We start from the raw sequence: 72,089 nt of genomic DNA on the forward strand, positions 1-72,089 counted from the left end.
GACTCGATCCAGGGTCTTCAGGATCACGCCCTGGGTTGCAGGCGGCACTAAACCGCTGCGCCACCGGGGCTGCCCTGGACCCACTCTTTACTCCTCTTCTCCCCATGTTGGAGGTATATGGTGTCATAATTTATATCCTTTTATTTTGTTAGTTCCTTAACTGATGTTTTGCAGAAATACTCATTTTTTTATTGCTTTTGTGTTTCCCACCTTCATATTCTCATTTTTGGGCTTTCCTTTCCTGTCAGAGAGCCCCCTTTAATATTTCTTACAGGGCTGGTTTAGTGGTCATGAACTCTTTGAGTTCATCTGGGAAACTCTTTCTCTCTCCTCCTATTCTGAATGATAGCTTTGCTGGATAGAGCGTTCTTGGCTGCAGGTTCTTCCCTCTCAGCACTTTGAATATATCATGCCACTCCTTTCTAGCTTGGAAAGTTTCTGATGAAACAAAGGAAGACTTATGGGGTTTCCCTTCTGTGTAACTGTCTTTTGTCTTGCTGATTTTTTAAAATTTTTTTTAATTTTTATTTATTTATGATAGTCACACAGAGAGAAAGAGAGAGAGGCAGAGACACAGGCAGAGGGAGAAGCAGGCTCCATGCACTAGGAGCCCGATGTGGGATTCGATCCCGGGTCTCCAGGATCGCGCCCTGGGCCAAAGGCAGGCGCCAAACTGCTGCGCCACCCAGGGATCCCTTTTTTTTTTTTAAATTTTTTTAATGTCTTGCTGATTTTAATATTTTTTCTTTATCACTATATTTTGCCTGTTTAATTACAACATGTCTTGGTGTAGATTTGCTTTTGCTGATTTTGTTGGGGGTTTTCTGTGCCTCCTGGGTCTGGATATCTGTTTCCTTCCTCAGATGAGGGAAGTTTTAAGGTGTTATTTCTTCACATATACTCTCTGCCCCCTTCCTCTCTCTCTTTCTTCTGGGACGCCTATGATATGAGTGTTATTATATTTTTTTTTTAATTTTTTTTTATTTTATTTATGATAGTCGCACAGAGAGAGAGAGAGAAGCAGAGACATAGGCAGAGGGAGAAGCAGGCTCCACGCACCGGGAGCCTGACGTGGGATTTGATCCCGGGTCTCCAGGATCGCGCCCTGGGCCAAAGGCAGGCGCCAAACCGCTGCGCCACCCAGGGATCCCGAGTGTTATTATATTTGATGGGTTGCCAAGTCTGTTCTCACTCTGCAAAATTCTTCTCTTTTGTTTAACTTGGTGACTTTCTGTTACTCTGTCTTCTAGGTCATGAGTTCATTCCTCTGCTTCTTCCAGCCATCAAGTGTGTTTGTTTTGTTTACTGAGCCCTGTATCTCTGCTATGTTATTCCTTATCTCTGTATTAACAGCCTCACTGATGTCCTTAACAATTTTTTCAAGTCCAGTGAGTATCTCTAGGATGAGTATCTTTAAATTCTGTGTCAAACATGTTACTTTATATCTGTTTTGCCTAGATATCTGGCTATGGCCTTGTTCTGTTCTTTCATTTGGGACAGATCCCTGTGTCATCTCATTTTGTCTAAGTCTCTGTGCCTGTTTCTGTGTGTGAGGAATGTCAGCTACATCTCCTGTTCTTGATGGTAATGGCTTTATGAAGAGGAGATCCTGTAGTGCCCACCATGTAGTGTCCTGTTCCCCAGGGCCTGGCGCTTCTAGGAGTGTCTCTGATGTGTGCTGCTTGTGCTCTGCTGTTTTGTCCTGGCTGCTCTATCCTTCAGGCCAGTCGTCTGCAAGGCTCTTTGACTTGTGGGCAGTGTTTGGTATCTTGCCTGAATGTGGTGAGTTTTAACTAGGTGTGCTCTGCTTGTGAAATGAGCACCCATCACCACTGCTGTTGGAACCCAGGCTCCTCAAAACTCGTGAGTGGGGAGATGGGGTATGAGCAGGGGTTTGGGCCAGTCTTCCAGGTCAAGGGGCCCGCCTCACTGGAACTCAGGAAGTATTATTGTGAATGCTGGTTCCACCAGAGCACAGGGTGGGAGGCTTGGTGTAAGCACGTTAGGCGGCCACTGTCAGTGCTGTGCTGGTTCCCGCAGATGGCTCTATGCTTATGCTGAGGGGCAGGGAAGGAAATGGCATCGGCCAGTTCCTTTGTTCTTCGATGTGTTTCTCTGTGAACATGGCCTCTCTGGGACGTGCTCCAAGATGAGCACCTGACCTCCCCCTGTGTGTCCCCAGAGTTCTTCAGATCACTGTTTCCATGCTGTTTGTCTGCAGTCTGCCTGGCTTTTCTCCAAGAGCAGCACCCATGTCCTCTGAACTCTTGCCGAGCCAAGCATGCTGACCTTTAAAACCCAAGCTTTACGCCCCACTGGTTGCAAGAACTCATGAAATTTGGACCCACTTACTTTCCAAGCCAATTGCTATGGGGATTCTTCTTCCCTGTGCACTCTCCTGTGTACTGGTCTGTCTCTAGCTCTCCTCTGTGACAGCAACTCCCTCCCCCCTGTAGCGGCCACCATCTCTCCCAAACCACAGCTCCACACTTTCTGCCTCTTCCTATGTGGCCTCTTTTCTCCCTTTAGTTGTGGAGTTTTGCTAGTCTTCAGGTCAATTTCTGGGGTATTCAGGATGATTTGATAGTTATCTGGTTGTATTCCTGGTACAAGGTGAGCCTAGGGTCCTCCTACTCCACCACCATCTTCTAGTTTCTTTTTAAGTGCTGTTGCTTGCAATTTATTTATTTTTAAAAAGATTTTATTTATTTATGAGAGAGACAGAGAGAAAGAGAGAGGTGGAGACACAAGCAGAGGGAGAAGCAGGCTCCATGTAGGGAGCCCGATGCGGGACCCGATCCCAGGACCCCAAGATCACACCCCGAGCCGGAAGGCAGGCGCCCAACCGCTGAGCCACCCGGGCGTCCTTGTTGCTTGCAATTTAAATGGGTGAGATTTACTTTCATATTGTGCTTGCATTCTGGAAACTTAACAAAAATCTTACTCCCTGCTTATCTTCTAGTTCTTTATGGATCTTCCATAATACTTTTAGCTCTGAATAAAGGTAACTTTTTTCTTTATAATTCTGATTTTTTTTTTTTTCTGGTGACTCTGGATGGGATGTCACCTAGAAGTGAGGTAATGGGATTCCTTTTCACCAAGATTAATTGGGAAAAGGTTCCACTTTGTATTCTTTGTATATTCTTTAATGAACATTCCTTTCTGATGTTTTCCTCATCAGGCTCTGCAAGTTTCCACCTATCCTTAAATTGCTAAGATTTTCTGTTTGGATTCATGTTGAATAGGATACATCTATTCAGATATTTTGACATTTTTCCTTTAACATGGTATTGTGATAAGTTATAACTGACTTCATGGAATTTAATCGTAAAATACAGTGTTTGTATAAAATGCATAGGTGGTTGCACAACCATCTAAATATTCTAAAGGACACCCAGGCCAAGACCTGGAGGAAGCCTTCATACCAGACATCCCACTTTAAATGACTCCAAAGGCAGGCCTCCTCTGTCTGGGTGAGTAACACTGTATGCATCTCTAAGTCAGCTGATTTTATTTTTGCATATTTTCTTTTGAGGAAAGCAGAAAAATTCAGGATCCAGTCATTTGTTGCTTTCAAATAACAAAGACAATTACTCAGAACTAGAATCTAACATCCACAAAGATGTGTTGCTGACACATAGCTACAGCAAGACTAATTAGTAAACCAGTAAACTTAGCCTGATTATTTACAGAAATGTAGAGAGCATAGTGACTGACCATATAAGCTTCTTTAAATCTGCCTTGCTAATCTTTTCTTCAGGAGTCTCCGATTGAAAATTTTAAAAGTTTCTCAAGGCTAAGAAGCCACGTCAAGGACATGCCATCACGCTTTACCTGCAGTACACAAAAATTCAGGTGAATTCCTCTCTTTCTGAGGTCCTCAAAATATCTTGAGATTTCTGCTCCTGCCAGGAAGTGGCCAACCTTACTGACCTGGGAAGGAAGCTGAGAACCCTGTAAGCAAGGTATCATTTCCAAGTGACCTCATTGACTCCATAAAGCCAATCCTAGTTGACTGGTCTGGTCATATCTGAATATATGCATCTCTCAAATATCTCAATTATGACATTCCATTCCAGCCTTAATAGTATAATGAATGTTTCCAGTTGTGCCCTGTTATAAGGAGAACAGATTCTTACTGAATTTATGCAAATAACTATATTGTCATGAAAATACAAACACAGTTGACGCTTTGAAAAACACAAGTTAGAACTGCTTGGGTCCAATTATGTGTGGATATTTAAAAAAAACAGATACAGTGCTATAAATTTTCTCTCCTCATGATTTTATTAAAAACATTTTCTTTAGCATACTTGCTATAAGAATACAGTATATAATATACACAACACACAAAATATATGTTAATTATTTGTTATTGGTAAGGCTTTGGGCCAATAGTAGGCTGTTAGTAGTTAAGTTTTAGGGGAGTCAAAAGATATACTTGGGTTTTTAACTGTGCAGAGGGTCGGTGCCCCTAATCCCTGCATTGTTCAAGGTCAACTATACTCGTTAAGTTTCCAAGTTCTGGAGGATTAGGTAGAGAGAAAAAAAATTTTTCCCCATAATCCAATGAGACCAACGTGAATCTTTCCCTGGTCCCAGCAGAAACCAGAGAACCAGAGGGCACAGCCTCAGGAGGACAACAGTCCCATCTCGGTCACCAAATTTACAGCTGAACCTTGGTGACTCACACATAGAAACCACGCCAGGTGAGTTGCTGCACAAAGCAGACATTATTTGTAGCAAATAAGATCACAGGGAATACCTTCTGAATCTGTACCCCCCTAAGCAAGGGTCAATATTTGGATAGGGACACCCTGTCACTGTATGGAGAGGCAGGCATGAGGTCATGTGTTCGCACTAAGGCCACAGGCCTGTACCTACATTCTATGTTATATAAATGAGGCTCTGCTCCTTCTTGGGTGGAGATTTTAGTATTCTAATGAGGTAAAGGTAATTGTTGGTCATTCCAGAGGTCACTCCTTGGTTCAACTGTGCAGGGGGAGTCCGGGGTTCAGCTCAAACTGGTCTGAGCCCGCTGGAGGTCTTGTCAGGGCAGTCACTAGCACCTGAGGGGTGGTTCTGGGTTTCATTTGCTTGAGTGAAGAGCTAAGCCAGAAAGAAGAACTTAAGGAAGGAAGTGAATACAAGCAGGTGGACAGTAGAGGTGTCAGGTCTGGGGTGTAGCTGGGACAGTATTTGTTTGCAAAGGTCTATATTTTTATTTTTTCAAATTAAAAAATATTTATTTATTCATGAGAGACAGAGAGAGGCTGAGAGAGAGAGAGGCAGAGACATAGGCAGAGGGAAGAGAAGCAGGCTCCATGCAAGGAGCCCGATGTGGGACTCGATCCCAGGACTCTGGGATCATGCCCTGAGCCCAAGGCGGACGCTCAACCACTGAGCCACCCAGGTGTCCTGCAAAGGTATATTTTGGTTTAAGAGAAAGTTCCTTTCTATCTGGAAGAGCAACATTAAACAATAGTGTTTCAAACAAGAGTCATAAAACTATAATGATCCTTCTCTGTTCATTCAGTTATTCTTGTTCTGTTTGAATCTGGTTTTCCTGCTAGTTTCAGGAATGCTCACACAGTTCAGTTCCATGATCCTAAGGTTATCAGGAACCTGTTTTGTCAAAACTCCTTTTCACGAATCTTGAAAATGAAATACTTTTGCAAAAGCATCAGAGGAAAACAATAGCTGTAAATGACAAGAGACTCAAAAGTGGCCATGGTTAAAGATCTGACGAGAGTTCACTGTAATGTAGTGGACACAGAGATTTGGTTATTTCTGTGAAACTAAACACTTCAGTAACTAGAATTGCAAGTGATAACATACCAGGACATTTCTATTTCAGATTTCTAGGAGTTTCATATAATTTCTAGAACATTTATGTATCTACACAAATACAACCTAAAGAAAGCTTAGTATTCCTTCTTTCTTTTTAAAAGATTTTTTAAAAATTTATTTATTCATGAGAGAGAGAGAGAGGCAGAGAGAGAAGCAGGCTCTATGTCAGGAGCCCGACGCGGGACCCGATCCCGGGACTCCAGGATTGCGCCCTGGGCCAAAGGCAGGCGAAACCGCCGAGCCAGGGATCCCCTTAGTATTCCTTCTTGTTTGACAGAGTTTTCCGTGTAGTTTAACATATTTAGTAAGCCTAATTAGCTACATAACAAATCCTCTGGAATGTTCTAGGGATCCTTCTAGGAGAAATCCCAAATTCCTTTCCAGGTCAAGAAGACTTCATTTAGAATTTGATTTTGGGAAGTTTGTCAGAAAAATCAAAAGGAGTTTTAAAGCACTTGGTCAAATAGGACCATAGGTCACTGTGAAACAACACTTTGGTTATGAACCAAAGTGACAATAAGAGTTTTGAAAGGTAAATATAACAGGTTACATGGTTGTTGGCAAAACTTAACTTTTGATATTGAACAGATTCAGTTTTCATAAGTAATCAAAGGCCTGATAAACACAGGTAATTATGTTGGCAAAACAGAATCCTGTTTTTCTAGGCATAGACCATTAAAAGAGCATACCAACAGTTCAACTTTATCCTTTTAACAGATGAAAGAAAATTAAGTTCCATTTTTACCTAAGTACACTATTGATATTAAAACTTATTTTAAAATCCTTATAAGCTTATTTTTAAAAACACTTTAAGAAACACATTCTCGGGGATCCCTGGATGGCTCAGCGGTTTGGTGCCTGCCTTTGGTCCAGGGCGTGGTCCTGGGATCTGGGATCAAGTCCTGCGTCGGGCTCCCAGCATGGAGCCTGCTTCTCCCTCTGCCTGTGTCTCTGCCTCTCTCTCTCATGAATAAATTAAGAAAAAGAAATCCATTCCTTATCTCTTGATCACACATAAAATTCCTTTCCCAAGATTCCTTTTTCATAAACCTACAACTTTCTCTATTTTAGTTTGCCCCTTGTTCTCTTTCCCATTCAGAAATAATCAGCTTTACTTTGAAGTAAAATTACCTTGTTTTCTCTCAATAAAAATGGATCTCCATTCCTCATACTTTTTATCACCAAAATATCCTTTCCTTATATACGGAATTGATGCTGTTATTATTTGTAGAAGCTTTTTTTTTTAAAGATTTTATTTATTTATTCATGAGAGACATAGGCAGAGGGAGAAGCAGGCCTCCCTGCAGGGAGCCTGATGTGGGAGTCGATCCTGGGACTCGAGGATTATGCTCTGAGCCAACTCAACTGCTGAGCCATCCAGGCGTCCCATATATGTAGAAGCTCTAATTGTATATGCTAATTATAATTTTTAACTTTTAGATATTCCAGTTTCTAGTGAAAACTAAGTAGTCAGCACTTGTGAGCTGCTTATTACATTGTATTCTTTAAATTGACAAACTTATGAATACATTTCATAATTTCTAGAAGCATGGTCCTTCTTAACAGTATGGTCCTTCAGTGAAGCACAAGATGTGTTTACCAACAGACCTAAATTTATCTTTTTGTAATATGTCAAAAGTAGGTAAACTTGGATTTGTTTAGCAATTAAATGCTTCAGTATTTAGTTTATTTGCATTTATGTGTTATTCAGTGAACTCGTCATTTAACTTAACATAGCAAAATTATTAACTTCCTTAATTCATTTATTATTTATTTATTTAATATGGCTAAATTCTAAGAATAGGAGTTACCAAAGAAATTTGGGAAGCTATTTAAGTGGACATACTATAAAATTACTAAAAAGTTCACATAAAAACTGTTATTTACATCTATCTAGATAATTTGCTTCTGGCAATTATGTTTAGATATCTCAGGAATTCTTCACGAAACATTAGCAAGAATTAGCCATCATTCTAAGTTAGTTTTGCTGGCAAATTTTGCAACAGACTGAACATGAATTTATTTGATTATTAAACCTGGGTAGGATAAAAGCTTTATATTTATTTATTTTTTATTTATGATAGTCACACACACAGAGAGAGAGAGAGAGAGAGAGAGAGATTGGCAGAGACACAGGCAGAGGGAGAAGCAGGCTCCATGCACCGGGAGCCCGACGTGGGATTCGATCCCGGATCTCCAGGATCGCGCCCTGGGCCAAAGGCAGGCGCCAAACCGCTGCGCCACCCAGGGATCCCAAAAGCTTTATATTTAATACTGTCAGCTAAAGACATGCCTATTTCAATTAGCAAACTTCAACTAGCTTTTATGTATTAAAGGTTAAGTCTGTATCATATGAAGCTGAAAAGCATTTGGGTCAATTTTTATATTTCTGAAAGTTTTAGAACAGCCAGCCCTTACTAGTGCTTGCCTTCAAACCAGATAAACAGAGCTCTTCCACAAATTAATTTCAGCAATACCAGCCAGAGGTAGAAAAATACCATACAACACCTATATAGACATATATGAGGAGATGCAAACAGAGACTTTCTTTACAGTCACCAAGATTTGTGGAGATTTGTCCAATTTCCAATTACTTCCTCTCCTCTCCTTTTTTGTGATAAGAAACATCTCCCTAAAGTTTGTATTTCAAGGAATGGCTCTTATATCCTAGAGAAGATGTGGGTGGGAAGTCTACATTACAGAGGCACAGAGAAGGTATCCAAGTTTCTCCAAGGACTTGGGTTTCTCAGGACAATACTCTACAAGCCTTTTGAGATAGAGGGGGAGGTTTTGAGGTTTGTCAGAAGGACAAACTGAAAAACCCTGATTTGTTTCTGGATAATTCTGGGGCCATATTTCTAGTTTTGCAAAGATTTTTAAAGATAAAGATAGTTGCTCCCAATTCTTCAAAGCAATTCTTCAAAGAATTGACATCATAGGGTTATCTATTCAACCAACTGAATTATCCTCAATTTATTTCTTTCCCTTCGTGTACCTAGTTTTATTTTATTTTTAAATATTTTATTTATTAAAAAATAAATAAATAAATAAATATTTTATTTATTCATGAGACACACACACACACACATAGAGACAGAGAGAGAGAGAGGCAGAGACACAGGCAGAGAGAGAAGCAGGCTCCATGCAGGGAGCCTGATGTGGGACTCCATCCCAGGACTCCAGAATCATGCCCTGGGCCGAAGGCAGGTGCCAAACCACTGAGCCACCCAGGGATCCCCACTAGTTTTATTTTAGCGTAGGAGAGAAACCCCCTACATTCATTCCTATCAGGCTCAAAATATCAGCTTCTGATATGGCCAAACTTGACTACAGAGCTGCTTAAAAACAAAATTCTTTTGACTATTTTGTCAGTTTTCAGCCAAGAGAAACAGGTCAAACTGCTGGAAGTACTGAATAACCTACCCCCCTCCCAAGGAGGGGGCAAGGATACTACCTTCCCAAGATACAGAGTCACTCCCAAGGATAGCTTTGAGGAAGACCTGACAAGCTGCATGTCCCCGGCAGGCAGACAAGATGAGCCAAGCAAGAAAGCAACAGGGAGAGTAAAGATCAATAACTAGTGACTCTGGATTTGGAAAGGAGGGGGCGTCATGGAATTTCATTTTCCTCTTCTATCTGCCCCTGAACATCAGCCTTCAGCCAGGCATTTGTGGGACAGCCTAGGAGAAATTCTGGTTATCTGTTTCCTCTGTGATGCAGGGGAGGGGACTTGTGAATGGCCACTGATCTTTCTAATTCTTTAAATTTGGTATAATTTGCTGAAAAGATCTGCTGTCCATGGGACAAGAATTCTTTGGCTGGGGACCTAGGATAGATCTACAAAGAACATTACACAATGGGCACCTGGGTGGCTCACCTGAGTGTCTGCCTTTGGCTCAGGTCGTGATCCAGGGGTCCTGGGATCAAGTTCCGCATCAGGCTCCTGCAGGGAGCCCGCTTCTCCCTCTGCCCTATGTGCCTGCCTCTCTCTCTGTGTCTCTTGTGAAATAAGAGATAAATAAATAAAAATTAAAAAAAAGAACATTACACAGGAAGACCAGAAGCTGGCAAGCCCTGCCTGTCCCAGGTACTTCTGACTTCCTGCATTTACATGAGTAACCTGCAGACCCTAGGCCTAGAGAATGAAAGGAAGCTAGAACAGGCAGATGGGGCCAGATTTTGAGAAGGGAAATTTATACTGAATTGAAATTTTGTTCTAATCTCCCTTCTTTCATCTTATTAAAGGGAGTCCCTAAGGCTAATCATTACATTTCTTTTTTTTTATTTATTTATGATAGTCACACAGAGAGAAAGAGAGAGAGGCAGAGACACAGGCAGAGGGAGAAGCAGGCTCCATGCACCGGGAGCCCGACGTGGGATTCGATCCCGGGTCTCCAGGATCGCGCCCTGGGCCAAAGGCAGGTGCTAAACCTCTGTGCCACCCAGGGATCCCCTAATCATTACATTTCTTTGTACTAGGTGCCAAGAAATCAATTGTTTAGAATGACAACTCTCTAAACTTTTAAAAAAGATTTTATTTGAGAGAGAGAGTGGGGGAGGAGCAGAGGGAAAAGCAGGCTCTCCGATGAACAGGGAGCCTGACATGTGGCTTGATTGCAGGACTCCGGGATCGTGACCCAAGCCAAAGGCAGATGCTCCACCAACTGAGCCACCTAGGTGCCCCTAAATTTTTTTATTCTTTTCTCAAATATAGCCAATTCAGAGGATCCATCATCTGGCCAGAGAGTGGGGACCAGACAGAATGTTTTCACTGGTCACAAAGCCATGTTCTCAGGATATAGAACAAGACAAGAGTTTTTCTTATGTGCGCATGAACGGCTTTAGCTAAGCCTTGGGTCTCTCAGAGCCAAACAAATACCCCCTTGTACGCATCAATTTTGTGGCTTTGGCTTCCACCTGTCCCTTAGCCAGTAGCCTTTACCTCATGTGCATGTTAACCCAAAGCAAAATTTGTCTAAAAAAATACTGGTCTGCTGAGAGCTGTGAACTCACCAGTCTGTGAATCTGGCTTGAACGACAGGCGTATACGTGGTGTTCTGCACTATGGTTTCCGTTTTTATGACAACACAACACAACAAAGAAAAAGTATGGCCGTCTCTGAGAGAAAAAGGACCACTAGAGTTGCTAAACCCAGGGAACTAGTTCTACTAATATTTTCTCCTGCTAATCTAAATTTAGAGAAGGGATGCCTGGGTGGCTCAGCGGTTGAGCGTTTGCTCAGGGCGCGATCCTGGAGTCCCGGAATCGAGTCCCACGTTGGGTTCCCCGCATGGAGCCTGCTTCTCCCTCTGCCTGTGTCTCTGCCTCTCTCTCTTTGTGTCTCTCATGAATAAATCAATAAAATCTTTTTTAAAATAAAAAAATAAATTTAGAGTAGAGAAAAAAAGGGCAGGAGTACTCATCACTGCTTCCACTGGACTGTGCAGGTAGACATGCAAGGCTCTGATGTAGGAATTCTTACTTTTTGCCAGCTCTTGTTAAAAATCCCAGAATCTTTCCACTGCAACAGCTTTGGGGCAAGCAGTGCCCAACTAGTGAGGTCTCATTGCTGGCTTGCCAAAAGTCTCAGGGTGGAAAAATTTTCCTGTATCTTTCAAAGGTTCTTCTGGATGATCTAAAAATTACATTGACATAAGACCGATGAATAGGAAGAAATCAAATTTAATTGTGTTAACATAATAATGAAAGGGAAAAGAGGGAAGGGAGAAGAAACGGGTAGGAAATATCAGAAAGGGAGATAGAACATAAAGACTCCTAACTCTGGGAAACGAACTAGGGGTGGTGGAAGGGGAGGAGGGTGGGAGGAGAGGGTGAATGGGTGACGGGCACTGAGGGGGGCATTTGACCGGATGAGCACTGGGTGTTATTCTGTATGTTGGCAAATTGAACACCAATAAAAAATAAATTTATTATTAAAAAATAATAATAAAAAATTGTAACATATTGGAACCCAACATACAAGAGAAGTTCAAAGACCAGTAAAATGAGGCATTTATGCCATCTGGAGCATAGGAACGGGATAGGGACCTGGGGCTTCAAAGGAGAGGAGGGCAGTTCACAAGGCAATAAGAAGAGCAGATGTTTGGTAATCAGACGTTGGCCCTGCTATACACATGGGTCACTCAGATAAAATTTATCTCTGGTAGTAACTCTTATTCTGGGAAAGACCCCCAACTTGGATTTTCCTAGGTAGTTAAAGGAGGGACAAAAAGTTTCTCTTGAATCCACTCAGTCGCCTTCAGTTCAAAATAGTCCACATGCCAAAGTGGCATGTTTTGGGGTGGTTTGATCAGAACCCCTTCAGGAGTAAAACATGTTGGGTAAACCTAGGACAGCAAAATAGGGGCCCTGAACCTCTGAGATGCCATCTATCATCTCTGTCCCATTGGGAATAGGATAATTAATGGCAAGAACCCATGCATCTAAAATTCCATAGTTAATGTTGAGGTCTCCTCGTGGCCACCCAGTTTTAACCTGGCAGCTAGGCTATTACAGGGTGGGTGGTGGGCTAATGACCCCAGGATTAAGCATATTTCTAATGATGGGTGAAGGTCCTCTGTACCTTGCTCCCGCTGGCACCACACTGCACTTACTGTTTATACTAGCTGAGGCAGTTGTAAGGCCATTTGGCATCACCAATGGATGATTAGAAGTAGGACCCAATCCATCCTGTTCGTGGTGCCAACTGTGATACTGTTAAGTCAGCATTTGTAACGTAGAGCCTCAGGGTTTCTAACAAGGAGTCCTAGTTCTGCAAAAGTCCACAGGGGAACTGAAGTAGGATTTATCACTCACAGTTCTGGAAAAGGTGCATGGATGGCATGCCTGAGGGCCCGGTGGGAGGTCACTGCAGGTGCAAAGCAGAGTGTCTCCAGGAGAGAGAATTTAGTTAGGTCATGTTTCACGATACACTCTGACCACCTCTGCCGTTTGTTGGGTTGTGTGATCCGCTGACACTTAGTGTCATCATCATTCATTGTGGTTGTCCCGTGTCCCCATTCACTCTTGCTGTCTTCTGCCTTTGTTCCTCTACTACTTTGTTTTGCATTAATATTTCCCAGGAGAGCATTTTAATTGGTTTAATTACATTTTTTTTTCAGTTTTTAATTTTTAAAAAATTGGTTGCTTTAGGGTTACCATATACACCTAATCAGATCAGCTTCAGATTTATGATTGCTTAATTCCTGAGGTACAGAAATGTTGCTCCTAAGTAGTTCTGTTCCTCTGCATTATAAGGCATTATTTCTCTATATGTTGCGACTATTAATGTTACAAAGCCAACAGGGTGTGTTTTAATGAATGGTTTATCATCTCTAATCATTTCTGTCCCTTTTCCATTATAGTTTTGCTCCTGCCCACCTCCTCTGTGCTGTTATTGGGAATTAGATTACACATATTTTACATCATATGTATTGTATACTCAACAATACATTATAAACATTTTACACCCCGGGCTTTGAAGTCGGTATATACACACCCCATCTTCTTTGCCCATTCATCAGGTGATGGATATTTATGCCCTTTCCATAATTTGGATATTGTTGATAATGCTGCTATAAACATCAGGGTGCATGTATCCTTCAAATGAGTATTTTTGTATCCTTTGGGTAAATACCTAGTAGTGCAATTGTGAGGTTGTAGGGTACTTCTATTTTTAATTTTTTGAGGACCCTCCACACTGTGTTCCAGAGTGGCTGCACCAGTTTGCATTCCCACCAACAATGTAAGAGGGCTCTCCTTTCTCCACATCTTTGTCAACACCTGTTTCCTGTGTTAATTTTAGCCATTCTGACAGCGGTGAGGTGATACATCATTATAGTTTTGATTTGCACTTCCCTGATGATGAGGGATGTTGAGCATCTTCTCATGTCTCTGTTGGCCACCTGGACATCTTCTTTGGGAAAATGTCTATTCATGTCTTCTGCCCATCTTTTAAATTGCATTATTTATTTTCTGGGTGGTAAGCTTTATAAGTTCTTTATATACTTTGGATACCAGCCCCCCCTTTTTTTATCAGCTATATCATTTGCAAGTATCTTCTCCCATTCCAAAGGTTGCCTGTTAGTTTTGTTGACTGTTTCCTTTATTGTGCAGAAGCTTTTTATCTAAATGGATTTCCAATAGTTTATTTTTGTTTATGTTTCCCTGGCCTCAGCAGACATATCTAGTAAGAAGTTGCTGTGGCTGTGGTCAAAGAAGTTGCTGCCTGTGTTCTCTAGGATTTTGAATTTTTTTTTTAATTTTTTTTTTATTTATGATAGTCACAGAGAGAGAAGGAGGGAGAGGCAGAGACATAGGCAGAGGGAGAAGCAGGCTCCATGCACCGGGAGCCCGATGTGGGATTCGATCCCGGGTCTCCAGGATCGCGCCCTGGGCCAAAGGCAGGCGCCAAACCGCTGCGCCACCCAGGGATCCCATGTTCTCTAGGATTTTGATGGTTTCCCGTCTCACCTTTAGGTTTTTAATCCACTTTGAATGTATTTTTGTGTATAGTGTAAGAAAGTGGTCCATTTTAATTTTTTGGCATGTGGCTGTCCAATTTTCCCAACGCCACTTGTTGAAGAGACTTTTTTCCATTCGATATTTCTTTCCTGCTTTGTTGATTAGTTGACCAGATAGCTGTGGGTTTGTTTCTGGGTTTTCCATTCTGTTCATTGATCTATGTGTCTGTTTTTGTGCCAGTACCATACTGTTGTGATGACTATAGTTTTGCAATATAGCTTAAAGTCTGGAATTGTGATGCCTCCAGCTTTTCTTTTCTTTTTCAGGATTGTGTTGGCTATTTGGGATCTTTTGTGGTTCTGTAAAAATTTTAGCATTGTTTGGTTTAGCTCTGTGAAAAGTGCTGGTGGTTTTTTGATAGGGATTGAATTAAATGTGTAGATTGCTTTGGGTAGCATAGATATTTTAACATGTTTGTTCTTCCAATCCATGTTCCATTTCTTTTTTCTTAAAGATTTTATTTATTTATTTATGAGAGACACAGAGAGAGAGACAGAGACATAGAAGGAGAAGCAGGCTCCTTGCAGGGAGCCTGATGTGGGACTCGATCCCAGGACCCAGGATCTCGCCCTGGGCTGAAGGCAGACACCCAACTGCTGAGCCACCCAGGCGTCCCCCATGTTCCATTTCTTTGTACCATCTTCAATTTCTTTCATAACTTTTATAGTTTTCAGAATACAGATCTTTTACCTCTTTGGTTAGGTGTATTCCTTAGTATCTTATGGTTTTTTGGTGCAGTAGTAAATGGGATACATTCCTTGATTTCTCTTTCTGATGCTTCATTATTGATATATAGAAATGCAAAGGTTTCAGTATGTTGACTTTGTTTCCTGCGATTTTAATGAATTCATGTATCAGTTCTAGCAGGTTTTTTGGTGGGGTTTTTTTGGTTTTCTTTTTTTTAAGATTTTATTTATTTATTCATGAGAGACACAGAAGAGAGGTAGAGACACAGGCAGAGGGAGAAGCAGGCTCCAGGCAGGGAGCCCGACATGGGACTTGATCCCGGGTCTCCTGGATCACACCCCTGGGCCAAAGGCAGGCGCTAAACCACTGAGCCACCCAGGGATCCCCTTTTTGGGAGTGTCATGTCATCTGCAAATAGTGAAAATTTTAGTTCTTTCTTGCTAACTTGGATGCCTTTTATTTTTTAATTTTTTTTGATGTCTGACTGCTGAGGCTAGAACTTCCAACACTATGTTAAATAACAGTGGTAAGAGTAGACATCCCTGTCTTGTTCACAACTGTAGAGGAAAAGCTCTCCGACTTTTGAGGATGATATTGGCTGTGGGTTTTTCATATATGGCCTTTGTTAGTTACGGTATGTTCCCTCTAACCCTACTTTGTTGAAGGATTTTATCTTGGATGAATTATGTACTTTGTCAAATGCCTTTTCTGCATCTATTGAGAGGATCATATGGTTCTTCTTTCTTGAATTAATGTGGTGTATCACACTGATTGATGTGCGAATAGTGAACTACTCTTACAGCCAAGGGATGAATCTCAATTGCAGTGAATGATTCTTTTAGGGTACTGTTGGATTTGATTTGCTAAGTATTTTGTTAAGAATTTTTGCATCCTTGTTCATCAGGGATATTGGCCTGTAGTTTCCTTTCTAGCAGAATCTTTGGTTTTGGAATCAGGGTAACATTGGCCTTGTAGAATGAGTTAGGAAGTTTCCCTTCCATTTCTGTTTTTTGGAACAGTTGGGAAGAATAACTATTAACTCTTCTTTTTAAAAAGATTTTATTTATTTGAGAGAGAAAGTGCATGAGCAAAGGGCAGAGGCAGAAAGAGAGAGGGAGAAGCAGGCTCCCCTGCTGAACAGGAAGCCCAATGGGGCACCATCCCAGGACCCTGGGATCATGACCTGAGCCAAAGGCAGATGCTTAACCTACTGGGCCATCCAGGTGTCCTGGTATTAACTCTTCTTTAAATGTTTGGCAGAACTCAACTGAGAAGCCATCCGGCCCTGGACTTTTGTCTGTTATGAGATTTTTGATTAGTGATTCAATTTCTTTGCTGGTTATGGGTCTGTTCAAGTTTTCTGTTTTTTTTCCTGTTTCAGTTTTGGTAGTTTATATGTTTCTAGGAATTTACTCATTTCTTCCAGATTGCTCAATTTAGTGACATACACTTTGTCATAATATTCCTTATAATTGTTTGTACTTTTGTGGTGTTCTTTTGTCTCATTTGTGATTTTACTTTTTGAGTTCTTTCTCTTTCCTTTTTGATAAATCTGGCTAGGGGCTCTGTCAATTTTATTAAAATTTTTTCAGAGGTCCAGCTCCTGGTTTCATTGTTCTGTTCCACTATTTTTTTTTTTTAGTTTCTATATCATTTATTTCTGCTCTAAACTTTATTATTTCCCTTCTCTTGCTAGCTTTAGGTTTCATTTGTAGTTCTTTTTCTAGCTCCTTTAGGTGTAAGATTAGGTTGTTTTTCTCTGAGATTTTCCTTGATTCTTGAGGTAGGTCTGTATTGCTATATACTCTCCTCTTACCTCTTTTGCTGCATCCCAATGATTTTGGACTGTAGTATTTTCATTTTGTTTCCATGTATTTAAAAAATTTCTTCTTTAATTTCCTGGTTGGCTCATTCATTTTTTTTTTAAAGATTTTATTTATTTATTCATGATAGTCACACAGAGAGAGACAGAGAGGCAGAGACACAGGCAGAGGGAGAAGCAGGCTCCATGCAGGGAGCCTGACGTGGGATTCGATCCCGGGTCTCCAGGATCACGCCCCGGGCCAAAGGCAGGCGCCAAACCGCTGCGCCACCCAGGGATCCCTAGCTCATTCATTTTTGACTCATTCATTCTGAACATCCTAGTAGGATGTTCTTTAACCTCTATGTATTTGTGGTCTTTCCAATTTTTTTCTTGTGATTGACTTCAAGTTTCATACATAGTGTTGTGTTTGGAAAATATGCATGGTATGATCTCAATCTTTTTTACTTCTCAAGGCCTGGTTTGTGACCCAGTATGTGATCTACTCTGGAGAATGTTCCATGTACACTGAAAAGAATGTGCTACTTTGGGATGAAATGTTCTGAATATACCCATTAAATCCATCTGATCCAGTGTGTCATTCAAAGCCCTTGTTTCCTTGTTGATTTTCTGTTTAGATAACCTATCTGTCCACTTCTATAAGTGGGGTGTTAAAGTCCCCTACTATCAATATATTATTATTGATGAGTTTCTTTATGTCTGTTATTGTTTTATATATTTGAATGCTCCCAAGTTGCAGTCATAAATATTTATAATTATTATAGATCTTCTTGTTGGACGTTACCCTTTATTATGACATAGTTCCCTTCTTTATCTCTTGTTACAGTCTTTGGTTTAAATCCTAGTTTGTCAGGGTACCTGGTTGAGCATCTGCCTTTGGCTCAGGGCATGATCCTGGGGTCCTAGAATTGAGTCCCACATCAGCCTCACTGCAGGGAGTCTGCTTCTCCCTCTGCCTGTGTCTCTGCCTCTCTGTGTGTATCTCTCATGAATAAATAAAATATTAAAAACAAAACCTAGTTTGTCTGGTATAGGTATATTGCTGCTCTGGTTTTATTTTGATGTTGTTAGCATGATAAATGTTTCTCCCTCCCCTCACTTTCAATCTGCAGGTCTCTTTAGGTCTAAAATTAGTCTCTCGTAGGGAGGATGTATATATAAATGGGTCTTTTTATTTATTTTTAAATTTTTATTTATTTATTTTTGAAATATTTTATTTATTTATTCATGAGAGACACACAGAGACATGCAGAGAGATTGGCAGAGGGAGAAGCAGGCTCCATGCCTGAAGCCCGATGTGGGACTCGATCCCAGGACTCCGGGATCATGCCCTGAGTCAAAGGCAGATGCTCAACCACTGAGCCACCCAGGCGTCCCTAAATGGGTCTTTTAAAAAAATCTTCTGAATCCTATGTCTTTTTTTTTTCTATGTCTTTTGATTGCAGCATTTAGTCCACTTACATTCAGGATTATTACTGATAGATATGTACTTAATGTCATTTTTTTTTTAAATATGGATTTTTTTTTAAATTTTTATTTACTTATGATAGTCACACAGAGAGAGAGAGGCAGAGACACAGGCAGAAAGAGAAACAGGCTCCATGCACCGGGAGCCCGACGTGGGATTCGATCCCAGGTCTCCAGGATCGCGCCCTGGGCCAAAGGCAGGCGCCAAACCGCTGCGCCACCCAGGGATCCCCTTAATGTCATTTTATTACTAGTTTTATCATTGTTTCTGAAGATTTTTCTCTGTTCCTTTCTAGTCTTTGTCACTTTGGGCCTTTTTATCCCCACTCAGAAAGTCCCCTTTAATATTTCTTGCAAGGCTAGTTTAGTGGTCATAAACTCCTGTTGTTTTTGTTTGTCTGAAAAACTCTTTATCTCTCCTATTCTGAATTATAGTGTTGCTGGATAGAATATTCTGGGCTGCAGATTTTTCCCATTCACCACATTGAATACATCATGCCGCTTTCTTCTGGCTTGTCAAGTTTCTGTGGGGGGATCTGCTGCTAACCTTATTTGTCTTCCCTTGTAAGTTAGAGGCCTCCTTTGTCTTGCTGCTTTTAGGATTTTTTCTTTATCAATGTATTTTTTTTTTTGCAAACTTAAATACAGTATGTCTTGATATTGGCCTGTTTTTGTTGATTTTGATGGGAGTTCCTGGATTTGGATGTCTGTTTCCTTCCCCAGCTAAGGAAGTTTTCAGCTATTATTTCTTCACATAAATTCTCTGCCCCCTTTTCTGTCTCTTCTTCCAGGACTCCTATGATATGAATGTTATTATGTTTGATGGAGTCACTGAGTTACCTAAGTCTACTTTAATTATCCATCATTCATTCTCTATTTTGTACAACTTCATTATTTTCCATAAATTTATCTTCTAGGTCAATTAGTCATTCCTCTGCTTCTTCCATATTTGTGGTCATTACATCCAGTTGGTTTCAGGCTGAAACCAACTTTTATATCTGTGGTAAGTGTCTCCCTGATGTCTTCATGCTTTTCTCAAGCCCAGCTAGTATCCTTAGGATTGTTGCTTTAAGTTCAGCATCAGGCATATTACTTGTATCTTTTTCAATTAGATCCCTGGCCCATGACCTTTTCTTGTTCTTTCTTTCAGGATGGATTCCTCTGTATTGACATTTTGTCTAGGTGTCTGTCTTCTTCTGTGTATTAGGAAAGCCTGTTATGTTTCCTCTCCTGAGAGTAATGGTTTTATAAAGAAGAGGTCATATAATGTTTAGGGCCTGATGCTTTAGGAATTACCTCTGGTATGTGCTGCATGCACTTGCTGTTGTGTTTTGGCAGCTCCCTCCCTCAGTTCAGTCATCTACAGAGGTTATCCTTGCTGCAACGGGGCAGTTTGGACCTTTGCCAGAGTTGGGTGAGATTTAACTAGGTGTGCTCTTGTCTGCTTGTTAAATGAGACCTGATGCTATTTTTCAAAATAACTGAGGCTTTGCAGAAACTATTGTCAGTAGACACAGTGTGTGTGGAGTTTTGTGCTGGTCTTCTGGGGAAGGGGCCCACTGTGCTGGTCCTTAGGCACACCTGCCTGAGAAAAGCAGTACTGCAGAGTGCAGGGAAGTTGGGCTTGATGTAAGCAGGTTAGGCAGTCAGTGTTGGTGCTGTGCCATTTACTGAAGTTGGTTTATGCTGAGAGGTGGGGTAGGGAAATGGCACCAGCCAGCTCCTCTGTCCCCTGAGAGGGGAGTCCATGCTTGCTGCTCTCAGGGAAGCCCTCCCAGAAAAGCAAACAGTTTCCCCTCTTGTATCCTAGGTGTTTTCATTTTTTTCTAGGTGTTTTCAGATTGCTATTCTCACACTTGTGTCTGTTTTGACTGCCTGGAGTAGTGCAATACACTTTGGGCTCTACCCCAGCCAAGCTGTCTGACTTTCAAAACTCCAAACCTCAGGGACCTGGTGTTGCAGGGACTTGTGCTGGTCCTCTGGGAAAGGATCTCACCATGTTGAGATTGATGCAGGTTTGATTCAGAAGGGCAGTCACACCAGATCACAGGGGTGCAGGATTTTGAGCTAGCAGGCTAACGAGCCAGCGTCTGACTTAAGCTGCCCTCAGCAGGTGTCTCTGCACCTGTGCTAAGAAGCCAAGGAGGGAAATGGCACTTGCAGACTCTTCTGTCTCCTGAGAGGCGACTCTGTGAATGTCACCTCTCACAGATGTGTTCCAAGAAGAGCAAATGGTCTCTCACTGTGCCCCTTAGATGATCTTCCGATCATGCTGTCTGCCCTGGGATTGTCTGCATGCCTTCAGTCCAGTACACGAAATGGTACCATGCATATCTTCTATCTTCATTTTATTCTCACGGTTCTTAGAATTGCATAACCAGTCTGTCTTTGTGTTCACTAATTCTTTTTTTTTAATTTTTATTTATTTATGATAGTCACAGAGAGAGAGAGAGAGGCAGAGACACAGGCAGAGAGAGAAGCAGGCTCCATGCACCGGGAGCCTGACGTGGGACTCGATCCCGGGTCTCCAGGATCACGCCCTGGGCCAAAGGCAGGCGCCAAACCACTGCGCCACCTAGGGATCCCCTGTGTTCACTAATTCTTTATCTTGGCAATTTCAATCTACTGCTAGGCCCTGTACTGAATTACTTTATAACCCAGGGAGTTGATAGTTCTCTGTGTCAGTGGTCTCCAAGACCAACTTAGGTGTGAGGACTTGCTACAAGGGCTCACAGAAATATTTATTACACAGAAGGGCTTATTTCAGAAAAGCTGTTACAGTGTTTGGGTTTATTCAAAAAGGTCTGTATTAAAATTAGTAAATGGAAAAGGAACATGAGACAGAATCCGGGAGGAGCCAGGATCAAGCTCCAAGTCATCAGCTCTCAATGCAGTTGAACAGATCTTAATGTGTGACAACATTTATGAAATATTTCCAGCCAGGAGAGCTCACTCAGGTCTTGGACTGTGGGGTTTTTATTGAGAGTTAGTCATGGGCACATCCATGTGACTCGTCTTAGCTTTTCAGCATCCAGCTACACTAGAAATCTGATACAGTGTGTCCCAAGGCCCCAGATGGACAAAAGCAGGCATGTATCAGAAGTCACACTGTTGGCAAGAGCTTTGCCATGGCCCAAGGCCCCATTTACATATACAGATACTCTTATCATTCCATGTATTCTGAAGGCTTGCAGATTTCCTCCCAGGAGCTCATCAAAGGCTAGTCCTAAAGAATATTTTGGGTTTGGACTGTTGAGATCTGCTACCCTTTTACTGCATAATTTGCAACAGAAGCATTTATTTCGTGTGCACAGCATATCTCTCTGGGTCCTGGTGATAGAAAAATGTAGTGTTAAGGTTGACTCTTTAGTGGTGCAGGAGCACATACTGTGAGACCAGAGGATCTGTTCTGAACTTCCTATGAATTAAGTTCAGTTCCCCAGGGCTTTCAGATTCACCCTTCCTCTTGCATATATTCGTATGTTTCAGGACTCAGTGATCTTTGAGGATGTGGGGGTGGACTTCACCCTGGAGGAGTGGACTTTGCTGCATTCTAGGCAGAAGAATCTCTACAGAGATGTGATGCTGGAAACTTTCCAGAACCTGGTCTCAGTGGGTAAGGATGGATTCAGGCCTTCACTTGGATCTCTTGTCAGTGCTCTTCCATGATTTAAAGTGTGGAAGGACACTTCAAAGGAAGACAGACATGGTTACAGCCATCATGGACTTAGAATCTGATAATGTCTCATGACAGTGAAAATGAGTGCATTAAACTGAAGTTTTATTTTTGTTTTGGTTCAGAAGACTTGAAGCTCCTTAAAGTTCAGTAGTGGGAGACTGGCTTCATAAGTTGTTTTGGTTCACAGTTTTCTTGGAAAACTTGTTATAGTCATTAGTAAATTGCCTACCATTTTGACCTCTCCTGCCTGCCATTGATGAAGTCCTGAAAACCCTAAAGCCCTCAGTCTTTCTTTGCTCACAAGTTACTTCTTCAAGATGTTCATTCACATTTTTATTTGTTTAAGATTATGAAACACTGTTTAAACCCAGTGAGTTGGTTTCTAAACACGATATGCATGAGGAAAAAAATCTAATGAAGAGAAAATGGCAAAGTGCACAAGAAATCATTCTTGTGCCTACATATTAGAAAAAAATTGGGAAGACCATAGCATTGAAGATCAGCATGGAAACCATGCAATACATCTGAGGTGAGTTGTGCTGACAACATAAAGCAGTAGTAATCCCAGGACAGAGTTTCAGCATATCATGAAATTTTAAAAACAAAAAACCCAGCTCCAAATCAGAGAGAGCGTGAGAGCAAGCAAGCACACAAGTTGGGGAGGGTACAGGGTGGGACAGAGGGAGAGGGAGAAGCGGACTCCCTGCTGAGTGATGTGGGGCTTGATCTCAGGGCCCGGAGATCATGACCTGAGCTAAAGGCAGATGCTTAACCAACTGAGCCACCCACATGCCCCCAAATATATTTAGAATTTTAAGAAAGTTTTCAAAAACTTGACTGAGACATTGAGTGAAGCATCATTCACTTTTCTTTTTTTTTTTTTTTGCATCATTCACTTTTCTAGGAAGATCCTGTACATTATAAACAGTATGAACAGTGAATATGATAGAGGTCACTTCAAGGGCATTTAGTTAACTCTAAGACCATCCACAAAGAGTAGAAAAACTTCCTGCATACTAAAATGCAGTTAGTCATCTGGTTCCAATAGCTATTACTTGCTAATAACAAACCATTAATAAACATAACATTGATGAAAATGTTTCTGACTTTTAACAGCAATCCTATGACAGATCCTATGAAAGTAATAAAGGAAATCAACATAGAGAAATGTGCAGCCAGTTTCCCCATTTTAATTTCTGCAAGAATATTTCTACCAGAGTAAAACTCTATGAATACACCAAGTGTGGGAAAGGCTTCATGCATCTTTCTTCCCTTAAGAGGCATGTGAGATCTCACTGTGGACAGAGACTACATCCGTGTCAGGAATGCAAGCAGGCCTGCATTTGTCACACACACCTAAGAACTCACACTGGAGAGAAACCTTATGGATGTAAATTATGTGGGAAAACCTTTCCTTATTTCTATTCCCTCACTCAATATATCAGGATTCACACTACAGAGAAAAACTGAATGCACACAGTGTGGGAAAACCTTCAATGAGTTCTCCAGTCTTACTAGAAACATGAGAACTCACACTGGGGAGAAGCCATATAAGTGTAAGAAATATGGGAAAGCTTTCATTTATCCCTCAATCTTTCAAAGACACACAATAACACACACTGAGGAGAAGCCCTATGAATATAAATTATGTGGGAAAGCCTTCCACCATTCTTCCTCACTCAACATATGAAGATTCATACTTCAGAGAAAACCTATGAATGCAAGCAGTACAGGCAAGCCTTCTGTGAGTTCCCAAGCTTTACTGAGCATGTGTGAACTCACACTGGGGAAAAGCCATATAAGTGTAAGGAATGTGGGAAAGTCTTGACTTATCCCTCAGTCTTTCAAAGGCACACGGTAACACACACTGGGGAGAAGCCCTATGAATGTGAGTTATGTGGGAAAACTTTTCGACATCTCTACTCCCTTGCTAAACATAGAAAGAGTCACACAGCAAAGAAAACCTGTGAATGCAAGCAGTGCAGTACAGCCTTCTGCGAGCTTCCCAGTCTTAATAGACATGTGAGAACACACATGGGGGAGAAGCCTTTTAAGTGTAAGGAATGTGGGAAAGCCTTCATTTATTCCTCCACTTTTTGAAGACACATGATAACACACCCTGGAGAGAAGCCCTATAGGTGTAAACAGTGTGGGAAGACCTTCAGTTACCAAAGACATGAAAAGACTCCAACTGGAAAGAAGCCCTATGAATGTAAGGAATGTGGGAAAGCCTTCAGCTGGCCTGAGACCTTCCAAGTCCATGTGAGGCTGTGCACAGGGGAGCAGCTGTCTATCTGTGAGCACTGTGGGAAAGCCTTCAGTTCTGCCAAGTCCCCCCAGGGCCACCTGAGAACCGATACTGGAGAGAAACCTTACGAATGTAAACAATGTGAAAAGCCTTCAGTTGGTGCTCAACCTTTCAAGAGAACATGTGAGAATTCACGCTGAAGAGAAACTGTACAAATGTGAGGACTGTAGGAGAGCCTTCGCTTCTTCCAGATCCTTCCAGGGCCAGGTGCGGACCCACACCGGAGAGAAGCCTTATGAATGTGTACAATGTGGGAAAGCCTTTAGCTGATCCTCATCCTTACAAAAGCACGTGAGGATGCACACTGGAGAGAAACCCCATACATGCAAACAATGATCCTTTTGAAACCACGTGAGGATGCACACTGGGTAGCAGAGCCAGAATTGCATATCATATTTGATAAATTTTAGTTAGGCCCTGCCTTCTAGAGAGAAATTCCATAATTGTAAGTAATGTTGGAAAATCTTGCACTAATTCATGTATAATGCTCCAGGAAGGAAATGTTGGAGGTAATAAATATGGTATTGTGTTTGTCATTACCTCATTTAAAAATGGACCCCTAAACAGTGAATTTCCAGTTCTTTCACGAATATGTGTTCATGTGAGAAATAATTTTTTTAAGTCCTCAAGTTTGAAAGGTTTTTTTTCCCTGATTTTTCACTGAATACAGTTTTCTTTCTTGGTAGTTTATTTGAGCCACAGTGATTTGAAGTGTGCTTTTAAAGTGACAGAAAGTTTAACTGGTATGAAGTGTATTGTAGTGTAATTGCCTTAAAGGGAGCTTCTGATTATAACGTAGGGGCCTGACAACATTTGACTGCTGACTATAGAATACAGCTGCCAGTAGAACTAGATTCAGAACCAGGCCACTCTCCACCAATGAAGTTCCTAATAAAGAATCAACCTACAAAACCCCAGGCACCCACCCTTGACCCCAACACATGCCGAACACCAGGTCTGCATTCTCTCTCTACTTACAAACTTGCTGTGTGGCCCTGCTAGTGTACCGTGTCCTTTCAGATTCCATTATGGGTGTTGCTAATGTGTGTCTTACAATATATAATAAGAACCACAGGGACTGGTCCAGTCACATCACTGGGTCTGGATGGTGCATGTCTGTGGGGCTCACTACAAGCAATATGGCCTAGGTGAGCACCCCTAGGCTTTCCTGCTGACAGCATCACTACTGACAGGGTGAGATGAACAGAAGAGCAGGTTTTCATATCATTAGAATAACAAAACTTTGGTAATTTAGCAATTTCCTTACTGTCCTAGTATGGCACATAGTGGATATCACTTACTTATGGATTTCTTTTTTCTTACTGAAATACTCGTTTAATGCCAAAAATTCTAAGTATGCAAAACTCTACAAAGAGCGATCTTTATCGCCTGCAATTTGTGCTTTTCCTTCTGCATGTGAACTGGACAGCAAGCTTTGAATTAAGAATAGAAATCAGTGATATAATGAAATGTATAGATAGAGATGGTTATGCTGGATTCCATTAGGGAAATGTGGGTAGAGCTGGGAATTGTATTTCCTTAAATATCTTCTAGGTTAACCATCATTAATTGCCAAATTTACATGACATAGAAAGCAGAATGGATGTTAACTTCCAGATCGTTATACTGATTCCTGCCCCCTTTAATCAAGAGTCCTCTCACGGCAGACAGCAAGCACTTGACTTTCATTCTCTCCAACCTAACCTGTCATTATCTCCACGTGCTCCCTCAGCGTAGGTACTGAGAAATGTTTTTTACTTTTCACTCTGGGGATATGTTAAAATATCCCACTGCAGTTATGGAGTGTGAAATCAATGTAATTCTGCCAATTTATGCACCATTTATTCTGAGTCTGTGTTACCAGGTTTATACAAATCCATGTACTTTCTTTGTGGTAAGTCTTTTTTTTTAATGTAGTTAAAACTTCTGACATTAACATGATTTCATATTCTTTTTTTAAAAAAGATTTTATTTATTCGTGGGACACACACACACACACACACACACACAGAGGGAGAGGCAGAGACACAGGAGGAGGGAGAAGCAGGCCCCATGCTGGGAGCCCAATGCGGACTCGACCCCGGGTCTCCAGGATCGCGCCCTGGGCTGCAGGCAGGTGCTAAATCGCTGCACCACCAGGGCTGCCCAGTGGGGCCGCTTAAAAATCTCCACAGGTTCCTGTTCCTGAGCCTACTCCTGTTGTTAGGCCTTTTGAGAGATACTCATCCTCTTCTCCTTAGCTATTTCTCCTCTCTCCATGTGTGCAGCGGACAGTTCTTAGAAAAGTATCATGCGAGTATTTGACTCCCTCAAAACAGCAAATAATTCTAGAATTTGGCAGTAGTAATAAAAATGGCCAACGACCACATGGCCTCTTTTGTACACTCTGTCTCTGATGGCACGATAGCAGAATCTAGGAACACTAGTCATTTGTTCCTATTGGATCAGCTACCATGTTTCTTATGGGCAACATGCTCAACTGATCCCAACAGAATCGTCAGTGTACCTCCCTGAAGATGAAATTATATTTTTCAAAATCTATGGTAGAACAAGACAATACTCTACCAAGAAGCCTGTCAGGGCACTACACCCATGATAGAAGATTAAAAGCCTCAGTGTCTCACGATCCTCTGGCACTATTCCCTGTGACACCTCTGTTTCCCTGGTGAGAAAACCCAATGGCTGATGAGGGATATCTGACCAAGACCTCTCAGCAATGAATCACATTTTCATCCCTCCACACTCTGGTGTCCCTAACCCCCATTGGCTACTGATATCCATTGCCATTGTAATTCATCTATGCAGTGGATTTAATATTCCTGTTGGTAAATGTAGCCAGTTTTTGCTTTCACTTGGAAGCACAGAAATACCCCTGGACAGTCATGCTGCAGGGAATCACAAAGAGTCTTTCATCATTTCCACAAACCCATAGGCTATTCTGGATGACAAAGAGTTCTCTGCATCTCTCCTTCATTACGCTATGGAGATAATTTCATTCTCTGCTTGCCTTCAATGGAAACCATCATCTACTTGTTAAAGCTTTTGGCTTTAAAGGGACATAAAGTCCCCCAAAAATTGCAGTTTGCTGAAACTCAGGATCAATACTTAGGGCATCTAATCTTGGAACCAGACCACACTGGGATCCACACAAAACCCCTCATGACTCCTTAATGCTGATATATCATGTTTTGAATCCCTGTGGCATTTTACATGTCACTTCTCTAAAGAAGAAAGGTTTTTCATAGTTTACAAGTGGGTCATTCAAAAGGATGAAAATGGTAAATATTAGCTTGGATATGTATTGCAAATCCCTTTTCGTTTTAGATTTTATTTTGATTATTTTTTTAAATGATCTCTACATAAAATGTGGGACTCAAACCCACAACTCCAAGACCAAGAGTTGCATGTCCCACTGCCTGAGTCATCTAAAACCCTGCAAATTCTTTTAAAGGTACTGAGACAGCAATCCTTTTCCCTTTGACATTCAACCCAATAGGATGAATCCCACACTCTTATTTGGCCATATACCTCTGCCAAAAGTAAAACCAGAAACGTTTAGTCCAATTGGTATGCGCTTGGTGTACCTCAGGACTGTAGGACATTATGGAAACCGTGAAAGTTTGTATGTCCAAAGTGGATAAAAATTTACCATATGCCATATTTTGACCAGGAGTTCTGGTTGATATTAGTGGTACTGTGCACACCAGAATTGATCTCCTGGGGACCAGAAAAAAGCACCACATTGGTATTTCCACCACAGTCACTAACCCCAGAAACAAAAAGCAATCCTGTGACACAGAAGTATGTTCTTCCAAGTCACATTTGGAACAAAATCAACCAAAGACACAAAAAAATTACTCTCAAAAAAGATAAACCAATATTGCAAACTTAACAATTGTTATCTCAATAAAGAGAGAAAAATAATGTGAAAACCTATCTTTCAATAATAAGGACTGAAAAGAAGAGGTGATACAGAGTTGGGAAATTCCAGGACCAGCAACAGAAAACAAAAAGAACTTTCAACAATAAGTCTCATGGGAGGATCATAGACTAGTAATATTTGGGAGTGTGAAATTAAGAAAGTCTCTTAATAAAATTATATAAAGTCACACACACACAGCCCTCCTACAGATACATTCTTTTCATCCTGGGTCCAAGAGACATAGTGGAAAAGAGACCTGTTTTACATAACCATGTGATTGCTTAAAGCCTAAGATAACAAAGCATTCTGTTGTACAGATGTAGAGGACAAAGGACATCATTACTGTTCATATCAGTGATGTGGACCAGGAATTAATACACTTTGGATTCCTATGAAGGAAGAAACACTCACAAAGACAAAGCCACGTTTAAAACAATGAAAATATTTCTGTCCCACAGGAATATTCATGAATAAAATAACAAGTCTTTGCTAAAATATTTCCCAAAATTTTGTCCATTCAGAAGACTTAAAGGAAAAAAAAAAGAAGACTTAAAGGCCTTCCTGCACTGCTGACATTCATAGGGTCTTTCCTCAGTGTGTGTCCTCACATGGACTTGCAGGTCTATAATACCTGAAAGCTCTGCCACACTCCTTACACTCATAGGGTTTCAGTACATCTGTGTGGCCATGTGACCTTCAAAAGGTCGATGCTTCCTGAAAGTTTCACCACACTCCTTACGCTCCAAGTATCCACCCTCTGTGTGCCTTCTCACAGTATGTACTATGAGGGTGTGGTGATGAATGAAGACTTTTCCACATGACTGACATTTATAGGGTCTCTCTCCAGTGTGTTTCTTTCAGGCTTCTGCAGGTCTTTCCACACTGCTGACATGCATAGGGTCTTTCCCCAGTGTGTGTTGTCATATGTTCTCAGATTTCCAAGATATCTGAAGGTCTTCCCACATTGCTGACATTCATAGAGTCTATTCCCATTATGTGCCTTCATACGTACTCCCAGGGCTGTGTGATACCTGAAGGTTCTGCTACACACCTTACATTCTTAGAGTTTCACTACACTGTGCGTGGTCATGTGACATTGAAAAGGCAAATGCTTCTTGAAACTTTTCCCACACTCTTTACATTCCAAGGTTTCATACTCTGCGTGTTTTCTCACATGTACTGCAAGGGAGTAGTGACCAGGGAAGGCTTTCCCACACTGCTGACATTTGTGGGTTTTTTCCCAAGCATGTGTCCTCACATGTCTTTGCAGTCTTGAAGGATATCTGAAGGCTTTCCCACACTCCATTCATATGGTCTCCCTGCAGTGTGAGTTCTCACATGACTTGTGAGATCGGAATTATACATAAAGGTTTTCCCACACACGTCACATACATGGACTCTCTGTTGACAGTGACCTTGCATATGACCCTGAAAGGATGAACGTTTTTCCACATTTCCCACACTTTAAAGATTTTTGACTACCAAGACCACTCAAGTATTTCTAAGTTGCTCTTCCAGTGTCCAGAGGTTCATAAGGTTTCCCCACAAGGTCTGTGTCCACCTGAGTACTGAGTTTTGAGATACAGCTGCAGGCTAGCCCACCTTCCTCACAGGGACTAGGCTTGTGTCCAGGGTGAGATATCTGTGGATTCTCAAGGAAAGAACCATCTCTGTACTTAGCACATTCACAGGATTTATCTCCAGTAGGATAATCCTCAAGCACAGTAAGACCTGTAATCTGGTTTATGGTTTCTCCACCTTCATTGCTCTCACAGACACACTCCAGCAAATGACTTCTGTTCAAAACAGGAAGGCACACTGTTAGGAAAAAATGATTATAACCAATCTCTTTTTTAAAGATTTTATTTATTCATTCATGATAGACAGAGAGAGAGAGGCAGAGACACAGGCAGAGGGAGAAGCAGGCCCCACTCCAGGAGCCCAACGCGAGACTTGATCCCGGGACTCCAGGAGCCCAACGCGAGACTTGATCCCGGGACTCCAGGATCACGCCCTGGGCCAAAGGCAGGCGCTAAACCGCTGAGCCACCCAAGGATCCCCAATAACCAATCTCTTAATTAAAGATCTACTGGTGTTTGTTAATCATTATTTGACTACTTACTGGCCATTTTCAATGAATGGTCACATTTTTGGTGCTGCCTGCATGGTAACAAAGGGGAACAAGCTTAATGCACTGGCTGAAGACTCATATATAGTCCCAGCACTCTGGGGTTCTTACATATGGTTTTTCTCACCATTGCTTCCAACTGAAGTAGTTTTCAGATGATAAATGTCTAGAATGCATTCATTAAAATTTCGCCTTGTGAAAATTCCAATTATACAATTGTTAAGGTGTGCTTTCAGCTGTTCTTTAATTTCAAGTTAGTATCACAATCTGCCCAGATCCCCACCTCCTCCTGTACAAGTGTCATTCAAATGCCCTTCCTGGATCTGGGTCTGATCTCCATCGCTATGAAATTTTGGGTTTTCTCCAAAAACAGAACACGAATCATTTCTTGTAAATCTTACTATTTTCTCTTCCCTGGGTAGCTCATTCTGCAAAATATTTTGCTGAATCTCTGATGCACTCCTTTTATCTTGACTGGGACACACTGCAAAGATTAGTAACATAATCTAATTTCTTGGGAAAGATCTGACGTTTGAAGGTAAGAAAATAGACCATATGATGATTCTATTCATATACTGATCCCAAAATATAAATGAAGTTTATAGGGAAGAATAGACAAGTGACTAAAGAAAAATTCTGAGGACCCTAGTGATTTGGGACTTTGGCAAGAAGACGAAAAGTGTAGGAAAGGCAGCCTATTTACTCAGAAATACTTCAAAATAGATAGAAGCTAATGTGGAGTAAGTATTATCAGAAAAGCAAAGGAGGAAGGACCTTGGCAAGATTCACACATCTACATGCTACCCTTTATAAGACAAATACAGAAAGGCTCACCATGTGGGCAAGAATGGGTGAAAAGTCCAACAGGGAATCCAAGTAAATGACAAACATCACCCTTCTCCAACAAAGTTGAGTCCAAATGCCATTCCCTTCTCCAGAACCTGGTCCAATCGAGGGTTCCTGGACTGTCCTGAAGGCACAGAGGCCCTCAGTGAAGCCTGCCTGTGCTGCACCAGCTGCCACTGGGAGGTCAGATGGTGTGTGTGCCTACTGCCCTGCCCTGGAGAACAGCTCAGCATGAGGGAGGATTTGAAGGGCAACAAGCAACCTGGAAGATGGATTCTTACTTTAGTGTTCAAGTTCATTGATGAGGGCTGAGTGTGGGCTTTTTTTTTTTTCTTCAGTAGAAGCAGAGTGACCTATAATATTAGTGTCAGGTGTACAAAATAGTGATTTGACAATTATATACATTATGATGCTCACCACACTAACTATAATTACCACCTGTCACTATAAAAAGCTGCTACAATATTATCGACCATGTTCCTTCTGCCGTACTTTTCATTCCCATTACTTAAGATTTCTTGATTTATTATTTTGAGAAAGATTGAGAAAGTGTGTGTGGGAGGCGGGGAGGGAGAGAGAGAATCTTCAAGCAGACTCCCCACTAAGTGCTGAGCCTGAAGGGGCTCAATCTCACACTCTGAGATCATGACCTGCGCTGTAATCAAGAATCAGATGCTTTAACAGACTGATCCATCCACGCAACTGCCCATGACTTATTTAATAAGTGCAAATCTAGGGCAGCCCTGGTGGCTCAGTGGTTTAGTGCCGCCTTCAGCCCAGGGTGTGATCCTGGAGGCCCGGGATCAAGTCCCACGTCGGGCTCCCTGCGTGGAGCCTGCTTCTCCCTCTGCCTGTGTTTCTGACTCTCTCTCTCTCTCTCTCTTTCTCAATCTTTGTGTGTGTGTGTGTGTGTGTGTGTGTGTGTGTCTAATAAATAAATAAAATCTTTAAAAAAAATAAGTGCAACTCTGGGGATGCATGGGTGGCTCAGTGAAGGTTAATCATCTGCTTTCAGCTCAGGGCATGATCCTGGAGTCCTGGGTCCCTCATCAGGCTCCCTGCATGGAGCCTACTTCTCCCTCTGCCTGTGTCTCTGCCTCTCTCCCTCTGTGTGTCTCTCATGAATAAACAAATCTTCAAAAAATATGTGCAACTCTGTACAACTCAATCCCCTTCTTTTTTAAAAAAGATTTTTATTTATTCGAGAGAGAGCAGTGAGAGAGAGAGAGAACGCACAAGTGGAGTGAGGGGCAGAGGGAGAAGCAGACTCCCCACTGAGTAGGAAGCTTGATCCTGGGACGCTGGGATCATGACCTGAGACAAAGGCAGACACTTCCCCGACTGAGCCACCCAGGTGCCCCTCAATCCTATTTCATCTATTTCACCTATCCCTCCATCGCCTTCCAATCTCACAAACACCCAATTTTTTCCTCTATGGCTTTAAGTTTGTTTCTGTTTTCATTTTATTTGTTCATTACTTTGTTACTTAGGTTTTACATATAAGTAAAATATGGCATTTGTCTTTCTGTCTGACTTATTTACTTGGAAGAACACCCTCCAGGTCCATGCATGTTGTCACAAAGGACTTTTTATATAGCTTTATATAAAACTATATCCTTTTTATATGGCTTTATCCTTTTTATATGGCTGAGTAATAATCCCTTATATGTAGATACCACATCTTCATCATCCACTCATCTGTGGATGGACATGGGGGTTGCTTCCATACGTTGAGCATTGTAACTAAAGCCACAGTGAACGTGGTAGTGCACAGATCTTTCTGTGTTTGTTCTTTCCTATGGTGAACTCAGAAGTGGAATTATGGACCATATGGTCCTTTTGTGTTTACTGTTTTGTGCAAACTTCATAATGTTTTCCACGGTGGCTGCACCAACGTACCTTCCCACAGCAAAGATGAGTTTCCTTTTCTCCACATCCTCACCAACACTTGTTGTATCTTGTCTTTTTGATACCAGCCGTTCTGGCTGCTGTGAGGTGATATCTCATTATGGTTCTGATTTGTGCTTCCCTGATGATTAGTGAGATTGAGCAGCTCTTTCATGTGCCTAATGGCCATCTGAGAATCTTCTTTGGGGAAAACATCTATTACATTCTTCTGAGTAGTTTTTAATTTTTTCTTTTGTTTCCTTGCCTGAGGGAATACTTCCACAAAAACACCACTAAGGCTGATGTCCGTAAGTTTAGCACCTCTGTTTTGTCTTAAGAGGTGTATGCTTTCAAGTCTTACACTTAGGTATGTGATCCATAATGAGTTTGGACATATTTTTGTGTCCAGTTTCATCCTTTTGCAGGTAGTTGTCTCATTTTCATAACACCAGTTATTAAGAGACAGTCTTTCCCCATTGTATATTCTCAGCTCCTTTTGTGGTAGGTAGTTTCATGATATAAGCATGGGTTTATTTCCAGACTATTCTGTTCTCTTGATCTATGTGTTTTTGTGGCGGTACTATGCTGTTTTGATTAGCATCGTCTTGTAGTATACTGTAAAATCTGGGATTGTTATGTCTTCAACTTTAGTATGCTTTCTTGACATTGATTTGGTTATTTGGAATCTTTTGTTTCCATACAAATTTTAGAGTTTTTTTGCTCTAATCTTTGAAAAATACTATTACTATTGTTGATAAGGGCTGCATTGAATATGTAGAGTGCTTTTCACAGTATGGGCATTATTAACAATATTAATCCTTACAATGCATAACAAAGGTATATCTTTCCATTTATTATGTCATCTTCAATTTTGTTCATTAAATATCTTATAGCTTTCAGCATAGAGGTCTTTCAACTTCCTTGGTTACATTTATTCACAGTATTTTATGGTTTTGAAAGAACTGAACATGGAACTGTTTTCCTAATTTCTCTGATACTTTGTTATTAGTTACAGAAATGCAACAGAAGGGTGCTTGGATGGCTCAGTTGGTTAAGCATCTGACTCCTGATCTCAGTTCAGGTCTTGATCTCAGGGTCATGAGTTCAAGCCCCATGTTGGGCTCATGTTGGGCATGGAGACTACGGAAGGAAAGGAAAGAAGGAAAGGAAAGGAAAGGAAAAAGGAAAGGAAAAAGGAAAGGAAAAAGGAAAGGAAAAGAAGGAAGGAAGGCAGGCACCAGATTCTGGTAGACTCATTTTGTGTTCTGCAAGTTGCAGAAATTCTAAGTTGCAGAAGTTCTAAATTCATTTGTTAGTTCTAATACTATGTGGTGAAGTCTTAAGGATTTATTTATTTTTTAGAGAGAGAAAGAGAGAGGAATTTAGTAGGGATATTTGTCTGTAATTTTTGTTGTGTCGTTCTCTGGTTTTGGAATCAGGGTAATGCTGGCCTCATGGAATGAATTTGGAAGTATTCCCCCTCCTCCTCCTCCTTCTTCTTCTTCTTTTTTTTTTTTGGAATAGTTTGGAGTAGAATAGGTATTAATTCTTCTTTTTCTGTTTAATAGAATGTCCCTGTGAGGCCATCTGGATGGTCCTGGATTTTTCTGGAAGTGTTTTGATGAGTAATTCAATTTTGCTTCTAGTAATGGATCTGTTTGCATTTTCTATTTCTTTTTGATTTAGTCTTGGCATATTAAGGTTTCTAAAAATGTATCTATTTCTTTGAGGTTGTGTAATTTGTTGGCATCCAATTTCTCATGGTAATCTCTTACAATCCAATTTGTGCTGTTGATTATAACTTTTCTTTCATTTCTGAATTTGAGTCTTCTCTTGTTTTCTTGATTAGTTTTGACAGATTTTTTTAAAAAAATCAATTTTGCCTTTTCAAGGAACATGCTCTTAGTTGCATTAATCTTTTCTATTTTTTATTTTATAGATATTATTTATTTATTCATGAGAGACACAGAGAGAGGCAGAGACACAGGCAGAGGGAGAAGCAGGCTCCCTGTGGGGAGCCCGATGCAGGGCTAGATCCCAGGACCCCGGGGTCACGCCCTGGGCTGAAGGCTGATGCTCAACCACTGAGCCACCCAGGTGCCCCTGATCTTTTCTATTTTTTTAAAAAAGATTTTATTTATTTATTCATGAGAGAGAGAGACAGAGAGAGGCAGAGACACAGGCAGAGGGAGAAGCAGGCTCCATGCAGGGAGCCTGATGTGGGACTCGATCCCGGGACTCCAGGATCACACCCTCAGCCAAAGGCAGGTTCCAAACCGCTGAGCCACCCAGGGATCCCCCTCTTTTCTATTTTTTAATCTCCATTTAATTTATTTCTGCTCTGCAGAAAGGTTGGTGTAAGGTTAGATTGAGATTTTTCTTGATTCCTGAGGCAGGCCTGTTTCATTACACACTCCCTCTTAGAGCTGCCTGCGCTGCACAAACCAAAAATATTCCATCATGCGTTCATTCATTTTTCTTTGGCTCCAGGTATTTAATGATTCCTCTTTGACTTCTTTGTTGATGCATTGGTTTTAGTAGCATGCTGTTTAGCCTCCATGCATTTGAGTTTCTAGTTATTTTCTTGTTATTGACTTGTCATTTCATACTGCTGTGCACAGAAAACATGCTTGATACACGTTTCAGATTTCTTAAATTTAAAACCCAACTGCCTTTCTGAATAGGATAAAAGAGGCTTTTAAAGAATATACTAATCTTTACTTAAATTCCTAGGGAGGCCAAGTAATTCTAAAGGACAAATTGCCAAACAGCCCCAGACTTTACAAAACACTGATGCAAGAACCTGGGGCTACCTGAGATGAAATGTTGGCCATGGCCTCCACAGTCTTCTATAACGGTGGCCAGGAAACAGAGGTTATGGCTAAGGAGATGGAAAGATGAAAGGAAGTCAGGCATGCCTAAATACTAGTCACCTTACAAGGCCAGGCAACCTCCAAAGTACCCTGGCCCAGAAAAAAGAAGTAAATGCCATATTTGCTGACAACATGGGCACAGGGCTGCTCTCTGTCCCTTGACCCAAAGGGGCAGGGGCTACCAGCAGACTCCCAGATGATTGCCCAAGAATGAGGAAGCTCCTTCCAGCCGGTGCCAACTTCAAGGGTCCACATCTGTGGACTGGAGGTGAGTGTGCAAATGGATGTAGCAGGTAGGGCAACTATTTTCCTACTTGATTCTGGGGCTACCTATTACATCTTGACTTCCTTCTCCAGACGTCCTCTAAAACCTGCACCATCATAGAAGTGTATGGCCTATTAGCCATTAGACATTTCATTGATTCCCCTGTTCAGGATTTCGGAGGGACAAATATTTACCATAGTTTTCTGATTATGCCTGAATGTCCCAACCCATTATTAGATAGAGATTTCTTACAAAAATGGAAGGGTGGAATCTTTTTCAGGCCTCATCCTGAAAATTATCTATGGAACATGCTAGGGGCTCTCTTAACATCACCTTCACCCATTCCAACACAAATATTAAAAACCTGGGATTCCCCAGTCAACCCTGCTGTCTGGGATCAGGGAATCCCTGAAAGGGCAAAATGGACCCTGCCCATTATAACTCAACTTAAGGACCACCATTACTACCCTCATAAAACAAAATATCCTCTCAGGTCTGACACTAGAGAGGGGCTATAGCCCACAATCACCAACTTTTTAAAACATTAGCTTCTTATCCCCACAACTTCACCCTACAACATTCCCATCCTAGCAGTTAAAAAAAGGACAACAGCTATCATCTAATCCAAGAGTTGTGAGCCATTAACGAGGCTATTACACCCCTACACCCAACCATGTCAAATCTGTTTGTCATCCTTGGCACCATTTCTCCCAACAGCCTCTGGTTTAGGATCCTGAACCTTAAAGATGCTTTTAAGGTCCAAGACCTTTTGTATCCCATTAGCTCCAAAATCCCAATTTCTGTTTGCCTTTGAATGGGAACCCCCATCTGGGGCTACCCAACAACTAACCTGGACAGTAGTCCCACAGGGATTCAGAGACAGCTCCCATCTGTTTGGCCATGCCCTCTCTAAGGATTCACAAAACTTATAACTTGAGGGGAGGAACCATCATCCAATAGGTGGGCAGTTTGCTCTTTTGCTCCCCCACTCAAGAGTTAGCCATTCCTCAAAATTGTCAATAGAAACTAATTAAAACCCTTCATAACTCCACTCATTTAGGACAAGATGCCTTACAAACTGTCATTTCCAAAATGCTTCAATGTAAAGAGCTTTCCCAGATGGTTCAAATAACCTCCTCCTGCCCTGCACATGTACCTGCACATATACCAACCCCCAGGGTATCCATCAGTCTCAATTAATCCAACCAATACAGAGGAAGGGATCCCATCCTGGGGAAGACTGGCAGATTTTACTCAGATGCCATCCTACAGAGGATACAATACCTCTTCGTGCTTGTTGACACCTTCAAAGGGTGGACAGAGGCATACCCCACGTGCACTGAATGGGCAATTGGGTGGTCAACAAACTTCAGCATGAAATTATCCCCTGATTTGGCCTCCAAAAACCACTTCAGAGTTACACTGGACTCTCCCTTGTGGTGACTATAGTTCAATGTGTCTCCAAAGCACTGGATATCAAATACCATGTCCATTGTGTTTGGAAACCACAATCCTTTGGGAAAGTGGAAAGGGCCAACCACTACCTAAAAGGTACTATTAAAAAACTCACACAAAAGACATCACTGAACTAGAAAGAATTCAAGGGTAATTGCCAATTACCCTTCTCTGTAGTCGTGTAGCTCCCAAGGAGGCCCTGGGTTTGAGTCCTTTAGAGGTCTTCTATGAGAGAACCTTCCTCTTTACAGGCCTCTTGGTAGATCCAGAGACTCTAGGGATACAAACTCATACTTTCTCTCTATCCAAATTTCAACATGTTTTTTAAAATACAGCCTAACCAAACAAGAGGCCCTTCTCTATATGAACCTGACGATCAAGATCTAATGAGGGTCTGGAGAGAGGGCTTTTCTAAGTCTCAACTAGAACCTACATGGAAAGGGCTTTTCCTGGTTCTTTTATCTTCCCCAACAGCCATCAAGGTACCAAGAATCCTCAGCTGAATCCATCACTCCAGAGTCAAACCCTGGAATCAACTCCTAACAGATACCATGATGCCTACTCCTAAGAACTCCTCAAAGATCAAGTATTATGCTTCAAAAAGATTCTATGAAAGAGAAGTCTTCTCTCTTTTTCTGTGTCATCTTATTAGATATAGGGCTTGCCATAGCCATCTTTTCCTTTTTATAACTCAATTGTCTTCTTCCCCCATTGGCCCAATCTTTACTAATCTCTACATTCAAGATCTTCATTTCCCTCTCTGCCTTAAAAAAAAAATACCAAGGGAAAATCTATCTTTCTGGGATTTCTGGGTAATCCACAAGTATTTACAATCACATCCTTACTCCCTTTATTCTTCTCACTCTAAAAGCTCTCTTAATGTTACCCTTTGGACCAAAACTAATCAATATGTTAGTATTATTTGTCTCCTTGAGGCTATAGGCCATCAAATTCCACATGGTCTTCAACCAAGGATATCAACCTCTACATGCCTAAACTTTTTCCCTTTCAGAAGTCCCTTGGGAGGACACCAAGAGCCACCATCACTTTCTCTTTTCTATAATCAGCAAGTGATGGACTCCCAAAATCTTCACAATACTCCCTAACAGTTTGAAGAAGCCAGAGTGGTCATCGCCACAATTCCCAATGATTTGGGGTCCAATCTCTTGAGGGGGGAATGTTAGGCAGTTAGTTAGAATAGAGCAAGGAGGGATAAAGCAGATACTGGCCACACCTTCAGAGCCACCTCTAAGGGCTAACAGAATAGGAAATGCCTCACCACGGAGCTGGCTCAAAAGCCACAAAGGGACTCCCAAGAGCTGAGCATGCTCAGAAAAGGTGTAACTTGCCCGGTCACAGCAAAATCTTATTAGAAACTTATAAACAGGGGTACCTGGGTGGCTCAGTGGTTGAGCGTCTGCCTTCGGCTCAGATCATGATCCCACGGTCCTGGGATGGAGTCCCACATCGGGTTCCCCACAGGGAGCCTGCTTCTCCCTCTGCCTGTGTCTCTGGCTCTCTCTCTGTGTCTCTGAATAAATAAATAATTTTTAAAAGAAACTTATAAATATACAATACATAAATACAATTATAACAGAATGCATCATGGGTAGGCACACGCGCAGAGGCCAAAATGTTATATAACCACCAGCTGTCAATCAAAATATCAATTGAAGCCAAATTTACATATACACAAAGCAAGCTTGAAAGGATGCAGCTAGAGCTTCTCAGTGTCACACTTGTGTGGGAAGTGACAACATGCGAGGGGATCCACTGCGGTGCCCTCAGTGATGGGATGGGGGCTGGGAACCCAAAGCAGAGGGTGATGACAGCAGCTGATACTTACACACACCCAAATACTGGTGTGGGGAGGGGGCCCCAGAGGGTTGTCCTTGGAGTTTTTAAGTTTAGGGGGTTTTAGGAGCTCTTTTGCAGAAATATCTTAAGCAACCAGGGTGTGCTGAGTCGTGCCAATCTGGGCTTTGGTTATGCAGTTGTCTACCCATTAGGTTAATGTCCACGTGCTGATGGTCTTTTTTGGGCTAATACCTGCCCAAGATATGTTTTAACTGCCCCTTGCTCGTAATAGTGACAAATGCTCTGTGGTGAATTGCTTTATTTCAGGAGGTTTTGCAGAAGTCACTCCTGCAAAGGCTGCAGAATAGAATGCTAGTGTGATCCCGTGTAAGCTGCAAAACAGGATGTTAGTGTGGTTTTGTCATAAGTGTTCTGACTCCCTCCCTCTCTTCTTGTGGGGGATCCTGGCCCTGATTACCTAACCGACCAGCTAACTCCTGACATTCCCCCCTCTTAAGAAGTGACCCTAACTGCCATTAGGGAAAGAGGGCAATGACGGATCTAACTGCTTCCTGGTGGTTGGGGGCTTCGGTGAAGAATGGCAGTCAGGGTTTCATCCCCAGAGGTCTGTGTAAGGGTCCCTAGTAGAAGTTGGTAGGGGCTGTCTGCATCTGTGGCTGCACAGACACGACCATCTGTAGCCTGATGGACTCTAAACGAGAAGAGACAAATCAGATAAGGGCATTTTTTAGAATACAGGGTCTGAAAAGCAGCAGGAGGAAGATGACTAAAAATGGGGCCATTAATGGCCATCACCAGCCTAACAGCTGTGCCCTGAGAGACATCCAGCAAGAGGAGAGGTCCTCTATTTGGGCCACTAGGTTATCTGAGAAATCCCAGTGAGAGGCCACTTAACCTGTGTTGTTGATATAGGAGCCCCAATCTTCCTGGAGGAAGGTGCATGTTCCCCCTGCAAGAGATGTTAGGGGGTCCAGGGCACTGCGGTTTTGCAGGGGTCACTCCTGCCAAGGAATTTACCTGCTATCTTGGGCACAGGACAGCCAGCTATGTGACCAGGACAGCTGCCAATCTGGACTCCTGTGCAAGGTTCCCCCCTCATTGGTCTAATGTGATCCCCTCCACATCTCTGGTGTAGCCGCTTCTGGCCACAAGATCTCCACTTGGAAGCTGCCGAAACAGGTACCCCATTGAATTAAAATAAAACCCAACTGGGGATGGTTTCCTAGGGAAGTTGGCTGTTGAGACTACATGTGTGGGAGCATTGCTTAGACTACAGTGGATTTCTATCTTTACTATTTTTCATCAGTGCCCCCTACTGACTACTTAGATGATAACATTGGGTAATTCCCCCTTGTAAAACTTTTCTAGTATTTTCCATAGGTTAAAAACAACAGGTTTGGGACCCATGCGTGGCTCAGCAGTTAGTGCCTTCCTTTGGCCCAGGGCGTGATCCTGGGGTCCCAGGATCGAGTCCCACATCAGGCTCCCTGCATGGAATGGAGCCTGCTTCTCCCTCTGCCTGTGTCTCTGCCTCTGTCTCTCTCTCTCTGTCTCTCATTAATAAATAAATAATATCTTAAAAAAAATAAAAACAACAGGTTCTTCATGGCAGGGTCTTAGGTCTGCTCACCAGCACCCACCCTGTGGTCTAGAATGCGATGGAGAAGCAGAGGGACACCAGCATCTCTCCTACAGGGTAAGGCGGTGTTCACGGGGACTTCTTAGAGGGATGCTTCTGGTCACTCTGACACTAGGAACCTCTGACATATCTTGCATGGGATGCCACTCGGGATTCAGGGGAGATTTTCTTGATAATGGATCTTTCCTCAGTTCCCAAGGATCTCCCTTGAAATGCCTTTTAACCCACTGAAAACAACTCAGATTGCAAGAAAGGACTGATCTTCGGTAATACTGCATGGCTTCAGTACTCCTTATGAGACCAGGAAAAACGGCCCAATAATGGGATGTTAAACTTCAATATGATCTATCAGATCTCTTCTGCAGGAAACAGGGCAAATGGATAGAGGTACCCCATGTCCAGCCCAGCATGGCCCTAAATCCAGGCCCCGAACTTTGGGCCTCTTGCAGAATTTGTCTGTTTGCTAACCAGGCTTGTAAACCCCTTCCTGATATTTTGGATTATGGTCTAAACATGTCAGGGAATTCTCTTTCTCTGCCCTGTGGGCTTTTAGGTGCCTCACCTCTTCTGACTCCAGCCTTTGCCTTCTGTGGAGGCCAAGAAAAATCAAGGCCATTCCACCTCAAGTTTAGCATTAGCACAATACAGCCATCTTAGGCCCCTGTGAATAAGAGCTGAACTTTACAGGAAAAACTGCAGAATGTCCTCGGCAGGGAATCCCATATCAGAAAGACAACAAAGCTCAGAATTGTCCTCGGCAGAGAATCCCATATCAGAAAGACAACAGAGCCCACGCCCATGGTAGAAAGTTCCATATGAGAATGAGAACAGAACTCAATGCCCTTGAAAGCCCCATATCAGAATGTAAACAGAACTTGAGAAATTCTTCCACCCCTTCTGAAAATCCCCTAGACCAGCCTATAAAAAACCCAGCTGTAACCCACTTGGGGGTCCAAGTCCCTGCTCCGCTGTGTCGGGTATACTTGGACCCAAGCTCGAGCTTGCTAATAAACCCTCATGCACTTGCATCGGTGTCGGCTCCTTGGTGGTTTCTTGGATTCGCAATCTTGGGCGCAACACCCTCCTGTTTCTGCACCACCTTAGTTGCAGTCAAATAACTGGTTCTGGTATCAGCTCAGTGATTCCTGTACCGTTGGCTCCTGCTCCTCTCCTCGCCATCTAGAGCACCCTCTAGAGCCTAGAGCACCCCTCCCTGGACCTACATCCCCCAATTCAGATTCCCCCAGTGGTGCCCCAGGTAAAAAAATTGACCTTGGGGAACAACAGACTGATTGACTTTTAAGTGGACCCGTGTGCAATACATCTGGTATTTAAGCTGATTTAGGTTCCTTAGGTTATCAGCATTAACCATAAAACTTATTCTACCAAGGTTTACTAAAGGTCAGATAAGCTCATGGTATCTCTGTTGCAATTTGTCAGCAAAAAAGATGACTTAATGGTTAATTTTGTCTGTCTCATAAAGTTCTCATGGGTAATAACGTTAAGATAGATTTAAAAGTGTTTGGTAACCTGAAACCTAGAAGTTTTGCTAAGTTAGATGACAAATTGGGTTAAATTGACTGGATATCTGCCTTTTCCAAATAAGATAAAGTAGTTATTTTTAAATCTTATCTTAATTAGTATCAGCACTGATTAATGAACATAGGTTTGTGCATTTAGCTTCTTATTGCAGAGAAAATGAGTATACTTAGGTCTGTTAGTGAATATGCTTTGTGCTTGATTAAAATACTGTACTATGGAAAAAATGTATGTTTTTAGAAATTAGAAATATATTTATAAACTTCTCATCCAAAGAATTCTGGTGTAACCAACTGTTCACAATTGGTTAGTTTTCAGCAGGGACTAAGGTTTCGGAGAGTTAAAATTCTAATAAATGTAATTAAGCCTGATGGAAATGATGAGGAAAACAACTCTGTATGTAGGAAAGTAGATGTGTAGGAAAGGTATAAGAAACTGGAATACACTTTGTGGAGGGAAAAAGAAAGCAATTTTGCCCTAAAATGAGACTAGTTGTTTAGAGAGAAAAGGCATAGGACATAATCTGATTGAAAAAGAAAGTTGTAGGTTTGTGAAAGGAAAGCTTTGGAAAAGAATTTTATGTGTAGTCAGGACTAAGGTTGAAACGAATGGATATTAAAAGTACACTGGTATAAGATTGACATTCTGCTTTTCTCTCAGTTAATAAGACAAAGATTTCTTTGATTGTTGGTCTTCTCTTGAAAAGCAATTTTTTTTCTCTTCTCTTTATCTGCCCAGAAAACCAAAGCTTCTATGCTTTGTCTTTATCAGGTCTTTAGTTACTTAAAAAAGTTAAAGCATCTCAATGTTAAAGGAGCTACATTTTGCCAACAATTAAATAGCTTCCTGTAAAATCCATATCTCCACCTTGGTTAAATATAAATATTAAATTTATAATGATCTGTAATCCTATTTAGGCATGTGCTTTAAAATTTTGGGGGGTTTTAAACAAATATCCCAAGATTCAAATGGTAAATTAAGTTAATTAGGTTTGTCTATTTTGTATGTTTATTTATTTTTATTTTTTATTTTTTATTTTTTTATTTTGTATGTTTAGTTACTTGGAAAGTGCTGTGAAGCAAATGATGATAAGCCATAGGCTGCATTGTATGGATAAATGCTATAACTATTCTAGAAAATATATGAAGTTCCTGAAGTTTTAATATGTCCTGGTATAAGATCATTACTTGAATTATTGAAATGTTGTGTGTCACAGAAATAACCAGATTTCCTTGGCAATTGCATTATAATGAACTCTCCCATCAGATTTTTAATCATGGCCATGGGTTTTTGTGTGTGTGTGTGTGTGTGTCATTTATAGTTATTGTTCTGATGTTCTCACAAAATGTGTTTCATCTTCAAGGGGATTCATAAAAAGGACTTTTGACAAATGCAGGTTTCTGATATCTTTAAAATCATAAAACTAAGCTGAATGAAAATATCCAGAATTAACAGAAAAAGCTGCAAACAGAACAAAAATTAATAACATAGGACTGAATGAAATGAGGAAAATGATAAAATATTCCTTTGTGAACAAATTAAAATGTCTTAATTTTCTCCCTACCCAAACCCTCTAGGATTCAGAAACTCTCAAGTTCAGAAAGAAAGTATTCTTTCTTTCTTGGCAGTTATAATCATTTGCATCAGTTCAATGAGTATCTGTTCTCCTTCTAACAGGACATCCTTGAAAACTTTGGTTATCCTACCAGCGCTTTGACTGGAATGTCATATTTGAGAGAGATGTGGCCAGATAGCTTTGAGAAATTAAGGTTGACTTTATGGAGCCAATGAAGCCCCTTGGAAATGTTGGTCTGATACTTTGCTGACAGAGTTCCCAGCAGCCTTACCAGGAGAGTAAAGAATGTTGCTTCCTGCCAGGTGCAGGAAACCTCAGGATATATTGGGGACCTCAAGAAGAGGAATTCCCCCCAAATCTACAGGTGTTGCAGCCAAGTCTGACAACAAGCATTTGGCTTCTGGCCTCGAGAGGCTATTAAAAGTTCACTCTAGAGATTCCTTATAAAAAGTTCCAGCAGAACAAGTTTTAAAAAATAACTTATATGGCCAATCACTGAGCTTATTCTTGCTGAGCTTATGCAAATAATTGGGCCAAGTTTGTTAACACTGGGCTTGTTTTTTTTTTTTTTTTTTTATGATAGTCACAGAGAGAGAGAGAGAGGAAGAGACATAGGCAGAGGGAGAAGCAGGCTCCATGCACCGGGAGCCCGACATGGGATTCGATCCCGGGTCTCCAGGATCGCGCCCTGGGCCAAAGGCAGGTGCCAAACCGCTGCGCCACGCAGGGATCCCAACACTGGGCTTGTTTTGCAACTAAATTAGTCTTGATTTGGCTATCTCTGGAAATAAGGATGAAAATAGAGAGGAAAAATTGTTTCAATAACATATCTTTGAGGTGCCCGGGTGGCTCAGTCAGTTAAGTGTCTGCCTTAGGCTCAGGTCATGATCCCAGGGTCCCAAGATCAAGCCCCAAGTCAGGCTCCCTGCTCAGGGGAGAGTCTGCTTCTCCCTCTCCCTCTGTCTCTCTACTCCTGCTCTCACTCTCTCATATAATTTTTTTTTAAAGCATTAACATTAAGGCAGTTGTGAGTTCCTTGAGGAGTGTCAGTTACTCTGCCGGCCTCAAGTATTTGTTGATAGGCTGCAAGCTGTAAGAACGTGTAATCTTCTCTACATTTCTTTTGCAATTGTTCTCCTCATCAATAACCACCAGCCTCATACAGCAAAAGCTCACTTCTTCCTGCCCACGGTTCCTGTCCCTCTGCTATAATAAAAGCACCTTTTTTTGCACCAAAAATGTCTCAAGAATTCTTTCTTGGGACGCCTGGGTGGCTCAGTGGTCGAGCGTCTGCCTTCGGCTCAGGTCATGACCCTGGGGTCCTGGGATCAAGTCCCTGCATGGAGCCTGCTTCTCCCTCCGCCTGTGTCTCTGCCTCTCTCACTTTGTGTCTCTCATGAATTAATAAATTTTTTTTTTAATTTTTTTTATTTTTTATTTATGATAGGCACACAGTGAGAGAGAGAGAGGCAGAGACATAGGCAGAGGGAGAAGCAGGCTCCATGCACTGGGAGCCTGACATGGGATTCGATCCCGGGTCCCCAGGATCGCGCCCTGGGCCAAAGGCAGGCGCCAAACCGCTGCGCCACCCAGGGATCCCGAATTAATAAAATTTAAAAAAAAAGAATTATTTCTTGATCATCCGCTGGTGGCCCCACATCAGTGTTTCCCCCCCTGACCCCATCTCCCTCCTGCCCCTACAGATAAGCACTCCCTTGCAAGTGGTGTTTATTTGTTATACCCTCACTGATGTGGGAAAGATGTTAAGGTTCAAAGCCAGAAGGAAAGGAAGAATTCTTGATGCAGAAAGAGCTGCACTGGGGTCAGGAGGAGTGGCCCATTATATACTTTCAAGTTGGGAGGGGGGTAGGGGGAGTCTAAGTCTCTAAGGAATTTTGGAAGCAAGGTTTTCAGGACCTTAAGGGGCTAGCAGCTATTGTTGGGAAAAGGCAATTTATTAGTGTCTAATAAAACTTGAATCATGAGACCCTTCAGATGTACGTTGGTGGGTCATGTGCTTGGGGGATGATTGCCAGCACATATCTTGTGGGGGGTAGGTAGAGATAAAGGAAATTTATAAAATAGTTTTTATACTTAGAGTGGATGCACAAGGTCCTGGGGATCAGGCCAAGATCGCCTGTTGCCCTTAGTAAAGTATCAACATTGAGGCAGTTGAGTCCCTAGAGGGAGGTCACTCTGCCTGTTGCAAGGACTTGTCAATGGGCTGTAGGTAGGAAGGGAATTTAATAATTTCTCTTCTGCCTTTGTTTCCCACATCATTTACCACCTATTGATTATCAGGAAGTGGGGTTTGGTTTAATTTTGACTCTTAAGCTCTCAGGAAAAGAGTCAAATTACACAAAGAAACCTGTTCTGTGGCCCCTCAGCCCTGGTCTGTCTTGCTGGTACCTGAGGCCCCGGTCACCACTGAACTCCTCCACCCTAGCTTTTATGTAGCATGTGCTCCTTCAAGACTATTTTCACTCCTGTTGACACTTGCTGCGACAATCATTCTTGGTTTTGTCTCCAAGTGCAAACGATTTGTGTGTGTGTGTGTGTGCAAACGATTTTTAAATTTTCCACATCCTGGAAAAAACCTGCTGTGTTGTAAGTTATAATTGGTGAGGGGACAGAAGGCAAGCTAAGGGCAAAGATCAAGCGGACACCCCACAACAACCATCCCCCACCCCCACTCCAACTCCCAACTCCTGGGTGAGATAAATGTGACATTCCTCAGACACTCCTGGCTGCCCTAAAACTAAGGGAAGGGAAAAAACACATGGTTCACTGATAAGAGATCACAGTCCTGCAAGACAGGAGTCTCCATCAGTTCACCAACGTCTTAGTGACGTACAAGGGAAAAGTGTCCTTATTAATAGCCTAACTTCTAGAGACACATAGACTTCATTTTCTGGAGCTCTAAGATCACCCTCCCCTCCATAGTGATGTGGAAAACAAAAGCAGAAGGTATGTAAGTAAAATTAAATTTCTTTATACCCTGCAGCCCACTGACAAATACTTGGGCTAGGCAGATTACAGCATTCCTCCTGGAAGCTCCCACCTGCCTCATGTTAATCCCTTACTAGAAGGAAAAACAACCAGGCCTCCAGTATCTGGTGAGTCTTCTTTAGCATATCAGAAAGAGAGGTTTTGGAAACCTCTCTTTCTCCTTACCTCCACCAGCTCCCAGGTATATAATCAGTCACCCCCCACACTTATAATGCAGCTCTTTCTGCCCATAGGTCCTGGCTCTGTGCTTTAATAAGATCACCTTTTTGCACCAAAGACATCTCAAAAATTCTTTCTTGTCCATTAGTTCCAGACCCCAATGATACCACAAGCCACAACAATAATGTTCATATTTACTAAGAAATGCCAATAGAATGTCTGATTTGACCCCCTACCATTATGTATATGTCTTCATTAGCTTCCTATGGTTGTCCACTTGCAGAATTACCTAATTTGTGAATTTTTGCCTATGGAGCAAGTGAAGAAGGATCTCTGTTGATGTGGGAAACAAAGGCAGAAGAATAATTACTAAATTCCTTTACTACTCACAGCCCATTGACAAGTCCTTGAAACAGGCAGAGTGACATTTCTCCAGGGACTTAACTGCCTCGATGTTAATACTTTGCTAAGGGCAAAAGGCAATCTTGGGCTGATCCCGAGGACCCTGTGCCTCTACTCTAAGTATAAAAATTCCTTTGGAAATTTCCTTTAACTCTACACTCCTCAAGGTACATGTTGGCAATCATCCCCCAAGCATATGACCCACCAATATAAATCTGAAGGGTCTCATGACTCAGGTTTTATTAGAAGGTAATTAATGGCCTTTTTCTAACAATAGCTAGCCCCTTCAAGGTCCTAGAAACCTTGCTTCCAAAATCCCTGAGAGACTTAAGCTATCCCTAACCCCCTCCCAACTTGTAAGCATATAATGGGCGACTTCTCATGACACCAATACAGCTCTGCCTCCGTGCTTTACCAAAATCACTGTTTTGCACCAAAGATACCTCAAGAATTCTTTCTTGGCCTTTGAACCCTAACAGTCTTTTCCTATATCATCTGTGATTTTATACTGTTTTTAACTAATTACTAAAAAGATCAAGCATTTTTCCTATGTTGTCTTTCATCATCTGTTAAAGTTTTCAGTCATCTTTTCACCTTCATACTGTGCTTACTCTGGATGTGGATCCTTTTTCATTCATGGATTCTGCAAATATCTCCTCTGAAATTGTGGCTTATCTTGTCATTCCTTTTATTCTACATACTGATGGACTGGTCTTAACTTTTTCTTTCTTTCTTTCTTTCTTTCTTTCTTTCTTTTCTTTCTTTCTTCTTTCTTCTTTCTTTTCTTTCTTTCCTTTCTTCTCTTTCTTTCTCTTTCTCTCGTTCTCTCGTTCTCTCTTTCTCTCTCTCTTTCTTTCTTCTTTCTTTTTTTCTCTTTCTTTCTTTCTTTGTACGTTGCAGATATTCTTTCTTTCTTTCTTTATTTCTTTCTTTTTCTTTCTTTCTTTCTTTCTTTCTTTCTTTCTTTCTTTCTTTCTTTCTTTCTTTCTTTCTTTCTTTCTTTCTTTCTTTCTTTCTTTCTTCTTTCTATTTCTTTTCTTCTTTCTTTTTTTCCTGAACTTTAATAGTATTGAGTTGACCAATCCCTTTGTGGCTTACACTTTTTCTTCTTATAAGAAAGAACTGAACTCCGAACTCATTATAAAAGTGTTTCTTGTAACTTCTGAAACTATTCTGCTTTTGTCTATCAAAGTTAAATCTGCAATGAAATGATTATCTACAGAAAGTGATGATAGGAAGATTCCCTATTCCCCTGTAGATAATCAGTCCTTACTGTCCTCATGTAAAATATTATTTCTATCACTGCCTGGCAATGTCTGCTCTGGCATAGGTTCATTTTCCAAATATAGGTGGGTCTTCTAAAATTTTATGGCTTTCTGTTCTAGTCCACTAGTCTATTTGTCCATCCTTCTGTCACTATCATTCTGTCCTAATTACAGCATTTTAAAAAGAATTGATGTGTGTTAGGGAAAGTCTTGTTACCTTGCTCTTTAGAAACTTCTGGGTATTCCTGGGTACTGTACAGCCATGTACATTTTAGAGAGTTTTTGTAAAGTTCAAAAACTCCCTGCTGAGGTTTTGATGCAATTTAATGAAAACTATAGATCTATTTGTTTAGAACTGATATTTTGTTCTCCTTTTTAAAAACATTATTCATGTTCTCTCTCTCTCTCTCTCTGTCTCTCTTTTCCCAGTTGGCTTTTATGTCACTCATGAAAGTTTTTATTATCCCATTAGGGCTTTTTTTTTTTTAATGCTTTGTTAGAATATGTTATGGACTGAATGTGTTTGTCTCAAAAAATGTGAAACTTTGACCCCCAGACCCTGTACCTGGAGATAGGGCCTTGAATGAGGGAATTGCATTAAAATGAGGCCATTAGGGTGGGTAGGCTCTAATTCAATGTGACTTGTCTCCTTATAAGAAGAGGAGATTGGGACATACACAGAGAGATAACCATGTAAAGATACAGGATGACAGCCATCTGCAAGTCAAGGAGAGGCCTCAGAAGAAACAAGCTGTAGGGCAGCCCCCTGTGGCACAGCGGTTTAGCGCTGCCTGCAACCTGAGGTGTGATCCTGGAGACCCAGGATCAAGTCCCATGTCAGGTTCCCTGCATGGAGCCTGCTTCTCCCTCTGCCTCTCTGTGTGTGTGTCTCTATGAATTAATAAATAAAATCTTAAAAAAAAAAAGAGAGAAAAAGAAACAAGCTCTATGGATACTCTGGTCTTGGACTTCCACCTCCAGGACTGTAAGGAAGTAAATTTGTTTTTATGCCACCTACAATTAATTGTGTTATTTTGTTATTGAAGAAGCCCTAACAAACTAATACAGAGTATGTTTAGCATTTAATTATATATAGGCATACCTCATTTTATTTTGTTTTGCATTATTGCACTTGGCAGATATTATGTTTTTAAAAATTGAAGTTTTGTGACAATTCTGTGTCCAGCAAGTCTGTTGGTGACATTTTTCTTCTTTTTTTTTTAATATTTTATTTTTTTATTCATGAGAGACACAGAGAGAGAGAGAGAGAGAGAGAGAGAGAGAGAGGCAGAGACACAGGCAGAGGGAGAAGCAGGCTCCATGCAGGGAGCCTGACACAGGACTTGATCCTGGGTCTCCAGGATCATGCCCAGGGCCAAAGGCAGGCACTCAACCACCAAGCCACCCAGGCATCCCGGTGCCATTTTTCTAACAGCATTTGCTCAGTTCATGTCTCTGTGTCATATTTTGGTAATACAGTATTTCAAACTTTTTCATTACTGTTATATTTGAATTGCTGCAATCTCTCTCTCTTTTTAAATATTTTATGTATTTATTTGACACAGAAAGAGAGGGATCCCTGGGTGGTGCAGCGGTTTAGCGCCTGCCTTTGGCCCAGGGTGCGATCCTGGAGACCCGGGATGGAATCCCACATCGGGCTCCCGGTGCATGGAGCCTGCTTCTCCCTCTGCCTATGTCTCTGCCTCTCTCTCTCTCTCTCTCTGTGTGACTATCATAAATAAATTAAAAAAAAAAAAGAAAGAAAGAAAAGAAAAGAAAGAGAGCACAAGCAGGGGGGAGTGGCAGCCAGAGGGAGAAAGAGAAGCAGGCTCCCTGCTTGACAAGGGGCTTGATCCCAGGATCCTGGGATCATAACCTGAGCCAAAGGCAGGTGCTTAACTGACTTAGCCACCAGGTACCCCTGAATTGCTCCAATCTCATGATAAAACTTGAATGGATGAGGAGTTGTTTCTTATGGATGAGCAAGAAAGTGGTTTCTTGAGATGGAATGTGCTCCTGATGAAGATGCTGTGAAGACTGTTGAAGTGACAACAAAGGACTTAGAATATTACATAAACTTAATAAAGCAGCACTAGGGTTTGAGAAGATGGATTCCAATCTTGAAAGTTCTACTGTAGGTAAAATGCTATCAAACAGCATTGCCTGTAGGGATCCCTGGCTGGCTCAGTGGTTTAGCGCCTGCTTTTGGCCCAGGGCGTGATCCTGGAGTCCTGGGATCGAGTCCCACATTGGGCTCCCTGCATGGAGCCTGCTTCTCCCTCTGCCTGTGTCTCTGCCTCTGTCTCTCACGAATAAATAAATAAAATCTTAAAAAAACAAACCCAGCATTGCCTGCTACAGAGAACGGAAGGCAGAGCCAATTGATGTGGCAACTTCACTGTCTCCTAGTAAATTGCCACAGCACCCCCACCGCCAGCAGTCACCCCTCTGCTCGGTCGGCAGCCGCCAACATCAGGAAAAGACTCTCCAGCAGCAAAATGATGATGATTTGCTGAAAGCTCATATTATGGTTAGCATTTTTAGCAATAAAGTATTTTAAATTAAGATATATATATATATAATTTTAGACATAATGCTATTGCACACTTAACAGACTACAGTATAGTGTAAACATAACTTCTATATGTACTGTGAAGCCAAAACATTCATTTAGCTCACTTTATTGCAGTATTTTCTTTGTTGTAGTGATCTGCAGTATCTTTGAACCTGCAATATCTTTGAGGTATGCCTGAATAGTTATTTCCTAACTACTTCTGCTAGTTATAAGAAATTTAAAAAATTTAAAAAAATTTTAATAAAGATTTTATTTATTTATTAATGACAGATACACACACAGCGAGAGAGAGAGAGAGGCAGAGACACAGGCAGAGGGAGTAGCAGGCTCCATGCAGGGAGCCCGACCTGGACTCGATCCTGGGTCTCCAGGATCACACCCCGGGCTGAAGGCGGTACCAAACCGCTGGGCCATCGGGGCTGCCCTTAAAAAATGTGTTTTTTTTTTTTTAAATCATGTATTTTTATTTTGAATTTTTAAAAGATTTATTTATTTTTATTTATTTATTTATTTATTTATTTATTTATTTATGATAGACAGAGAGAGAGAGAGAGAGAGAGAGAGAGGCAGAGACACAGGCAGAGGGAGAACCAGGCTCCATGCCGGAATCCCGATGTGGGACTCGATCCCAGGACTCCAGGATCGCGCCCTGAGCCAAAAGCAGGCGCCAAACCGCTGAGCCACCAAGGGATCCCCCTATTTTTATTTTTTTAAAGATTTTTATTTATTTATGATAGACACAGAGAGAGAGAGAGGCAGAGACACAGGCAGAGGGAGAAGCAGGCTCCATGCAGGGAGCCCGACGCGGGACTCGATCCCGGGACTCCAGGATCGCGCCCTGGGCCAAAGGCAGGCGCCAAACCGCTGAGCCACCCAGGGATCCCTAAAAAGTTTTTTTAAGTAAAGTCTATGCCCAATGTGGGGCTTGAACTCACAACTCTAAGATTAAGAGTCACATGATCTATAGACTGAGCCAGTTAGATACCCCAAAAATAGTTTTTATTTCTATTTCAAAAACTATTTTGAAAGGGCTCTCAATGGGAAGATTTGCAAAATTCTGAGTGTTGAGTGAGATTCAATAATGAGGGACATCTGGGTGGCTCAGTGGTTAAAGCGTCTGCCTTTGGATCAGGGCATGATCCTGGAGTCCTGGGATCAAGTCCCACATCGGGCTCCCAGCAGGGAGCCTGCTTCTCCCTCTGCCTATGTCTCTGACTCTCTCTGTGGGTCTCTCATGAATAAATAAATAAAATCTTTAAAAAAAAAAAAGAGATTCAATAATGAAAGCAACAGCCCACTGAACAATATTAGAAACCAGGAGCCAAAAACCAATATGAATAAACAAATAGGGGGAAAGGAAGGTCTTCTACACACAGAAAGCAAACTAAAGAATGGGAAAAAATTATGGTGTTTAGGGCAGCCCTGGTGGCGCAGCGGTTTAGTGCTGCCTGCAGCCTGGGGTGTGATTCTGGAGACCTGGGATCGGGTCCCATGTTGGGCTCCCTGCATGGAGCCTGCTTCTCCCTCTGCCTGTGTGTCTCTGCCTCTCTCTCTCATGAGTAAATAAATAAAATCTTTAAAATTAATTAATTAGGGATCCCTGGGTGGCGCAGCGGTTTGGCGCCTGCCCTTGGCCCAGGGCGCGATCCTGGAGACCCGGGATCGAATCCCACATCGGGCTCCCGGTGCATGGAGCCTGCTTCTCCCTCTGCCTGTGTCTCTGCCTCTCTCTCTCTCTGTATGACTATCATAAATAAATAAAAAATAAAAAAAAAGAGTTTTAAAAAAAAAAATAAAAAAAAAATAAAATTAATTAATTAATTAAAAAAAAAACAGTGAAAATAAATGTGAGCCAAGGATTCTATATCCAGCCAAGATGTCCTTCAAATACCAAGGCTACAGAAAAACATTTTAACATAAAAAGAACTTAGGAAAATCTGTCCCCTTCATCACCTCTTGTAACCCACTAGAGCATGAACTTCATCTAAGCAAGTGATATCTGAGAAAATTCAGCCAAGGTACTGATGGGGAGTGTTTTTAAAATATATAAATATACATCTAATAATAGAGCAAAGGTGGAAAGAGGGTAGAAGACTATGTGCAAATGTTATGGATCATGAGAAAGTAGAAAGAATGCAACTAAAATGGGACAAGGGAGATGAGAAAAGGAAGTAACAGAACTCATTGATGTACAGGCAGTGGGAAGGCATTAAGTATACAAAAGCAACCCTGATAAACCAGACAGTAAAAGATAAAGAAAAAAAAATACAGAACTAAGTGCTTTAAAAATGTATAAGTACAAAGACAACAGCCAGCACAAGACTACAAACATTATTAAATAGCAAAGAAAGGAGTATAAGAGAGCAAAATATAGCTTCCTGATAGAGGAAGAAACAGCAAATGATACAAAATATATATAATTATAAACACTTACAATAGCCTAGAACCAATGGCATGCCAATAGCAATGAGCACACCCAGTGTCCAGATCGTGGTTTCTCAAACCATTCTCCAACAGAATCAGGGTTCCCTGGAGAAATTAGTGATTCTAGGACTAGGGCAAGAAAGGAAATGTGATTTTTACATCAGATGAGGAGAGCCTGGAGCAGCATGTACAGCCAGAAATTACAGAAGTGCTAAAAACAAAACAAAAACAAAAAATCCCCCACAAGGTTAGAAGCATGTCAGAAGGATATGAGAGTCAAACAAAAGAGGTCTCCTTGGCCAAAGCTAGAAAAACTTGAGCAACAAAATACATAATGTAGTTTTGGATTATAACCTAAAATATAAAATATCCATGAGTTCATAGTGATATAAATAACTGATTGCATAAATACATAAATGTGGTAAATAGGTAAAACTCCTATGCAGAAGAATTCAAGAAAACTCATGTAGACAGCCTTCAGGGAGATGGAGCACAACTCCCCACTCCTAAGTGAAGGCTGCACATAATGACTTCCTTCCAAAGAGTACAGGATGGAAGTGCTTAAAGTTTACAATGGAGACATCTGACAAACACACCTCAGCCAGGTGACCAGGGTCAACAATGACAGTGATAAATCATGTTGGTAGCAGGTACGGTTGATATGATGGGATGAAAATAGCTAAAACTTGACCTCTTAGTTTTCCTCCTCAAACCCCACTGCTCTACTCTAATCATAAAGAAAAATATTGGTCATATTCAATCGAGGGACGCTCTTCAAGACACCTGCTCAGTTCTCCTCAAAACAAAGTTATCCAAAACAAGTAAAGTCTGGGAAATTGTCACAGCCCAGAGGAACCTAGGAAGACAGGATTACTAAGAGTCATGTGGGGTCTTAGATGGGGTCTTGTGACAGAAAAAGGACATCAGGTGGAAACCAGGGAAATATAAATAAAGTATGGACTTTAGTTAACAACTATGTGTCAGCGTTGTCCAGTAACTGTAACAAACATGTCAAAATAACATAAAATATTAATCATAGGGCAAACTATATATGGGATATGTGGGACAATTCAATAACAATAGGCTCACAAGCTTTCCCTGCAATTCCCCTGCATTCCCACTGTCAGATAGGCATGTGTCTGTACTCTAGCTGGACAAAGACCAGGACTATTGATCTAGCATAGAGACAGTACAGACAAGTACACTGAAGGGCCTACCAAAAAAAGGGAAATTGATCCTCACTGTATCTACTAGCAGAATGGGCAGAAAGCATTTGCTAAACCAATAGCTGCCTGTCAGATGCCAGGAGCCTGATTTGTCTGCACCAACAAAGGTGCCGTATTTGAAATAAAGCTGTGGTAAGTAAACCAACCTGCATTTCTGAGTATCTGGATGGCAGTACTAATATCCAAAACCCCTCCATCAATGAGGTGCTACTTCAGGTTTAGGATCTTAAGGAGTAACTACAGAAGCATTCCTTTGACCCTCCCCTAGGTTATAAGCCTCAACTAATGAGTTTGGAAATCAAAACTGCTATTTTGCTGGTTAATAAGTACATCTATTCCCATTATCCATTCTGGGCCCAAGAAACTAACCTCTTCTCACATCTTTATTAGGCATTTGTAATTTATAATTTTTCTAACTTTCCGTGCATAGCTTTTGCACATTTTATTGGATTTCTACATTTCACATTTGATTTAGAAGAGCTCTTAAAAATATTAATGATATTGCCTTTTTTTTGCTATAATGTTATTAAAAACACTTCCCAGTTGGTATTTCTTTATTTTTTTAAGATTTTATTTATTTATTCATGAGAGACAGAGAGAGAGGCAGAGACACATACAGAGGGAGAAGCAGGCTCCCTGCAGGGAGCCCAACACAGGATTCGATTCTGGGACTCCAGGATCATTCCCTGGGCTAAAGGCAGACACTCAGCTGGGGAGCCACCCAGGCATCCCTCTTTTGTCTTTTACTATTAGACATTTTAACTTTTTGTTTTTCAAATAATCATTATATTTTTTCTTTGGATGTCATGAATTTCACTTACGCATCTAGAAACACTGATGTTTTCTTGTAGGATTTTTGTTGTCTTTTCTTAGGTCTACATCTTTAATCCATCTGGAAATTATTTCGTTGTACTAGAAGAGAGGACCATAGATTGAATCAGCTCTTGCCATAAGTTATAGATTTTATTCTATTCTTGTGTCTGTTAATACATTTCCAAGGGCTTCTCTATCTGTTGCAGAATTTCTCAACACTGGCGTCATTCACATTTTGGGTAAAATTCTTCTTCTGAGGGGCTGATCCTGTGTATTTTAAGATGTTACAGCATCCCTGGTGTCTACTAAAGATGGCTTTATACTCTCTTCATATCCCCATCAATGAACCAAAAACACCTCCAGATATTTCCATATGTCCCCGAGGTGCAAAGTCAGGGAACTGACTGGGAACTACTGGTCTCTTCTTATAATGGCAACAGACCGTTTCAATTATTTGTGCATGTGATCAGAAAATTCTTCATTCTTCATTTAGAATATTTGCCTTGCTACTCCTTGCACTACTTTTCAGAGACTCTTTTTTATTTATTTATTTATTTATTTATTTATTTATTTATTTATTTATTTATTTATTTATTTATGATAGGCACACAGTGAGAGAGAGAGAGAGGCAGAGACACAGGCAGAGGGAGAAGCAGGCTCCATGCACCGGGAGCCCGACGTGGGATTCGATCCCGGGTCTCCAGGATCGCGCCCTGGGCCAAAGGCAGGCGCCAAACCGCTGCGCCACCCAGGGATCCCCTAGAATTATTTCATTATGATGCCCAGAGAAGTTCCTGATGAAAATTTCATTGGAAATTTCACTAAACTTTATGGCTGTGTCTAGAGAGATGTGGTTCTTTGCATTGAGAAATCTTCAGTCCCACCAAGTTGCTTATGTATCATGAAAGTGACACCTGTTACTCCATCAGGAAACACTTATAATTGCTGTCACGCAGATCCTACATTTGGTGTTAAGCCTATTCCTCAACATTTTATACATACACTTCAATGCCTTTGTATATATATATATAATGAAAATGCAATTTTAGTCCAATTATATATATATAATATATATATATTATATATATATATTTAAGTTTTATTTATTTGAGATAGAGCAAGCAGGAGCAGGGGGGATGGACAGGTAGAGAGGGAGAAGCAGCCCCCCCATCCCCGTGCTGAGCAGGGAGCCCAACATGGGGCTCAATTCCAGGACCCCAGGATCACAACTAAGCCGAGGGCAGACACCCTACTGACTGAGCCACCCAGGGACTCCTACATTACATATTATAAAATATTTAATGGTATCTGGTAAATGGACTCTTTCCATCAGTTCTAACAGTTTATATTTTTGTCTTTAGCTCCCTCAAGAAAGCAAAGCTACCACCTCTAACCATCACACCTACTTCTTTCCTATTCTTTTTTTTTTTTTTTTCTTTAGATTTTATTTATTTAAGAGGGAGAGAGAACGCGCAGGGGAAGGGCAGAAGGAGGGGGAGAAGCAGAGTCCCCGGGCAGAGAGCCCGCCCCACTCCATCCCAGGACCCAGGGACCAAGACCTGAGCCGAAGACAGATGCGTAACGGGCCGAGCCTCCCAGGCGCCCGTCCGGGTCTTTATTGGATGAATCGGTGCCCCCTACACAGAGCCAAGGAGACCACGAGGGAAGGACACAGAATATACACGCAACAGCAGCAGGAAAAGCCCCGGGCACCCATTAAAACACATTAAAACGACATAAATGAAATCTTAAGGCAGCAAATCAGAGTCAGATCTGTTTTAAGTGCACGTAACACAAACTTTAAAGAATCAATACGTTTCGAGATCCAACCAGCACAATGTGCATCCCTGAAAATGCAGCCGGGAAGGCGCTGAGACCCTCGACGTGGCGGCGCGGGGACCCGCCTCCGGAGCCCCGGCCTCCCGGCCCGTGCCCACCGGCTCCCGGCAGGGGGCGCCCCGCGGGAACGCAGACCCCCGACTTCCGGCCGCAGGGCGGGGCGCCGCGCGGGGGGCGGGCTCGGCTCCAACCGCACTTCCGGCAGCGGAGGCCCCGCGGGGAAAAGGGCTGAGGGGGACGACGGCGTTTCCGCCCGGCTCGGCCACGTGACTCCGCGCCCCGCGCGTCACTCAGACGGGGGCGGTGCAGACGGGCACACCGCCCAATCGGAGACGCTGGGACAGGAGCCGCGTCGAATCAGGAACCGCGGGAGAGGGAGAGCCCGGACCACTGTCCAATCAGGGCAGGGGGCGGGCCACATCGCAGCCTGGGCACCTGCCCCGCGCAGCCCCAGGTGCCCCGTGCGCGCCGCTCTCACCTGCCGAGCCGCGGAGGCGCGGGGAGGGCCCCCGGGAGCCCGGAGCGGGGCCGCGAGATGGTGAGTGCGCGCGGCCCGGGCCGAGATGCGGGGGTCTGGCTCGAGCCGGCTGCAGGCGGCCGCGGGCCCGCGTGTGCCCGCCCTCGGGGTCCCGACCCGAGTGTCCGCCCCCGGCTGTGGGGGGGTCCCCGGCGCCCTGTCACGTTCTCTCCACGGCCGGTGTCACAGACACGGAGACAGGGTGTGGCAGAGAAGGTACCCAAGAGAGGTGCGGTGATGCAGTGGATGTGTTCTGGTGCCCGGGGGACCGAGTTTCTCAAACGCAGAAAGCGAGGGTTAGGGTCAGCACAGCCGGACAGACTCCAGGACAAGGAGTTGGGACCACGTCGAATCGGTAGATGAAGTCGAGGACGGACGGACATCCACCCGGTCCTGAGCTTTCCAATCCATGGACTTGCTGTGTTTCTCCATTTGGACTGAAAACAAAACCTCCAGTACTGGTGCTGATTTAAAAGGTGTCTTTTAAAATACTGTTCCAAAAATTTTAAATAATTAATAAATAAATAAATAAATAAATAAATAAATAAATAAATAAATAAATATTAAAATAAAATAAAATACTGTTCCTGGTTAGAAGTAAATTCACGTTTGAGCATTATTCGTCGAGCCAGTGTCCTTGTTAAGTGCACGGATTTTAATTGACCATCTGTAAATTCTTTGAGTCTTTATATGCAGAAATCTTATCTACAAGTAATGATGTCTCAACCCTTTTCTCGTATTATTTTGCTTTTCATTTATGATTCACCAGGGCCTCCAGTTCATTGTACAATAGAGGACGCTATGTGTCTTGCCTTCTTGACAAGGGAACTGTTTTACTCTTTCAAAATTCTTAACATTGCAGTAGGTGTTTCCATGCACCATCTTCCACAATCAGCCAACTAGCACGTCCTTCTGGTTCCAGAGTATTAAATGCTGCTATACATGAATAATGGTAATGCTCATTGCTTTCTATGGAAGGACATGAAATTTTTTCTGTATTTTCTTTTTTTTAAAGATTTTATTCATGTGAGACACACAGAGAGGCAGAGACACAGGCAGAGGCAGAAACAGGCTCCCAATGGGGAGCCTGATGCAGGACTTGATCCTAGGACCCCAGGATCATGACCTGAGCCAAAGACAGATGATCAACCACTGAGCCACCCAGGCATCCCTGATTTTTCTGTATTTTCTATTAATGGAGCAAAATGTATTAATTTATGGTCAGTCTTTAGACATTCTTGCATTCCTGAAATAAAATGAGCTTGGTTGTAATTTATTATGCACATTATTTCTCTATATGGTAGTAATACATTTATCTTTTTTTAAAAAGATTGATTATCCATCTATCTATATCTATTTATTGGGAGACTGTGGTAGTGCACAAGCCAGGGGGAGGAGAAGGAGAGGGACAAGCAGACTGCACTGAGTATGGAGCTCAATATGGCGCTTGATTTCACAATCCTGACATCATGACCTGAGCTGAAATCCAGAGCTGTATGCTTAATGGACTGAGCCCCTGGAAGTACTCAGAATTCCCCTCTGGCAGTCATCAGTCTGTTCTGTTTTTATGGATCTGTGGCTACTTTTACTGTTTTTATTTTATCTTGCCCTAGTTTGGCTTGCTTGCCTTCTCATTCCATATGCTTTCACTGTCTCTATTTTATTTACAGCACTTACCCTTCACCTAGATTATATCAGATTTCCTTATTTTCCTCCCACATGAGAATTTAAGACACAAGTGGTTCAGAATTCTCCTCTTTTTTATTTTTTTATTTATTTTTTTATTTTTTTTTCTCTTTTTTTTTTCTCTCCTCTTTTTTAAAGCACTATACCCTGTAGCTGCATGTAGTGGGAATTATCACCTAAACCAATTTTTAGCAAATGAATGAATGAGAGTTACAGATGTATAGAGAAGTAAGGGCTGAGACAAGGGCTTTACCAGAAGGAGCCCAAAAATGCGTGAAATAAGAATGTTTCATGTTTCTAGTCTTCACAGATCTGCACTGCACAGTCTACTACAGTAGCCTCTGACCACATGAGGCTGTTGCATTTTCGAAATACAGCTAGTCAAAACTGAGTTGGGCTGTATGTGTGAAATCCATACCAGATTTGTAGCACTATGACAAAAATACAGAATATCTCAATAATTGGGTACATGTTGAAATGGGCAAAATAAAAGTTTAATGGGCAAAATAAAAAATATTAAAATGAAAGGCATCTGAGTGGCTCAGTTGGTTAAGCATCTACCTTCAGCTCAGGTTAGGATCTCAGGGTCCTGGAATCAAGCCCTGCATTGGGCTCCTTGCTCAACAGGGAGTCTGCTTCTCCCTCTCTCCTTCTGATTGTGCTCTCTTTCTCTTATTCTCCCTCAGATAAATAATAAAATCTTAAATATATATGTAATTAAAATGAATTCAATACATCTTTTTTATAAGGTGGTTACAAGAAAATTCAAATTTAGATACACTATATTATCTTCCACTCTGATGGTACTGCTCTGGATCAGAGGTTGACAGACCACAGCCCACAGGCCAAATCCAGCCTGCCACTTATTTTGTAAATATACTTTTACTGACACACAGCCACAGCCATTCCATTCCATGTCGTCTGTAGTTACTTTTGTGGCACAAAGGCATAGCTGAGCAATTGCACGGAAACCACATGGCTGGAAAAGCCTAAATGATGTAACAGCCATAATCATATTGTAAGGTGTATGTATGTCTAGAATTACAGCTACTAGGACTTAAGGCTTTGAAGACAAGCAGACTTACAACATTCGAATTGGGTAAAAGTGAGTGTTACTGACTGTCCTTCTAACTTTCCTGTTACATACTGATTATGATATCTACTTGGGAGATTTATTATGAGAAACAAGCTAAAAAAAAAAGAGAAACAAGCTAATGTTTGGAAATCTCTGTGTCAAGTATTTCACACATCAGGGATGCTCAGTAGTACATAGTATTGTTAATACTGATTTGAGGCTGTTATGGGCATTCATGGCTTTAAAATATCACATGGCACGCAACAGTGGAAGAGTTCACCGAATTTGTGGATAAAAGTTTGTTGTGAGACAACGCTAGATACCACTGTACTCTAATTAGAAGACCCAAAGCAGCTTTACTTACCTCATAAGAAGAGTGTTTCCATCTGGACTTCTAGTTCTGCTGCTGTTTATTGTACAGGCAAATTGCTGCACCTGTACTGCAGTGTGGCAGCCTCTATTTGCACTTGTGCATGCAGAAGCCAATGGAATGATGTGCTTTCTCAAAGGATAAGCTTTCTGGGGATCCTGCAGGCCAATGGAGTACCCGTTCCGGGGCTGGGCAGTTAAGCTTGTCTGCAGGGCAAAGGGTGTGGACTGCTTATTGTGTGTAGAGAACCAGGAGGCTGGTATATAGGTCAGTGCCTCTGGATTTTTACAGTGGGAACAGATGTTCTGGAGGAAGGTGCTACCTGAGACCTTTATGAATTTTATGATCTCAGCAAATTCACAGGCAAACCCTTCTGGATTTCAATTTATTCACTTCTACAGTGGAACTCATAACTGCCTCTTCACAGAACCAGGGCACACTTTTCCTGGACAGACAAGGCTGTTCTGACATCTTGCAATGTCAGTCTGTCTGTTGAAGGAGAGCTGTCACCCATAACTAGTGGTTACCAGCACCCTGGCCCACGAACGCAGGCCCTGTGGTGAGGTCTGAACTTCTGCCTGAGCTCATTTGCCAATACACTGCCTGTCTCCTAGAGAGAATGTAGGAAAGGAAGGATTGCTGTTTTATAGAAAAACAGGAGACAGATAAGTATTAATGCCTCTCCTGAAGAATATTCTTATTCTACCAGGTGGACCTGCCAGTTGACAGTGTATCAGAGTTCAAGGAAATATGTCCATTCAGGGCCTGGGTTGAGGGTTGGGCATAACCAGGCCCCTTAAGAATCAAATTCTTGGTGGGCAGAGAAGCAGGAAATGCTCCCAGGCCCTCAACATGTTTTCATTCATTAAAACCTCATCTAGGTCCAATGCTGGCTTCATGTGCTAAGGCCTGTAGAGGACAGTGAAGAAAGAGAATAATTTTTTTAAGATTTTATTTATTTATTTATGAGAGACACAGAGAGATAGAGAGAGGCAGAGACACAGGCAGAGGGAGAAGCAGGCTCCATGCAGGGAGCCTGATGTGGGACTTGATCCCGGGTCTCCAGGATCACGCCCTGAGCAGAAGGCAGATGCTTAACCACCAAGCCACCCAGGCATCCCAGAAATCCTTTTCATCGCAAGGAACTGATGTTTTTAAAGAGGAAATCATTGTTTCATTTGTATAGTATTTCTTTCATATCTCTGACTTATTGTGGACTTCTTTGGACCCTTCAGGTGGAGGGGAAGAGTGAAAATCGTCACAGACTGTGGCAGGATGAGCTCATTAGAGATGCTATTAAATCTACAAGGCCAGCTGGCATCCCTGAGGATGTAAGTGCTGAAGACAGGGAAGGAGATAGGATGACACAGCCCTAGAGTTGATGGGAGGCCACAGAACTACGTGTGAACTTGCTGTGACTCAAGTCCTGGTTCCCCAGTCAGCTTCCCCTCCCCCTTCCTCGCACACACTGGTGGAGAATAGTACCCTGTTGAACCAGAATCTGTGGGATGTTTCAGGACTCGGTGGTTTTTGAGGATGTGGTTGTGGACTTCACCCCGGAGGAGTGGGCTTTGCTGGATTGTGCTCAGAGGAGGCTCTACAGAGATGTGATGCGGGAGACCTGCAGGAACCTGACTTCAGTGGGTAAGGATGGCTTCATCCCCTCACTTACTCTCTAGAGTATAAGTACCTGCAAGCTATTGAGCTTGTTCCAAAACTTGAGCTGAACAATGGGAATTTGTAGCTAAGGAAGACAGACATGGTTACATTACTAGAGGATATAGTCTAATAACTTTCTAATGTATGTATTTGAATCTGCTACTTTCCCTTTTATTTTTTTATTTTTTATTTTTTTGGTTTATAAGAAATTTTATTTCTTATATTTTTTTCCTAAATACTTTATTTTTTTAAATTTATTTTTATTGATGTTCAATTTACTAACATACAGAATAACCCCCAGTGCCCGTCACCCATTCACTCTCACCCCCCGCCCTCCTCCCCTTCTACCACCCCTAGTTCTTTCCCAGATACTTTCCCTTTTAAATGCTTTTCACCTCTGTAAGGGTTATAACTCTTTGCTTTAAGAGGAACAACCCTTGTTGGGGGAGCATTACATTTGGAAATATTTTTTTTAAGATTTTATTTATTTATTCATGAGAGAGAGAGAGAGAGAAAGAGAGAGACAGAGAGACAGAGGGAGAGAGAGAGAGGCAGAGACACAGGCAGAGGGAGAAGCAGGCTCCACACAGGGAGCCCGATGTGGGACTCGATCCTGGGTCTCTAGGATTATGCCCTGGGCCGAAGGTGGCGCTAAACCGCTGAGCCACCCGGGCTGCCCTACATTTGGAAATATTAATTAAAAATAAATTACTCTTCTTACTGAGGAAGTTTCATTTTGTCAGACACATTGGCATCTTTTTTTTTTTATTTTTCCCATCCTCACAAATATCTTTGTTCACACTGAAAAACCTTCCATATTTTCTCTTTTAAAGTTAGTATTGAGCATGTGCAGTTTGTCCAATTCCTTTCCACATTGCTTTCCTGACAACAGGGTGTTTATGTCGCCATAAATCTCAATCTTCATGGAGTATTTCCAGTAAATTGCACACCATTTTGGCCTCTTGTCTTTGTTGTTGTCAAAGTCCTGAAATAGCCAAAACTCTTCAAGGTTTGTTGTGGTCCTTTGCTCAAAAGTACATTCCTCCTTATAAAATTTGTTTATTTTTTTGGATCACTATTTGAAAAGAAGTGTGCTCCCAACTTATTTTTTTTGCCTTCATCTCACCAGTTCTTTCCAAAGAAAGAAAGTTTTGTTGCTGTTTTTCATATCATAACACTCAAAACCAGGTCAAATCCTCTATAGTATATGTTTGGGGAAGAAATATGACATGAATGGACTACAGTAAGATTCAGAAAAAATATTCCTGGTCCTTCATTGTAGGTGAAAACTGGAAATGCCATGGTATTGAAGATCAGCACAAGAACCTGGGGACATGTATGAGGTGAGTGGCATCAACTTGAGAGAAAGCAGGTCTCAGGAGAGAGTCTGAGTATGCCATGATATTAATGTGTGTATGTGTCTCTGTGTGTGTGTGTGTGTCTGTGTGTGTGTACACATATGTAGGTATACATCAGATGATGAGTATTCACAGAGAATTTTCACCAGTTCTATAAAAGTGGTGCATGTGTTGATTACTTGAGATAGTTCAGTTGTAAACAGCCATCAGGAAACAAAATCCAAAAGGTAAAAAACACTGAAATGGTAAATGGGACAGAGCCCTCAATCAGAGCATTTAGCTTATATACCACTTTAGAACAATTCTGACAGGGCAGGAAATGTACACATTCATTGAATATGGTAAAAACGTAATCCTATTAATTGTTAAAAGCCATCAGTGAATTGTTAGCTAATCACTGGTAACATGATGCTTATTTGTAACAGGTGTCATGCGGTGGAGATACTCTCAGAAAATAATGGAACTAATCAATGTGGAGAAACCAACCAGATTTCAAATTTTATATTGCATAAGAAACTTTCTACTGGAGTAATAAAGTCCTATGAATACATTAAGTTTGAAAAAGCCATCATGGATACTACATCCCTAAAGAGTCCCATAACATCACTTCAACATGGACAGAAATCCCATCGATGTAAGGAATGTGGGAGAACTTTTATTTGTTACTCATCATTTAGGGCACACATAAGAGCTCACACTGAAGAGAAACCGTACACATGTAAGGAATGTGGAAAAGCCTTTATATACTTCTCCAAACTTAGGGTTCATATAAGAACCCACACTGGAGAGAAGCCTTATGAATGTGAAAAGTGTGGGAAAACCTTCAGATCTCCCTCAAACCTCTGGACACATAGGGAAACTCATACTGTTGAGAAACCCTATGCCTGTAGAGAATGTAATAAATCCTTCTCTTCTCCCTTGTCTCAGAAAACATGCGAAGGTTCACAGTGCAAAGCCTACGAATGTAAGGAATGTGGGAAAGCCTTTCTTCATCCTTTTTACCTGATCATACATGCAAGAATGCACACTGGAGAGAAAGCCTATAAACGTGTGGAATGTGGGAAGGCCTACAGCTGGCCCTCTGACCTCAGGATTCACATGAGAACACACTCTGGAGAAAAGCCTTATGAATGTAAACAATGAAAAAAAAATGAATGTAAACAATGCGGGAAATCCTTCAGCTCCCCTTCATCGTTTAAGGGACATTTGCGAACTCACACAGGAGAAAAACCATATGCATGTAATGAATGTGGAAAAGCCTTCAGCAGTCTCTCATACTTTAGAACACACGTGAGGATTCACACTGGAGAGAAACCCTATATATGTAAGCAATGTGGGAAAGCTTTCAGTTGGTCATCATCATTTCGAGGACATTTGAGAACTCACAGTAGAGAGAAACCCTATAAGTGTAAGCAATGTGGTAAAGCCTTCAGTAGACTCACATCCCTACAAAGACATGTGAGAATTCACAGTGGGGAGAAACTCTAAATGTAAGCAGTGTGGGAAAGACCTCTGTGGTACCTTATCCTTAAAAAAAAAAAAAAAAAGACATGGAAACCCTAACAGGAGGGAAACCTTATGTCAGTAAATGTGGGAAAAACTTCATGTAAATTACATCACTTATTGTGCACAAAATTTACATACTATTAGAAAAATTTTATAAGCATTTTATTTATTTTTTTTTATAAGCATTTTATATTGTTGACATTATTAGTGCCTTAAAGTAGACTCCTATCACATTATTTCTAGTTCTTTCTGAGAAAAACATTTAAGAGATAAATACTCCTTTAAGCATTATTTTGCTAAGGCAGCCCTGACAAATTGCCACAAAGTTGGTAACTTAAAGGAACAGAAATTTATTCTCCAGATCTGGAGGCTAGAAGTTGGAAATCAGGGTGTCATTAACATTGGTTCCTTCTGGGCTCCTGGGTGGCTAAGTTGTTTTAGCATCCAACTCTTGATTTCAGCTCAGGTCATGATCTCAGATTGGTGAGACTGAGCCTCATGTGGGCTCCCTCTCCCTTTGCCCCCTATCCCCACTCATGTTCTCTGTGTCTCTATTAAACACACACACACACACACACACACACACTGGATCCTTCGGACGGTTCTGAAGAGGAACATGACCCATGTCACTTTACAAGCTTCTAGTGGCTACCAGCAACTCTTAGTGTTCTTGACACTTATCATTTCAATTTCTCCCCCCGTCTTAACATCACCATTTCTACCTGCTCTATCCCCTTTTCTTGTAAGGACACGTGTCTTAGGATTTAGTGCCTATGACCTAATCCAGGATGATCTCATCTTGAGATACTACATCTGCAAGGACTCTTCAAATAAAGATTCAGAGTGGACATATCTTTTAGATGGCCACCATTTTGCCACTATATACCCTGTCTGCCAAATTACATATGTTTTGATACACGATATTTTAATTATGAATTGCTTACATAGAAATTATTTACCCTATAAAGTCTTTTGGAACAGACCTTTTGAAGTGTATTTTTAAAATGTAACTATTGGGATTTTATTTTATTTATTTATTTATTTATTTATTTATTTATTTATTTATTTAAAATTTTTATTTATTTATGATAGTCACACACACACACAGAGAGAGAGAGGCAGAGACACAGGCAGAGGGAGAAGCAGGCTCCATGCACCGGGAGCCCGACGTGGGATTCGATCCCGGGTCTCCAGGATCGCGCCCTGGGCCAAAGGCAGGCGCTAAACCGCTGCGCCACCCAGGGTTCCCACTATTGGGATTTTAGATCATGTTATTTATTTCTAGTTTTCATTACATTTCAAGCATGTGGTTATTATGATAAAGATACTTTGGTGTCATTGTAATTTTGTTTCTTGCACATACTGGGATTTATATACTGGACATCTATCCTCTCTTCCCTCCTTTCTAAGGAAAACAATATTTTTGGGGTTCTCAGTCTTTAGTATTTACAAAAATAGATGTTTGCCATTTCTTCTAGTTAGTGGACACAATATTTTATTTTCTGGCAGAGATTCCTCAGTGTAAAGCTGTTGAAATGAAGACACCCTCATCTGACTTACTTTCCTCTTTTGCCCATTTTTGCTCACCTGAGCTCTCGGCTCAGATGGAATTGGATACAGAGCTTTGAGTTAAAAAGAGAGATCTTATTACTTGAATATGATAAAAGCTAGAATAGCTATTTCAGGATAGATTATGACATGTCAATGTGGGTAAGCCTGGGAACTACATTTACCAGAATCTTTTCCCAGTATTGTCCCAGATTAGGAATGGCAATGAGATAAGAAGGCAGAAATGAACATTAAGTCATAATTAGTTTTATTTATTTTTTTAAAAAAATTATTTATTTATTTATTTATTTATTTATTTATTTATTTATTTATTTATGATAGAGAGAGAGAGAGAGAGAGAGAGAGGCAGAGACACAGGCAGAGGGAGAAACAGGCTCCATGCACCGGGAGCCCGATGTGGGATTCGATCCCGGGTCTCCAGGATCACGCCCTGGGCCAAAGGCAGGTGCTAAATCGCTGTGCCACCCAGGGATCCCCCATAATTAGTTTTAGAAGTTATCCTACATTGAAATGTGTGCATTAGATCTTGGTGGGCACCAATTTCCAGCAGATTTTCCTGCCTTCTGGGCCTGTTGATCAAGAGTGTCTGAAAACCATAGGACACTTGGGTAGCTCAGTGGTTTAGTGCCTGCCTTCAGCCCAGGGCATGATCCTGGAGTCCCGGGATCGAGTCCCACATCGGGCTCCTGCGTGGAGCTTGCTTCTCTCTCTGCCTGTGTTTCTACCTCTCTCTCTCTAGAGTTGGTCCCTAGTGTGAAAAGGGGACAGGATCATTTACATAGTTTTACCCCAGCATATGTCCTTTCCTACAAGCATAATGATATCTATGCAAGTTTTTGGTAATCCAGCAAATCCAAGGAGAATTGTAGCTGGTGAGAAGATCTTTCCTAAGAAAAATGAAATGCTATCATCTCTAGAAACAATATTTGCTTCTTTCCAATTCTATATATTGATCATTGTGTTTTCTGATTATCACATCATGGACTAATGTACTGATAAATATTTGGAGTAAAAGTAGAAATACTTGGTTTTCCATTGATTTGGTTCTTCCTTTCAATGGGAAGCCTCTTAGGCCCTGGTTTAAGTACTTAAGCTATAGTGACTTTAAGTCACCATATCTGAAAGTAGCCAGAGGACTTTTAAGACCTGAAAATGACTTTTAAGAAGAAACCAAATGGTGGCATCTGCTTAAGATTCATCCAAGGGGGCAGCCCCAGTGGCCCAGTGGTTTAGTGCCACTTTTGGCCTGGGGTGTGATCCTGGAGACTCAAGATCGAGTCCCACATCGGGCTCCCTGCATGGGGCCTGCTTCCCCCTCTGCCTGTGTCTCTGCCTCTGTGTGTGTGTCTCATGAATAAATAAAATCTTTAAAAAAAAAAGATTCATCCAAGGGTAGGGCACAATCTGTTCCCCAACTGGGACTTTAATCTAGCTAACAGGTAAGGATAAAGTTGTTTCTTTCTTTGACAAAGTCCTGGATGGGCTCTGATTCCTAATGCACTTCCTTCAATGCAAAGGGATTCAATAACAATGTTCTGGCCTTCATGTCTGCCATTGAGATCAACAGGAAGACTCTTTAGTTACACAATTTTAGGGTATCATGACTACACCGCCTACCAGAATGATCAGAGCAACTTGGAGAGCATCCTGATGTGGCTTACACAAAATGGGGCAGGACTGTCCCTAATTTTACCTATCAGAAACAGAACAGGTTCAAGGCCATCACTACAGGAACCCATCAGCCATTTCGCACAGATTTGAGGTCGGTGGAGGAAGACACTATTGGGATTGTACAAATTCCCAGAGGTGCACTTGAGGGTAGGTTGGAGAGAGGAAGGATAAAATGTTTCCTCATGACTATGCTCTCACAGCTCAACAGTGTATGGGGGGAACTAGACCTATGCACTTTTCCCAGGGAACAACTAGAAAATAATGTATTCTTGATGTAGGGAGCCCTTTATGTAAGCTAGATAGGAAATGTTAGGAAATAAAACAGAAAGACCAAGCACTACTGATTTAAGTAAATCCCGACTTCCAGGAAAACTGCTTCTAATTTTCGAGGTAACACTTAAAAAAAAAAAGATTTTTATTTATTCATGAGACAGAGACAGAGAGAGACAGAGAGGCAGAGACACAGGCAGAGGGACAAGCAGGCTCCATGCAGGGAGTCCGATGTGGGACTCAATCCTGTAACTCCGGGATCACACCCTGAACCAAAGGCAGACACTCAACCGCTGAGCCACCCAGGCATTCCTCAAGGTAACACTTAAGAACTTTGTCCCCATAGTTCTTTCTTTCTGCTAACTGCCTTCCTGAACTTCTAGAAATTTTTCCTGGAGTTCCTATGGGTGACTGATGATGTTACTACTTACAATGTTCCCCACTGCATTATTAACACTAGTTGAAAAATGGACCCTGCTTTCCCCCCCCTTTTTATATTTTTTAAATTTATGATAGTCACACAGATTGAGAGAGAGAGAGGCAGAGACACAGGCAGAGGGAGAAGCAGGCTCCATGCACCGGGAGCCCGATGTGGGATTCGATCCCGGGTCTCCAGGATCGCGCCCTGGGCCAAAGGCAGGCGCCAAACCGCTGCGCCACCCAGGGATCCCCTTTTCATCCAGATCACCTGTGATTTTTCTCGTCTTCTGATTACCAAAGGTCGGTTTTCTTCTCTGTATTTGTTGGCTTTCAGGAATGCTTCTTTGGCCCTGGACATGGTGGTATTATTGCTGCATTTGGCTGTACCTGGCCAGGCTGTTTGCCTCAGATGATATGAAAGATGAGCAGGTCCTCTGGGATTTGAGGGAGGAAATGGTTAGGAGCAATATCCATATAGCTTTATAGAGGATGCCTGAATCAGAGTGATTTCAATCATTGTTAAAATGAACTTCACTCTCCAGAGTCATAGATTCACCAACCAAGGTGACCCTTATTTATGGGGACATTAGTATACAATTAGGCTCCATACAGCTGCATTGAACACTAACAGAATATGAGAGGTATAGATTATGACTGCCTTGTGGAATTTCCCTGTCAGCAAGAAAGAGTTCATGCCACTTTTGAAGGGACTCAGACAGCTGATCCTTCTAAATACCCAGACTTTTCTTCTGGGGAGGAGTTCTGGCCTTTCTGTTCCCAGTGCTTTTTTTTTTCCTGGTTTTGACTATGAAACTTAAGAACAATGCTCACTGGCTGCTTCCTTGAAGGTTGTGCCTTTGCACCCTTTACACAGGACCATTGTGGATGCCAGTTACACTGTCTACAATGTCCTTCATAACGTGCTCCTCATTGATACAGAAGTAGAATATGTGGAGAATGCTGAAAGTCTACAGTTTGTTCCCTAGTAGGTAATGATTCCCATTATTTTCTGTAGCCCCAAGTCTATAATTTCCTGGGTACCTGATCCTCCCTGTGAAGTCCTGGAAAGTTCAAAGAGCTCATGTAAAATAAGTTGATGTCCTCTCTCCAGCGGTGAAGTTGTAACCGTACATGTTTCACGATGTAAAAAGTTTCTAAGAACATGAGTAGCTTGAACTTAATTTCATTCATGTTGGAATTTTCATCAAATAGAAGATAGCACTGGTTAGAGCAATTCTTGTGATGGAGGAGTCGCTGCCCAGTGTAGCCAAAACTTCTTTTCCCAATGTCATTAATTTCCCAATCCTACCCACGATGTCTTTAAATGACTCTACAAGAGTCGAGTCCTTTGAACTCTTCTGTGAAAGACACTCTGTGTACCGATTTCCATAATTTATCTCAGTCACAGGTTTGCCTGGATTTCAAATACAGATTTTTATGAAACCACACTACATTCATAGATTACTAATGGTCCCCAAGCATTAGAGAGTACATGGCAATTTCAATTAACACATAGATATAAATTTAATGTCTCTATTTTCATGTGTTGATATGTACAATTTTAGTTTCCCATGCATTTATTATGTTTTCTCATTTAACTTACACAAAGATTGGAATGGACATTGTAGATATTATGGATATTAGATATTTTTACACTTGAATATGCTGGAAGTAAGTGATCAATTGGTGTATCAAATAAAACTTTCCAAAGCTATGCCACAACCTTAAATATTTTGCTTTTCTGAGTTCATTTTCCATTACAGATTATGCATCTCTTTTTAGCTTCACTTCCTCTAAGGAAGAACTAGTTGAATAACAACACTGGTGACTGGCTCCTTAGAAGAAAAACATATATGGAACAGTATGATATTCTGAACTATAAGAACTTTCCTGTTGGACTGACTGGTTTACTGAAAATAGGACAGTTTGTATTCCAGGCTCCTCACAGGCAAGATTTTGTATTCCAGGGGGAGAGGACAGAGTGAGCTGTTG

At 41.7% G+C, this 72,089-nt stretch overlaps 1 protein-coding gene, 1 long non-coding RNA gene and 1 pseudogene across 2 annotated transcripts; all 3 read left to right on the top strand.

Moving 5' to 3' along the window:
- Positions 1-2,752: 2,752 nt before the first annotated feature.
- On the top strand, positions 2,753-22,683 carry LOC119864595. Its single transcript, XR_005375237.1, has 4 exons — positions 2,753-2,889; positions 3,761-3,965; positions 4,606-4,709; positions 21,839-22,683. It is a non-coding gene; the product is annotated as an uncharacterized LOC119864595 (long non-coding RNA).
- A 1,121-nt stretch (positions 22,684-23,804) lies between these two features.
- Positions 23,805-25,122, top strand: LOC102154315 (annotated as a pseudogene).
- Positions 25,123-58,408: 33,286 nt separating this feature from the next.
- LOC102154391 (zinc finger protein 77-like) lies at positions 58,409-66,245 on the top strand. Its single transcript, XM_038567881.1, has 4 exons — positions 58,409-58,534; positions 63,162-63,288; positions 64,586-64,646; positions 65,087-66,245. Exons 1-4 carry the CDS (start codon positions 58,532-58,534, stop codon positions 65,802-65,804), a joined length of 909 nt encoding a protein of 302 aa, XP_038423809.1. The 5' UTR covers positions 58,409-58,531; the 3' UTR covers positions 65,805-66,245.
- Positions 66,246-72,089: the final 5,844 nt, after the last annotated feature.

This window comes from Canis lupus, chromosome 20 (genome assembly GCF_011100685.1).
Source record: "Canis lupus familiaris isolate Mischka breed German Shepherd chromosome 20, alternate assembly UU_Cfam_GSD_1.0, whole genome shotgun sequence".
In the NCBI taxonomy this organism is placed as follows: Eukaryota; Metazoa; Chordata; class Mammalia; order Carnivora; family Canidae; genus Canis; species Canis lupus.

What these genes read in the sequence shown, in the direction of transcription:
- LOC102154391 (XM_038567881.1), top strand. An exon ending in CAGGAACCTGACTTCAGTGG is followed by an intron (nt 63,289 to 64,585) that starts GTAAGGATGGCT and finishes CCTTCATTGTAG; the next exon opens with GTGAAAACTGGAAATGCCAT. An exon ending in AACCTGGGGACATGTATGAG is followed by an intron (nt 64,647 to 65,086) that starts GTGAGTGGCATC and finishes TATTTGTAACAG; the next exon opens with GTGTCATGCGGTGGAGATAC.